The following is a 72,089-nucleotide window of genomic DNA, read 5'->3' on the forward strand; positions in this document are numbered from 1 at the left end:
AAAGAACGGATACAACGCAATACCCAAAAAAAGAAATAATCTGATTTAAAAATGGGCAGATGACCAGACCAGACATTTTTCCAAAGAAGACATACAAATGGATAACAGATATATAAGATGCTCAACATCTTGCAAATCAAAACTACAATGGGATATTGCCTCATACTTGTCAGAATGGCTAGACTCAACAACACAGGCAACAACAGGTGTTGGCAAGGATGTGGAGAAAGGGGAACCCTCTTGCGCTGTCGTAGGAATGTAAACTGGTACAGCCACTCTGGAAAACAATATGGAGGTTCTTTGAAGAGTTAAAAATAGAAATGCCCTGTGATCCAGGAATCACAATATTGGGTATTTACTACAAAATAAAATAACACTAATTTAGGGGGATACCTGCACCCTTATGTTTATAGCAACATTATTTAGAATAACCACACTATGGAAGCAGCCCAAGTGTCTGCTGATAGATGAGTGAATAAAGAAAATGTGATGTATATATATACATAGATAGCGGAATACTATTCAGGCCTAAAAAGAATGAAATCCTTCCAGTTGCAACAGCATGGATAGAGCTAGAAAGCATACAATGCTGAGTGAAATAAGTTAGTCAGAGCAAAACAAATACCATGTGGTCTCAGTCATATGTAGGATTTACGAAACAAAACACATGAGTAAAATAGAAAGAGAGAGAAAGAGAGATAAGCCAAGAAAGACTCTTAACTACAGAGAGCAAACTGATGGTAACCAGAGGAGGTGAGGGGGTGGGGGTGGTGGGGGAAATAGGGGTAGGGGATTAAAGAGTACACTTGTCGTGATGAAAAAAAATAAGAAGAAGGGTTTAGCTTAGAAAATTGTCTCTGTCAGATTCAACAGAACCTGCTCTGGTTACATATTTTGACTTTTTATAATGTTACCCCTTAATCCCTAGTTGACCCTTTTGCATCACAGAACTTTTTACTCTTCATCACTGTGACCTTACTCAGACTCTAGTCACTTGCTAATTGTGGCTTCTGGCATTTACTTTTTCTCTCTATGAATTTATTTGAAGTTTTAGTGACTGATTATGGACTTAGGGTTTAATTGTTCTGTATCTGCAGTGCACTTAAGCCTGAGAAAGAACCCCTCAGTCTTTAAAAAGAAAAATAAAGCTGCTTAAAAACAGACTATGTTCTGTTCATTGAATGCCCCTTAATCCAAACTATGAAAGATGAGTTGATGTGCCTTCTTGTCAGCTTGCCATTAACGACCATTCCAACTTGATTTGCTCAGCTGAATGGAGGAGAAGGAGCAGGAAGGAGTGACTGGGTGGCCGAATACTCTCAATTCAGCTGAAAATTGCATCGGAATTTCTCAGTCCATTTTCTAATCTAAACACTTCCCTACCCATGCCCTATGTAAGGAGGTGCTCTCTGTGAATGAAGAACCATAGGTCTATGAGAAATATGTGAATGATGAATAAATGTAAATAAAGAAACTGGGGAGGCAGGGATTGATAGCTAAGGATGGCTGGGGAAGGAAGGAGGAGCAGCAAAGAATTAGCAAGTAATTCTTCACTCAACAAACAGGAACGGGGCGCCTGGGTGGCTCAGTCAGTTGGGTGTCTGGCTCTTGGTTTCAGCTCAGGTCATAACCTCAAGGTTTGTGAGTTTGAGCCCTATGTTGAGCTCTGCACTGACAGCAGGGAGCCTGCTTGGGATTCTCTCTCCCCTCCCTCTCTCTCTACCCTTCTTACTCTTGCATTCTTTCTCTCTCAAAAAACAAACAAAAAACCCCAAACAAACAAGAAACAAACAAACAAACAAACAGGAACTGAATTTCTGGGCACTGTGCTATGCATTGAGGGGGAGAAAAGACAAAATCCTGTCTCTAAGAGGCTTTGTTTACAGTCTGGAAGGGAGAGCAGACATGCTAATAAATAGGACACTGAAATGTTATTGTTGCTGTAATGAAGTCTGTACAGGAGAGAGTACTTGGGGGGTGCATGGGTGGCTCAGTCGGTTAGGCGTCAGAATTCGGCTCAGGTCATGATCTCACAGCTGGTGAGTTCTGGCCCCACATCGGGCCCTGTGCTGACAGCTCAGAGCCTGGAGCCTGCTTTGGATTCTGTGTCTCGTCTTTCTCTGCCCTTCTCCTGCTTATGCTCTGACTCTCCCTCTGTCAAAAATAAATAAACATTAAAAAAAATTTTTTTTTTTAAAAGGAGAGACTACTTGGTGATAGGTGGAAAGTGGAAGAATTGATGAAAGTCTCTTAGAATGTTCTGGAGATGAGTCTTCAAGGACTTACGGGGCAGGGGAAGAGAAGTGAGGAGAAGTGGAAGAGAGGGAAGGGCCCTTCAGGCAGAGTGAGCCGTATGAGCAGAGTCACAAGATGCTTTCAACAGCCTGGAACATGAGGGCAGCTGTGAGTGGTTTGATTTGGCTTCAGTGTCAGCTGTAGAGCGGGTGGGGCAAGAAATAAAGCTGAGCAGATGGCCTGGGGCAGAGGAAATCGAGCAGAGCCAGACCGCACAGGACAGTTCTGCTACAACATACATAAATTGCTATCGAACTAAAAGGTTGCCAAACACCATTCAGAGATTGGCTCCTTTTGGTTCACTTTGAAGCCAGCCAAATTATTCTAGAAAATGGAATCCAGAAATCCTTTTGAGTAGCAATGTGATGGAATTGGTCTACCTGAGCATCCTCAATGAATATCCAGATAAGCTCAAAATTGATGCAGAAAGGCAGAAAAGGAAGCAGAATGGGCAGTATGATACCCAGTTACTATGTCAAAGGGAAGGGAAAGCCACCTTCCAGCACCCCAAGTGTAAGTCACAGATGGCCTGGCCCCCAGGGGGTTCAGGAGGAAGCAAATACAACCAGCAGACATAAAGTGAAAGTGGCTGCAAATGCTTCTTGCAAAAGTTTGTTTGTTTGTTTGGTTGGTTGGTTGGTTGTTTTTAAGAGACAGAGAGTGACAGTAGGATCTGGGGAGAGAGAAAAATCTCAAGCAGGCTCCACACTCAGCGCGGAGCCACTGGCGGGGCTCAATCCCACAACCCTCATGACCTGAGCTGAAATCAAGAGTCGGATGCTCAACTGACTGAGCCACCTGGGTGCCCCCTTGTAAAAGTTTTTAATGACACTGCTTTCTGGACTTAGAGTTCCAGTCATGACAAGTTATCCACACTTCCATCTATTTATCCATCCATCCATCCATCCATCCAGGCTTTGAATCCCTATGTACTAAGTAATACAGACTCTGCTTCTGGCTTTTGGTTGGGAACACACACACACACACACACACACATGTCTTAGTTTGCAATGAATAAGTAAACGCCTACAATGAAAATCAAGCTTCTTTGTAAGTGCCAATAAAGTATTTTTATACCAGAAAAACATTTAATGATAAGGACATCACCACCTCTGCCAAGCATCCTACTGATAAACATCCTTACTTCTTAATTAACCTCCCCATCCTCCAGTAAATAAAGCCTCCTTTCCTACCAGAGCCACCCACAGCAAGTTTTTGTTTGCTTGTTTCTGGAGTAATTTGTAGTCACTATCTAGCTATTCTTTCCAAAATCCTTCCCCTAAATCTAAGTGATAAATGCCATTCAGTCCTCCTCTGATACACCCCAGTTCTAACTCAGATCACAGCCCTTCCCTCAAGGTCAGGAACCCCACATCTGGGTGTTTGCTAAAGCAACACTGCTTTGAGCCTCTGCCCATTCCAACCCCTTTCATCTGGGAGCAAAGTGATCTTACATCCATTTATGAATCCCAGCACATATTGTTGTACTCCCTTGTTTAGGAGAAGTATGATAGTGAGGCCATTTCCAGGTCCTATTTTGGGAAACAGGCAAACTTGATGACGTTTACTGGGATGGATTAAGGGGAAGTGTAGCAGCATCCTGTGTAACGCATTTGACAGAATCTTACACTCACATCTCCCCCAAAATCCCAAAGTAGTGGACAAATTCGAGAGGACGGGAAAGGGACATTTTCTTATTATTTAAAAAAAATCGAGAGGCTCCTCTACTCTGATCCAATTGCCCCTTGTACAGGTGCCCATAGCCCCTTGTGTTTATATCAATCACAGTACTTGTTCCACAGTTGGCTGAGTAATGCCCCCCCCCCCCGATATCCATGTCCTAATCCCCAGAACCTGTCAATGCTACCCTTATATGGCAAAAGGGACTTTGCCTTATATGGCAAAAGGGACTTTGTAGACATGATCAAGCGAAGGGTCTTGAGATGGGGAGATTACCCCGGTGGGTCTGGTATCACTGGGGTCCTTATAAGAAAGACACATAAGTAAGAGATATGATGATGGATATTGGGTTGAAGTCATGAGCAAGGAACGCAAGCAGTCTCCAGAAGCTACAAAAGGCAAGGCACACTGGGCACACTGTTAAGATCTTTTAGGATACAAGAAACAGAGGCATATTCCAATGTCATCACAACAATACTTGAGGAAGAATAAAATTGACAAAATTATTCCAGCAGCTGCCCGAGGTCTCTCACCGTTGGAACATCTGTTATCAGACAGTGTTAGCTTTGGTCATTGGACAGCAAGGTCAATAATTCAACACCAACATTAGTGGTCATGCCTTCAGAAATGTGAGTTCATTTTAGTGACACAACTTCTCTTTCCCCTGTTGCTACAACCACCTGCTAGATTCTGTACCTCTTGTCTTAAAAAAAGAAGCTGATCTTTTGTTCCATTACCACCCAGTATGGAATTCTCTCTGAGGACAAATCTCTCTCCTTAAACCAACTTCTATGACATTGGTCAACCTATAGATGGCTGTCATTGGGCCAGGTGCTGACTCCTGGTTGGAGCAGCTGTGGTCAAAGTAGCAGAGGCGTGTTACTAAAATTGACGACCTCTAGGTATGTTGCTGTGCACAAGGTGGCCACGGGCTTGGCAGTTACCTAGAGCTCAGAATCCACTGGCTAACAAATGCTTTTGAGGGGAAGTGACCAATAGAAAGACAAAAGAAAAACTGTAAAACATGGTCCCTGCCCATAAGGACTTTGTCACCTAGGAGTAAAAGGAAAATATATAGAGAACGATTAGTTACAAGACAGCATTACATTCAACAGTCCAATGTAATAAAGTCTTCTTTGTTAAATAAATAAAATCAGAGAATATTACATGGGCCATATCCTTTCCTCCCTCCTGATGAGAAATTATGGTTTGCATGAATTTACTTCCATGTTCTTTTCTGGCAGTTCTGAGGCTTAGCTTCCAATTGATGATGATGTATGATGTAGAAGTTAAGTTTGTGAAGGTTATAAGCATAGCAGGGTAAACTGAGGCACTTTTTTTTTTTTTTTTTTTTTTTTTTGCTTTTGCCACATTTCCCTGCCTGTGTAGTTGTGGGAAAAAACAAACCAATGGTTAGGGAGAAAGCATTTTTAAAATGGTACCTCTATATTTACCCAATATAAGAAAACTTTATAATGGCAGGTAAGTTACAGTTATAGATTCTCATGAACAAAGAGGGACTGTAATGGAACCCAGCTGAGAGTCTCTGCAGAGAACTAAATCTCCATAGTGAGATGTGTCTAACTTCAGAAATCTGGAGGAAGCAGTCTCAGTACAGACTGGAAGCCCCCTCACCTTTTCTTCATTGAGGGGATGGGAGCCTCTCCCCTCTCTCTCTTCCCAACTGCAGCTGGGACAGAGGAGGAAGGACATAGGAAGGACATAGGACATAGGAAGACTGGGGAAGACTGTCAGGCTCATACTAGGACACAGCGAGAGCTGAGGATGGAAAGCCAGATAGGGCCAAATGGGGAAGCCCTTGAAATTCAGGACTTCCCTGTGATTCACCATGAGAAGTTCTTGGGTGCTCTAGTCTTAGTTTAAGTGAGAAACTCGCCCATCTCCTTTAACAGTCCTTTAGGCGATTTTTAAAGTGATTGTTTCTGGCAACAGTGATGTTGGCAGGAAGTAAGGAGGCGTGGGTGTGGAGGGAGAAAGAATAGGAAAGAGGTAGTTGAGAAAGTGTGGTGGTTCAGTAGACAATATTTGTAAGGCTAACGAAAAATATTTTGACAAATTTATTCACTCACGTAAATTGGTTTATCTGCTTTGATGGCCCTTGGACAATATCAAGCCCTCTAAAGGCAGGGAAAGTGAAAAGGGGAGCGCAAATGAATTCTTTCACTTCTGTGGAAACCTTTAGCGTGGGTTCCATGCGGAGGTAGATGGCAGCCAATACTACAGTCAAGCTGAGTGGTTTCCATCCCAAGCTTGGACCTTATTAGCTGGTCATTGCACATGACTTTGGTTCACAAATTAGCTATCCCACCTTGGGGGACGTGAGCCCCTCGAGTGAACCTATTTCTCTTCTGACGCATTTCGTCAGGGGAGTGGAGACTGATGGATGGTATTGAGGGCTTCTGTGCCAGACATTTTTCTATATGTTATGCCATTCTCTTCCCCCGATAGCCCTGAGAAGCTATTACTCCTCGGTTCCAGCTGTGGCAACAGGCTGACTGCACTGTAGGTCACGCAGCTAGAAAGCAAGGGAGGGATTTGAACCTGGTTCGTTCTCACTCCAAGCCCAGTGCTCTGTCTGCCCCATTACTGCGGACTGTAGGTTAAAAATGAATGAATTGAGCAGAGGAGCCAGGGAGGAGGGGGAGGAAATACCGGGATGGGGATTACAAGGGGAGTAAAAAAAGAAGAGGTTCGTCTTGTTGTTTAGATGCAACATGAGACTTGGGCCTGCCCTACATGATCCCAGCAGACTAGTTAGCATTGAGCGGAGGCTGGTGAATGTGCTGCTCTCCTTCAGAATTTGTGTTTTCTAAGAGGCATTTCTCTCTCGGTCTCTCTTTCTCTGTCTCTTTCCCAGAGAGTGGCCCTGAAGGAGTCCTCAGGATGATACGAGCTCGCTGGATTGCTGTGAGAGTCTTAATCCTGGGAGATTTATGACTGTGACTTCACTATGAAAACAACACTATTTTCCTCGACCTGTCAGGGGGCAACAATTAGAAGAAGAATGTGAGGTTTACTTTTGACGAAGCATGTGGCTCATAATAGAGCCTCTATTACCAATAGGGTGACTTGTGGCTAAAATATAAAGGCCATGGGCTAAAAAGAAAAAGAATAAAGAAAACATGACAGGATTCCTGTTATCCTCCCTCCAGAACAAGGAAACAAAGGGTAAGCTTTAGGAATAGAATCTGATACATCTGTGTATATTTTTTCCGCATTAAGATGCAAGTCATTCCACGCTTGGAAGTTGGTTTTGTATCAGTGCTGGTCGGGTGGATCTATTTTTCCCTGTTGCTATAAAAACATCTCAAGAAATGCATGACAAGTCTTCAGAGAATGCCACCGATCGCTGAGCCACTGCCGTTAATTGCACATGAATATGGATGGCACAAGCACCGTTCTGATCCCAATCTGTGCCTGTCGCGATAATGGGAGGTCCAGTCCACCTGTCAGGTAGGTGCAATGGCTTCAGACCATAGGAAGGCCGTAGGGTGTGAAGTCAGAGGGAAGTAGCAATTGCAAAGCCATAGAATGAATGGTTAGGCAGTTTGGAGAGCTCCGGGTAGTAGCCTCAGCCCAGGAGAGAAATAGACTGAGATAGTCTTGAGGTCATGTGATCAGAGAATCCCAGAGAGAGTCCTACAGGAAACAAGGAAACAAGGAAAGCTCCACAGGAATTGGTGTTATTTTTAAGGACCTGGAACTACGTGCCCCTTAAGAGCAGGAGCCATGAGCTATACCCCAGGCCATCTCCCCAGTACCTACCAAAGATCCTCACTCTGGAACGATAAACATCAAGGGTTGGTTGAACGTGTGAACTCTATGGTCACTATTTTTGCTCCTGAGCCTCAGGTTTACATGACCAAAAGGAAGAGAAATCCCAATGAGAAAAAGTGGTCCCATAGCCTTTTTGAGTGGCAAAATAGTCCCCGAGCCCATGAGCTTTCTATTTCCCTGTCTGAAATCAACATGGCTTTATTCACCTGGGTTAAGGTCCAGTTTGGTTGGGATGGAATAGGTGTTCCAGTTTCTAAAACTGGACTAATGGTCTAAATTTAGGAAATGAAACATTGACCTCTTTTGGAATAGAGAACTTTCTGCTCTAGAGAGGGTTAATAATCACTTGCCTAATCTATTCCAATCCATTTTGGAAGTATGTCTCAGCAACACACATGGTATAAAGTAGAATGGCAGGACCCCACCCAAAGGCAAAAAAAAAAAATGCCTAAATTATTGTGTAATTTGCTCCTCTTTTCCTGAATTTCTTTAATAATTCACATGAATTTCCATTAGTCCTTTCCATATGTTGTTTTTTTTTTTTAAGTTTATATATTTATTTTGAGAGAGAGAGCAAGCGTGTGTGAGTGAGTAGGGGAAGGGCAGAGAGAGGAGAGAGAGAATCCTAAGCAGGCTCCATGCTGTCAGCACAGAGGCCGACGCAGGGCTTGAACTCACAAACCGTTTGATCACGACCTGAGTCGAAATCAAGAGTCAGATGCTTAACCGACTGAACCACCCAGGGGCCCTCTCATGCGTTGCTTTAATTATTTGGTTTAATTATTACTGTGAACTCTTGGTGGATAGAGACAAAGTGTAGTGCCTGGTACATAATAGAATATCCACAGAGAGTTGCTGATGATGAATCAAAAAAAATTAATGAGATTATCATGCGAACCTGGATAGCAAAGCTAAATCATTCTAATTTCAATCAGCTCAGTGTAGTCTTTTCTAGATAGACAGTGTTTTGCAATCTTCTTTCCACAGCCATTAAATCTTGGCTTAATGCGTAAATTCAGAATGTCTTGGCATTTTGTTATTTTACGTTCATCCCTACTGTGACAGCCAAGCTGCTCACAACTTTCTTCGAGAAAGAATTTGACATTCCACTGTGCAAAGTGCAGTTCGCAGACAGCCTCCGTCTCAGTGCCTCAGGATTCCACCCAAGGCGCTGGAGCTGATTTCCTGCTCTGCTGTGGCCCCTGGGCCATGACTGAGCCTTTGGGAGGAGGGGCACTAGTGCCCGGCCATCTCTCTCCACTGTGGACTCCTCTAATGGGCAAGCTTTGTTCTGGAGTTTCCATTGGGATCACCTGAGGTTTTCCTTATTCAATCTTGCTTCCCCTCCCCCTTTCATTTCAGATATCAGATCTGTATCACCGGCTGAAGACTTACCCTGGCCAACAGCCCCTTTATCTTTCACAGACTTATCTCCCAATAAATTTCTGACATGTCTATCTCTGCTTCCCAGAGGATCCAAACTGACCCACCTACGCAATATCTCATCAGATTCATTTTCTTCATTAAATACGATGGAGAGATTTTATTAACCTGAATGTTTAGTGTCTCCCCACCACAACAGCAGCCTTTCGGAAATGTCTCCCAAAGAAAACCAGTTATGACAACAAAGCCTATTTCAAATTGTGTCTCGGGCCCTTGTGTTTGTGCAAAAATGCCATCTCATGGGGTGACTCAACTAGAGAACGGGGCATTCTAAGTCAGAACCCCACACACTAACTATTTGGCAAGGCTCCTCAAGCTTGGATCACAGCCCAAAGGAAACCTGAGTGCTCCTTTGAGGGTGGGGAGGGGTCCTGAACATGTTGGGAGGTGATAATGAGAGCAATCGTGTTTGAATGAGGTTTATGAGGGCTTTCCGATGGGGCCCTTGAGAAGTCTAGTGCTTTTCTTCCACTTGGCATTGTGCATTTTGGGCACCAGATATGTTAAAGCTTGCAATGAGGTTCTCACAAGCTACTTGTTTTGCCAAAGAACCAACTACTGCTTCAAGTCCCATGTTCCCTCGTCTCCTGTTTGTTTCTGCCTTGCCAGGGAGATTGCTCTCATTTGGCTTCTGGTAGCCCCCCTGGTAGCCAACAGAGACCGGTGGGAGTTGAGTGAAAGACGCAGCCTAAGAGAATCAAACAGTCCGAGGTCTATCGCTTAATGCACTTGCCACTTCCAATTTGGCATTCTCGCTGACTCTGTTGGAACCCCTTTCCCTATCATGAGGTGTTCCAGCTGGACAGTAGACATGTACTTCTCCCATTATATAACAGCTCAATACTGGTCACCGAAAACATCAATTCCTTCAGCTGTGTGTGACTGTGGGTGCTCGATTATGTGGAAAAAAGGAAAACATTAAAAAAGCATCATTTCAGGCATGCTTTCATTTAATGTATCAATAAGATGGCTGGCATACCATTTCAAGGAGCAGAATGTAAAATGTCAACGCAGTTGACTGCCTCCTCCGGGGAGCCTTCTCTGACCTCTCCTTGGCACCAGCCACTTTAATTGTGCATCAACCTCTAGGCCCTGTGGAGCTCTAGTTGGTCTCCCATATTTTTCTGCTCGGTCTAGGAGTTGAGAGGAACTGGACAAGTCATACAGAAAAACCTCTAACTGAAACCAGGAAGCTCTTCTCATAAAGAGTAGACATCGCCTAAGCAGGCGTTAGGTTCCAAAGTCAGCATGTAGGGTGAAATCGAGTATTGTTTACGTCACCTTTGAAAGTTCTAATATGAGAGGCACATGGGAAATGGGCACTAGGGGACGGGGGAGGTAGACCCTGTCTCTGGTCTCACTCTTATCCCAAGGCACAACCTTATAAATGGAACGGTGGGGAGAATCATCCATGCTACTTAATACTTTTTAATTCATATTTTTGTCAAATGTAGTGTTTTAGTGAGTCAAACAAATTCTACCAGATTTGTCACAAAAATTATCGGTGCCCCACCTTCCACTTTCCCTTCCTTAGAGGCAATGACTTTTCCACTTGAACGACTGACTCTCCATATATTGCTCTAAATAGCACACACATATAGCTACTTCCTGATTTTTCATTTTTTGGGCCTTATCTATTGACTTCCTGCCATGAGAGATAGAGAATTTAGTTCTCTTTCATCCCCTTCCCTCCAACACATACCATTCTAGTTCCCCCATTCTCCCTCTGTAGTTATATTATAGTTTTGGTGAGATCAGTATTCAGTGTTTACATTTTTTTGACTATGTAAATGGTATTCGCAGCTGGGCCATTGGTAAACTTCTTAGTTGCCTTTCACGAACAACTTTTTATTTTCCATGGAACTAGTAATTATCATATATAATGCTTATAGTGCGCATATATATATATATATATATGCATATAATTGCCTTTTGTTTGCTCAGTTTTCTATGCACTAATGCTAACACAACCTCAAACTCTCTACCAGTTGTCCAAATCTCCTGCCAGTCTGTTCAAACAGAGCACATGGTCAGTTTTATCTTGGCAAAATCTCCCAGAGCCCTCTGGCTTATATGGTCTGGCTGCCCTTCATAGCTGAATCACAGCAGTTGTCCTGGGTCATGTGTCTACATTATCCTGGGAGTATCATGGCCTCTTTCTTGTGTTGGATCTTCTCTTTCCTTTTACCCCATGCATTCCTCTTCTTTGGCTTAGTCTCCCATTAGGGTAGAGTATATCCTACAAAAACTCCCTAAGAAAGGGTGAGGAGGAAGTACATTTTTTGAAATCTTGGGTGTCTGAAAATGTCCTCCTGTCCTCCACCCTTTACTGATTGTTTGTCTGAGCGTAGACTTTTAGGTTGCAAATCCTTTTCTTTCAGAATTATGAGGGCATGGTTCCACAGTGCTAACTTCTAACCCTTCCGCTGAAAAGGATGATGTCTCCTGATTTTTGTTTCTTTATAAGTGTGTTTTCTCTCTGAAAGCCTGTGGGATCTTAACTTTGTCCTGAGCGTTCCAAAATTTCACAATGATTTGTATTGATACGGGTCTATTTTTATTCACTGGGCTGGGCACTTGATGTGTCCTTTTCAGTATGGACACTTGTATCTTTCAGTTCTGGAAAGTTTGTATGTATGTATGTATGTATATACCTATGTATCTGTCTTTCCATTCTGGGAAAAAAATTTTTTTCTTTATTTCCTCCCCTCATATTGTCTCTTCTCGTCTCCTGGAACTCTTATCATTTGTATATTGGACTTCTTAGAGTCATTTTCTACCCTTCTTAAATTTTCTCTTTTGTTCCCTATCTTTTCTCTACCTTTTTCCTCTATTTGCTGGAAGGTCCTTCAACTTTACCTTTCGACAGCACTGCTGAGTTTTTTGTTTTTGCTATCATATTTGTGATTTCTAGGAGCTCTTTTTTCTCCACGAATGTCTCATTTTAATAATGTTTCTTTTTAATCTGTTTCATGATTGTAATATCTTATCTCCGTAAAGACAGTGACACAGAGCTAGGAGATACATACGCACACACACGTACACCCACGTGCACACACATGCACACACACATTCACATGCACACACATTCTCTTCTTCCTTACAAAATCTCACTTCCTCTAAATTGCTTTATTGTTTCAAACTTGTTTTTTTTTTTCTCTTTCATATAAGACTTTCCTCATATGCGTGATGGTTCTTGGTTATCTTTACAGGTTGAAGGCACTAAAAAGTGGATCAGAAGCTTTAAAACATGAGTGGCTCTGGTTGAATGTTAGCTTCCTTATAGACTGGTCTAGCTGGATACCAATGTCAGTATCTTGAGGTGTTTCCTCTTGAGCTGGTCAGGTTTGCTAGAGAAGACATGTCTATTGCTCTGCTTGGGGAATGAAGATCTGGCTGTCAGCTTTCTGGCAGCTGACTGCTTCAGAAATTTGGTAGAATAAATTGGGCTGCCTCCTCAAAACTGCCTGAGAATTCAGCCTTCTCAGGTTTGCTGTCATTACTTCCATCATGTTGCTACCAGTGTTGTTTGCCCATGTTTGCACTCTTGTTAGTTTATGCCTTACAAAACATTTTAAGATAGAGGTGCCTGGGTGGCTCAGTTGGTTAAACTTTGACTTCAGCTCAGGTCACGATCTTGCAGTTGGTGAGTTCGAGCCCCATATCGGGGCTGACAGCTCAGAGCCTGGAGCCTGCTTCGGATTCTGTGTCTCCCTCTCTCTCTGCCCCTCTCCAGTTCACACTCTCTCTCTCTCAAAAATAAATAGACGTTAAAAAAATTTTTAAATAAAAAAAATTAAGATTTTGAGCAGGAATGAAAGTAGATGCATGCATTCAGTTGATCATATATTTTTAAGTTTATTTATTTATTTTTAGAGAGACTGTGTGTGTAGATGAGCGGGGGAGGGGCAGAGAGAGAGGGAGACAGAATCTGAAGCAGGCTCTGCGCTATCATTGCAGAGCCTGAGTCAGCATTTGATCCCACAAACCTTGAGATCATGATCTGAGCCGAAATCAAGAGTCAGACACTTAACCGACTGAGCCACCCAGGCACCCTTCAACTGATCATCTTAATCAGAATCCACTATTCACTTGTCTTCTCTCTTCAGTTTTGGCTTGATAACAACAACAAATTGGATTTAAGTGATAGGCTCATAAGCTTTGTCTCCCCAGGGATTATACTGATATTTGTTGAGTGTCCTATAGTTGACAGTTATTGTCTTACTCTCGATCTTATTTGGTTTTTACCTCATAACCTAAACTGAGAACGAGAGAGGATGAGTCCTATCCAGGTTCCATTGAGTTGGTAAGGAGCTGAGGCAAGACACAAAACCGGATTTCCTGACTCCAAATCTGACTTTTCTTTTTTCACCTGCATCAGGGTTTTTGGCAAACACTTCCTGTAGTCAACATGCAAGGCACCCTCCCTCACCAGTGGAGAGCTATGGTAGGAAGCTCCTCCTGATGAATAGTGAAAGCCTGTCTCTTTAGCATCTTCCCTCTGATTCCGGTTCTGCTACCTTTGGCAACATGGCATAGTTGTAATTTTTCTTCCCCACGTGAGGCCTTTCACGATGCGTCTTCAGCTGTCGTGGAGTAGCAATGAAGGGCAGTGGGGTTGTAAAAGCTAGGGAACCCTGAAGTTAAGGTGAGCGCGGAAGTTGTCCTTCCTTGGTCATGGCAGGTAGGTGCGAGTGCGTTCCCAGAGGCCTCCAAGAATGATGGTGGTAACTGACGGAAGGTGGGCAGGTCACAGCAGCAAGGCAGGGCAGAGAAGACCAGTGCATCTGAGCAACATGAAGCTCAAAGGAGGAGATCTTGCCTATGGGTGGACCGCACACGTGTGGTGGAGAAGCTGTCCCTGCCTCCCGGCCACAGAGTTAGGTCATAAAAAATTCATGTAGCAGATAAGACAAGGAGGGGGAGGAAAGAGTGGGCATACAGGTTGAAGATGCGAAGAGCTCACCATAAGGGAGTAAGGTTGAAATGAGGTGAAGTGAAAAGAACTGAGAAGAGAGCTGGTGAAAGGCAGAGTTGGGGAAAAGGAGGCTCAGAACAATTCAAGGGTGTACATGTGACCTTGAGTCCGTTGCCAAAATAGGCGGTTCCTCCACCCCTGACCTGAGGCAGTTGAGGACAACACCGCGGCAGCCTGAGCCTTGCTTCTGTCCCTCTCTTCTCCCAGTGGAAGCATGAGTGGGGGGAAAGCCTGCGTCCTCACCTGTGGCATGCCGTGGCTTGCCACCTGGCCCGCAAGGTTCTTGCTTGTCCGTTACTGCTAAAGGCACTGGATAGAGGGTTTGGTCTGAAGCCAAAGCAAATAGCAGCTAAGAGACACACAACAGTTGGCGTCTGGCTCAGATGGCTCTGGCGCCTTCCTAGAAACCACCCCCCCCCCCTTTCCTCCAAAGAAGTCTGCCTGGCTCGATGAAAACTACAACTAACATGTGTGCAGGGCTTTGGGACTTAACAGGCACTTCCACATGGGGGAATCTCATTTTATCCTGTCAACTGTGCTGGGGGTAAAGTTTATGATTCCCATTTTACAGATGAAGGAACTTCCAGCTTCATCATGTGTAACTCAATGACACAGAGGAAGTCATTACCTCTCTCTGAACATCAGCTTTCTTAGTAACAAAGTGGGACTAAGACTTATGGCAAAGTTGTGTTGAGACTTAAGTAGGATTATGTATGTAGGATGCTTGCACAGAGCTGGCATATGCTAAATGCCCATTCTGTATTCCCACTTATTTACCCCAGGGGTAAAATGACTTACCCTAGTTCGCTCCACTAGAGAAAGGCAGAATTGGGGTCCCCGTCTGTCCTTGCCACTGAGGGGCAGGCCATTCCTAAAGGGTGATAGGAATGACTTATCAATACAGCTTCAGTGACTGATAGATCCTAAGGATGGCCTCAGCACTTTCTTCCATGCCTAGGTGTAGGCTTCTTTGTAGTGTGAATTGATTGTCCTTCCCAATAAAAGACTGACCCTCTTTCCCCTCCCCCTTGAACCTGGGCTAATCCTGGGACTTTCTTTGATCAATAGCATGTGGCAGAAGTGACATTAGGTCTTGAGTGCCTGCTCTCACCTTCTAGGTGCTCTGTGACTCCTGTGTAAGGAAGCCCAGCCCTTAAGGATGAACAATCACACAGAGGGAGAATTCCAGTCATCCCAGTAGCTCAAGCCGTCACCACTGAGGCACCAGACATGGGACTGGGCCAGCTGGACAAGGCAGCCAGCCCCCTGAGTTGTCATTTCTTCTCTTCACTGGCCAACTCACGGTGGCATACTTGACCCCCATGAGACCAGCAGAGGGACTGCCCAGTTGAGCCTGGCCCAATTACAGACTCCTGAACAAATACATTATCTTGGCCTTAGGCCATTAAATTTGGGTGGTAGATTGTTGTGCAGAAACAGATAACTAATTCCTAAGATAAGATACTAGGGAAGTGTCAGTAAAACTGCATAGATACTAGAATCAGATACCAAAGGTACCCTAGACATGGTTTTGGGTTTTTTTTTTTTTTCCTTTAAATTATGTTTGATTATCCACCATCTTGTGGTCCTTTTGACTAAAGATGAAACCATGAACCTGATGAATTTACAAGGACTTATTCTTCTGATACCTGTAATTCTTTGAATAAATAGACACGGTGTGCTCTTAAATGCAGGGCTCAGGCCCAGGGCCTCATTTGTTCCCACCTCATCTCTCTGACCAATTAAGGACTGGACCATATATGCCTAATAGAGGGTCTTGGGAATATTCTCAGTGCCAAATGGGAGTCCGCAGTAAAGCTTGGGACCAAGCCTCTGCATCCTTGACCCCCGCCCCCAACTTCCTGTCCCTTTGGGGCCAGTTGGTGAGAACGTGCTTGCCTCTAATCAGCATCTCAGAGACTTCTCAATTGTTCTTAGCAAACAATGCTTAGAAAAGGGGATGCATTCATAGGGAGGATTAAAACAAGGTGTATCAGGAGAGGCTGAACTGATGACTCCAGCCCCGACCCAGCCTGGGTTGTTCTTTTCAGGTCACCCGGCCTGAATTTGCCCAAGAACAAGCGACAAGACTGAGGTGACTTCATGCAGTGGAAAACAGACCACATCCTCCCTGAGAGCCCAAACGGAGGCTGGCTTCAGAGAAACTGATCTGCATGCCAGTGGGAATCATCCTGGTAAAATATTCCCAGGCTCATCAGCTCGTCTTTAAGTAGAGTGAGATGGATAATGGGGGTCACAAGCCACCTGTGAAGCCTACTTTGCAATCTGGGGTGCAGGTGGCTGCGTAGATTCTAAAGTTCCTCCCTCCCCTTCCGAGGCTGAGTCCCGGTGGCACTGTCCCTAATGTTCTAGGTTCTGTTTCATTCGCTCTCTCTCATACTCCCCTCTTGTTCTCGTTGCCAACAGCACAGATAGGGCACAGGAGTCAGGGGCGGCTGAAATGACTGGTTTCTGAGCTGTGTTTTCCCTGTTCACTACCACTGCCCACTGAGAGCACACAGGAGTCAGGGAGGGGCGGTGGGCTGACCCCTGCTGCTCGATGCCGGGTGCCCAGAACTGTGATATGCAGTCCACCTGTCAGTCAACAGCATTTATGGAGGCTCTGAGGGGGCTCCAGAGGAAAGTACAGATTGCTGGAATGGACACCGGGGAACAGGAACTCTGGCTCCGGCCCTGACCTGCTGCGTGAATTATGGTGGATGAATAAATGAACATTTTTGGCACACTTTACAACAGGCTTTCAAAAGTACTTTCGATTCATCCTCCCCAAAGCACTGGGACATACGTGATATATGATGTACTGTTCCTAATTAAGAGGTGAAGAAGCTGAGGATCAGAGAAGCGAAGCAATTTGCCCAAGGGCACCATAGCAAACAGAACCAGAATCCACTGTCTCCGACCCCTCTGCTTTTCCCACCGTGCTTTGCTACCCTTTGGATGTTAACTTCTCTGAGCCCGAGTTCCATCATCATTGAAATAATGGCAATTTTACTGGGCACCTTCTCTGTGTGAGGTAAGCATGTTACCTGTGTTAGCTCATTTAATCCTTAAAATAACCTATGGGCAGAAACTATTTTTATCCCTGTTTTGGAGATGAGAGAGTTGGGGCTTACAGAGATCAGCCACCTGCCCAGCCAAAGCCAAAGTTCTTAGCCACCTTGCCATATAAGTTCCCATGGGTGACTGGAATGTTTTTTTCCCACCCACTTACCTCACCAGGCAATACAGAAGACAAAATTAGATGATGGATGTGAAAACACTTTTTGAAAGTTAAACATGTGGGGCATAAATATAAAGAAAAATAAAAAATCTCTACTCCTGTAGACCTTATGCCATAACAAAGCCCAAACTAACTTCCAACAAACTGACATAACAAGTCCTCACTGACATAAAGCAGCAGACACAGCTACGGAAAGAAGTTGCAAGGGGAGGGTGACGGGGGTCAGAAGCACCAGTTCTGGAGGTGATTTAAAAGAGGTAAGCTCTGCTTATGTTCCTGGCAGTAAGCAGGCACAGAACATGAGAAAAGAGAGGGATGCCAAGCAGAAACCATGGCCAGACGGGCCACGTTGCCTTGTCCAGGGGAAGGTAGGCAGGAATCCACGCAGCGATGGAGATTCTGATAGAAATGAGCGGAAGTGGGTGATGTTCTTGAGGCCATAGTGTATGTATGCATGTGTGTGTGTGTGTGTGTGTGTGTGACCGGCAGGGCCATTCACCCCCCCACCCCCCACCCTCTACAGCGTCATGCACAATAGCTTCATCCGTTATCTCAAACACAGACCAAAACTCATCTTCCACTAAGCACTTCTTGCTGCCATAATCCTTGATCCCCCACAGAATCAAAATACGCTCTCTGATCTTGGCACAGACTCTTGCTCTCACTTGTGGGCCTTTGCTATGGACTTTTATGTCTCTGTTTATTTTGTGTGTTTCATGAGTGGCTCATGCCTTTAAAGGAAATGCACCACCAGCCTTGGCCTGTCATTATGGCCCTTTGCTGGCCACGGGCTGAGCTGGCCCTGCTCCTGGGATGGGTGAGCCTGGGCTTTTAATTTGCTGTGACAGGAGATAATTGTTGCTTGAGTTTCCACCTCTGAAAATAAACCAGGGTGGTACTTCCCGACTGGGAGTCCAGAGAGGCAAGCTCATCCCTGGGGCCAGCGCCAGGGGGAGGCTTAGCCAGGGCCAGAGTGGCTGGTCTCAATGTCCCTCACCTCCTTTCCTTTTCTGGATTTCAAAACATACAATTAGTGTTTTCTTTAAGATCTCAGAATGGCAACGTTAGGAAAGTTCAGGGAGATTTTCTGATAATGTGTGCAAGAATTCTAGAGGTGGGATTCTGTGAAATTTCAGACTCTGAGGATACTAAACCCTCCACTCGGGCCTAATTAGCCCCAGTTACAGCTGCATTCAAGTTCAAGCACATCAGAGCTTGCCCACAAGGGCTACAGTCCATGCCTTTTTCTTTCTTTCTTTTTTTTTTTTAAATATGATATCATGCCTAGAAATATCTGGGCAAAGTCCCACCAATCAAAGCCCTCTGGATTGCAAGTCAGGTCTTGGGTTTTGGGTAAAAGGCAAGGCCCTGCTTAGCTATAAATTGAGGTATCTGGAGATGACCTTCTAAGGTTCCTTCTGGCGCAAGGATCCATTTATCTTGGACTCCATCCACGGGCTTGTCTCACCAGAGTTGAATTGAACGCAAGGTATTGTGAAGCCTGCACGGGTCATACAAGTTCAGATGATACAAAGATGTCTGGGAGTTGTACATTTTAGCTATGCCTTAGGACTAACATAATATAAAAGGAGAACTCAAAGGCAGGGAAGCTCATTGTGGTAGAGAAGAATGAGTCCATGAGGATACTGTCCCGAATGTTCTGGGACCCTGCAGAAGGTTTCTCCGGTGCTCTGGATCTCTCTGTTCAAATCCTGACCCTCTACTCATTGGCTGTCTGACCTTGGGAGAGTTGTCTTAGTTTCCCCACCCACAGCCTGGAGAAGATAAGACACCTGCCTCACTGAGCTGTCATGAGCTTTAAGACAGATGGTGTGAGTATGGTGGTCCTTTGTGCAGCTCACTAAAAATTTCTTACCTTCCTCCTTTTAGGCACATGGTAAGGCTGCAAATCCCTAGCCCCTCGAAGGTGGACTTACCCATGTGACTTGCTCTGGCCAATGAAATGAAAGCAGAAGGTCTCTGTGTCGCTCTGTGCAGAAGCATCGAATAGCCAGTAGGAGACGCTGCTGTGCACCGCCCTGCACACACCCCCCACCCCCGACCATGGCAACTAGGGATGCAATAGATGAAATAGGTGGAGCGCTTTTATTCCAGGTGGACATATAAAGAAATGTGGAGTGGAGCTCCTTAGCTGACCTGCAGTAGACATTTACCGAGATCAAGAAGTAAACTTATTATTAGCTACTAAGACTTTGGCGGGGTTTGTTATTACAGCAAAAACTAGCCTACCCTGACTGTAACAATATATTTGAAGTACCTCACATAGCCCCTAGAACATAGTGATCTAATAATAAATGATTGTTCCTATCTTGATTCTTCTGACAAAAGTCAGGACCACTAGCCTTTGAAGCAACCACACAGAATCTAGCACAGTTCTGAGCAAATGTTTGTACACTCTTTTATAGTGACATTGGATGAATTCAGAGTCACTGGGAGCTACCAGAACCAGGAAAACGCGGTGCCCAAGAAAAGTGAAACTCTTTCCAGCAGCCGGAGAGAGAGAGGACTACTATTTGCCTAAGGTGCAGAATGGTCTTTATGTCCTTCAGTTTTCATCAACCAGAAAGCAGGAAGGAGAACAACTGGTTCCTGTCCCCACTCTCAGTGAAGTTATTTCAGGGCCATAAGCCCAGTGCATTCTTTGCTCAGAGTAACAGGGAACAGGTGCTAGGTGCTTGATCCCAAAACTTGGCATTGATTACTTAACGCAGACACCAAGATCTTTGTTCATGTCGTGTCATAGGAATATTTTCCTCGGAAACTCAGTAAGTTATAAAAACATAAAAATCTTAGTTACATTAGAGTAAAGGGAGCCACAGTTAACGAACCTCATCATTCATTCCTGGTGAGTCTCTAGTGACAAAGGAGTTTATCACAAGTATAGAAGAGGCAGTTCAGGTAGAAGTTAAAAGCATGATCTTGCGGGCACCTGGGGTGGCTCAGTTGGTTAAGCATCCAACTTCGGCTCAGGTCATGATCTCTCAGTTGGTGAGCTCGAGCCCTGCATTGGGCTCTGTGCTGACGGCTCAGAGCTTGGAGCCTGCTTCAGATTTTGTGTCTCCCCCTCTCTCTGCCCCTCCCCAGCTCAAGCTCTCTCTCTCTCTCTCTCTCTCAAAAAAATAAATAAACATTTTTTAAAAAGGCATGATTTTGGATGCCCATGAGATGTAGGTTTGCATCCCAAATCCTTCACTTACTTGTAAGATAGTATGCATTCAAGAACTTAGAACGGTTTCTTATACGTGAACAATGGTCATCATATACAATGGATTGGCTGATAATTTTTTATATTTCTATTATTGCTTTAGTCACTTATTCATTCAAAAAATATTTGCTTCAGTCTTTTCCCAGTGCCACAACCTCCTTTAATTTTCCCAGCAACATTATGGGATCAGTAATATTGTTCTCATTTTATGAGTAATTAAATTGAGGCACAGAGACAATAAGAATCTCAAGACCACATGGCTAGTTAAGTGGTAGATTTTGGGTTTAAACCCAGATGTGAAATAGAGAAGTCCCACAAAGTCATAGTCTATAGAAAGGGGAACTTGGGGGTAAATTCCAAAAGCCACATGCCTCCTAGAAAGAAAGAAGAGGATATTTTAATACCACCTAACCCACTCTGAAGCCCAGTGAGCATAAACCTAATGGGGTATTTAATATAGAAAGGTATGCTGACAAAGAGTGTGAGTCACCTCCTGAGCATAAATACCATCTGTGCAGGGAACGTGTGGTTAAACGGGGGAAATGCGTGTCATTAAAAAGTATCCAACTCCCCTGGAAACCACGCAGACCCAACATGGCAGCTGAAGACCAGCCTTCCTTGCTGGACCCAATGGGTCCCCGGAAGGAGATGCTGAATTAGGCCTCTAAACCAACCCTTCGACGTGAGTCTAAAGCTTTTCCAGTAAGGTAAACACTCTCTCAGGCCTCTTACTGTCTCACACCTTCGTTGGCGTAATAAGGTGATCCTAGCTCAGACAAAATAGTGGTTAGGAAGGGATTTTCTTTTTTAGAATCCAGTCAGTTATCAGTGCACATAAAGAGCACATAGAGATCACCAGTATTTCCTGGACTAAAAGGGAGTGTAAAGGGCCGGAGTGTTTCATGAATTAGCCTTATGAATTTCCTTGACAGGTTCAGTCTTTAAGCTTCACTAGCTGCTGCCAAGCTGGAGAATTAGGCTCACTATATTTCATTGCCTTTCACTCAATGATTCAACCAATATTGCTCGGGCACCCCTTAAACAGAGTGTGGTTAGGCTCTGTGAGGGAGGCAGAGATGAATTTCCTGCCCTAGGGGAGCTTGCTTGTATGGTAGAAGAGAGAAGTACCCCCAAGGAAGGTTCTGGAAAGGGAGAGCTTATAACAGAGTACTGGCTGTCCAGCAGTGAAGTGGATTTTGGGTTGGAAGAAGGCCACAGTGTTTGAGTCAGGTCTTACCTATTTCATTTGTGAGCCAGTGTTCTCAGGCCTCCCCAGTTTGATGTGATCAGGGAGGCCTGTTAACACGAACACCTACATTTCAGGGCCTCTTGGCCCTTGCCTACATAATTACAGGACCCTTGCACTGCTGTAGAGCCTCCCTGGGGACTATTAGGAGCCCCCAGCGTGCTCATCCCCTGGCGGAGCCCCCGTGAGGGAGGGCAGAATCTGTTTCCCAGCTACTGGGCTGCCACACCCCCCAGGTCCTCTCAGATGCTGTCTCTGTGTTCAGCACAAAGGTGGGAAGATTCTCCTTCTCGCCCCAGATTTCACAAGATACCTCACCAGTGGAGGCCCCTCAGCCTGATTCCCCCAGTCTAGGTCTCAGTCTGTGGTACCTGAGGGGAGAGAAGACCCAAGACTGGGTCCCTTGCTCTGCCTTTGTCTCAACTCAGCCCGACTCACCTAAGCTCAGACACTTCCGTCACCCCAGGCAAAGGGGCTTATGCACATCAATTCCTTCAAATAAAGCCTGAGACTGGGGAAGTGACCTCCCTTCCAGTGGCTCTGTAATTCATCCCCAAGCCAGGAGAGGTAGGAGAGAATTAAATGTAAACCGGATGGGACAGAAGGCATAGTCGGGACTGTCTCAGGAGGCCTGTGGCCACTCTCGTCCCCATCACCCTGGGGTTGTGCCCGCTGGCACTGCCCCAGACTCTGCGGACTCGGTGCTGAATTTACATCTACCAGCCCAAAGTCGCAAAATAAACACCATGCCCAAATCGCAACTGTCTGCCTAGAAATAGTAAGACAGGATTGGTGTAGAGGTTTGAACTTCCACCATATTGACTCAACCCACCGTGGAAGCCAGAGACCCCAGCTTAGGAGATGGCTATTTGCAGCCCGGTTGGTGTCATTTTGGGGGCAAAACAAGGAAAGCCTCTCTGACCAGGGCGATTTTCTCCTCACTTGTACTGAGATGCTGCTGCATCCGAAGGGATCTTATTTAAGATCAGAATCATCCGTTGCGGGTTGATACCTTGACCAGCTTTCTCCCTGGACTTGGGAGCACAGTGTTTGTAGACATTCGTCTCCAGCCAGGTCCAGCCATCTTCGCCTTACAGCTGGGTTTTCTCTGGAGAGACGGCTGTTTAAAGCTCAGCCCAACACTTCCTGACTTTACTGTGCTCGTATCTACAGCAAAACTGCAGTCACTGGTTTGAATGGACTAATCAAGACCTATGGCTTGCTGTCTGCACTAATCACCACTTTCCTAGAGATCAAAGCCACGTGGCTGTGGAGACAGGCTTTCAGCAGCTTTTCTCCCATCCTTTCCTGATCAGAGTGATGTATTACCCGAGTGCCATGATCAGCTCAGGGTATCTTTACTTCAGCTATTTGGTACCAGACTGTGGAGTATTTGGTGATTTAACAGTTTGCGTCTATGCTTAACCTGCCTTGTAAATAACCCTTGGATTTAAAAAGAAAAAGGAAAAAGGGAAAGGAAAAGAAGAAGAAAAAAAGAAAAAAGGAAGACACAGAGAAAGGGAAATGAGAAAAAGAAAAAGAAAAAGAAAAAAAAAGCCTTTTCCATGTGAGTCTATGAAACGGAAGGAGGTGATACTTGGGAAATAGAAAAGGCCCCATTCAGTCCCGGGGATAGACAAGCACGCTGGGAGGAGGAAGGGCTGCAAGGTCTGGATGAAATGGAGCATGCCCAATCGGAACAACTCTCAGAGGAGGCGGCCCCAGGGCATGCGCTCCTGGCACTGGGCTCACCCTCCTAGCTATGGGAAGCATACCCGTGGGATTCCCACAGACGAAGAAGCCTCTAGGGCAAATCCCAGGTTTCAGGGCCCCTGCGATCTTCCTGCTAACCACCTCAGAGAATGAAGTACAACCATCTAAGCGTTTGGATTCTTTCTGTGCTGCCCCTGTGGGAGCAAAAGGTCTATTCTGAGTCTGTACCAGGCGTTCACATTCAGGTGAGCTGGGTACTGAGCAGGTGGGGCAACAGCTCAGTGGAGGAGGGTTGCAGACCAGCTCTCCAGGTTGCTATGACCACAGAGCCCCGGAGCTCCATGGGATCAGCTATCTCCCCATCCCCCACAGCCTCCCCGAAAGGCTCCCTGGGTACCACTCAGGCTCTTGTGCTGAGTACTGCCTCCCTCATCTTTTCGCTGCCACGTGATCTCCCAGGACTAACCTGACCTGCCTGGCCTCATCTTGATAGCACCTTCCCCACGGTGTGTATTTAGCACTTGGACCAGGAGGCCGCCAGGTGGTTCCAAAGGCGCTTACTGGTGGCTCAATAAATATTTGGTGGATGAATGAATGAATGAATGAGTTGTAAAATTCCAGGTCTGCCTCCTCCCAGCTCAGACTGGGAGGGTGAGGGGAGTGGTTTGAGCTGCTCACCACCCGCTCCAGTCTGAAGACTGGGAAGAGACACCAGAGTTATGGGAGCAAGAGGGGACTCCTTGCTTGGGACACTTTCTCTAGTGCTGCTGCCATAGGGGCGGGGCAAGGCTCTCTTGTCAGGATGAGGGAGGAAGGAGCATCTCCTCTGAAGCCCCCGCTAAGCGCAAACGACCGCAGCATTTCTCCGTTTGGAGCCTGGAGTGTGTGCAGGACACAAAGCACACAAGCGATGAGTGCTTCCCTGACCCTCAGAGCTCCCTCGTTAGGTTGTTTGTGACCGGATGATCCCCTGGACGAAACGATCCCTACAGCCATCACTCAGATTCCCAAGAACAGGAGTTTCCACGTCACAAGACCTCATCTGCTGGAACTAGCCTACAGCGCTCACGGCATCACAAGGCGAGGTGGCTACTGCCCGAGCCTCCTGACAACCAGCCTCCTTGGTTCACCTTGAAGGCAGAACTTCACGGAAGCTGAGTGCGAAGGGGGAATGTGTTAAACCAGGTGTCTTCGGAATCCTCCGGAAAATGTTATAACCAGACTGGCTCTGCAGAGTCTGATAAGTGCCAGAGACGGAAAGGGTGGGGTTGGGTGGTGTCACAGTCAGTTATAAAGCTGTGATGCAGGCTGTGTGTCCCCTGTGTGTGCTCTCAAAGTCAATTCGTAAGACACACAGTCCGGAAGAGTGTCTGACAATGGCAGGGGCTCAGTAGATAGTTGTTGATGGACTGGTGTCGCATTGTCCCCAGCTTCCTGAGTACCCGGTGGCATAGAGCCATCTTCCCAAAGGCCAAGGCGGATCCCATCATGGTTCTGACCCACCCGGGGCTCGAGGCACAGGTAGCCTGTCCACTTCAGACATCCACGCCCCATGTTGGCTAGAAGAGAAGCTCTGAATGGTCACGTAACTGTGTTTTGCTGTTAAAAAGGGCAAACCCTGGATATGAGCTCACAAGCTATTTCTTTCCCTGTGGAAAAGTGGGCTCTACATCAGGAAGCAAGCTTCTTCCTTGCCCAGAAGATTCATAGTCAAATGCTTGTAGGGGAGATTACTGAAACTCCAAAAAGGTCAGAAATGCCTCCTGCCTTTCTCGAGCATTCATTCTAACCCAAAGGGATGGCTCAGTACAGGCTTGTTCGCACCCTGGCTGTGTGAGCACTGGGCAGCTCGAGGAGCCTTGGGCAGAAAGCACATGCGTACCTGGCAGAAGCCACATTGACAGGTGAGGTCTGAAGTGAAGGCAAAAGGAAATGATTTTGTGAAGCCTCGGGTTGACCAGAAACACCCACCTCTTGACCTTGGCCTTGCCACTCAGGGTGATTCACAGGGCGTCCTCAGGGAATCTCACCAGTGCTCTCCAGCAGAAGTATTTGTCACGTGCTGGTATTTCCAGCACTCGTCTTCCAGCTGACCTCCTCTCTGGGGGCTGCTGGGGGCCCATTAAGCTACCCAGGATGGCGAGTCAGCAAGCTGACATCCTTAAGAAGGTGATGGTTGGCTTTGACTCAGGAGCACCCCGGACTGAACGTTCTCTCTCCCTTGCCTAACCGAACCCCCAAGATCACCTTTCCTAAGAAAGAGCTTCTCCAGAACATCTCAATCTTAGCTCCTTCTGCTGTCCCTGCCATGTGGGCAGCCCCTAGGTGACAGTACTTGCCGTCACTTCATGGGTGGTGGCACTGTACTGGTTGCACAGCGATCACTTACGGACTTTCTTGAAAATCCAGATTCCTAGGTGCCACACAAGAAGCTTCCTGTGGGGGAGACAGGACATGGAGAAGAGCAGCTCATATTCTGACTCATTCTCAGGTGCTTCTACGACACCGCAAGGACTGGGGACCACTGGCAATTAGAGCATCGAGACTTTGAAAGTGCATTCATTCAAATATCCGTGCCTCTGTTCAGACCTCCGGAAAAGCAAATTTGACTGTTTTGCTTCCTGACAGCGTTAGAAGAAGCAGTTCCCTCTTTTCCTAAAACAAGGTTGTTCTCTGGCTTCTTGATACATCCTAGACCAGCGGGAATCTGCAAGTGGCTCCAAGGCGATGTGGCCAACAAAGGGCCTTCCTAAGCAAGCATTCCAGACTCCCACAGACCCAGCTCCAGCATGTTCCCAAACTGCTGGAAAGGAGTGAGGCTGGGAGTTTTCCTTCAGGGCTCACCAGATCCCAAAAGCTTCTAGAAGGAGTTTTCCTGGGCTAGCAAGAATTTACAGCTTGGGAAGAGATCCAACTTGATGCATGTTTTGCAGAAAAAACTCCTGGAAATGGCTAAATTCCCCATATCACGCGAGGGACAGAAGTGTGTCTTAAAAAAAAAAAAAAAAAGCAGGGTATATGTTGCTAATAACAAGACTGAATTAAGTTCTTAGATTCTGCTTGTTGCCAGTGCTGAGGCAGGAAATAATTCATTCTCCTTTAATTAATCTTTTTGTTTACATTATTTGCTCCCCAGGACTGGCTGAGAGAAGCCCTGTTTCTTTGTTTTGTTTTGCAGTCCTTGGTCAGTCAGATTTGGTGGCATTGTTCCTCAGCCCAGGGGGTCCTATGGGCAAAGCCCTTGTCACAACACACCCACGGTGGAATGAAGGAGGGGCACAGCAAAGACCAGCAACAGGCCCACCCGGTCCTGCAGTCAGGGTAGCACCTGTCCTGTCCATCAGTGCTGCCCCTGACCACTGCCAGCTGGGCCAGGTAGGACTCGCCTGTGTGTTGGGGGTAGAGGGAGGGGGAGGGGAGCCATGTCTGCCTCGCTCACACTTGGAAGCCCTGTTCTTGGCAAGGGGTTAATGAACATCGAATGCAAGAATGATAGGGTGAGGGAAAAACAGATGACTTCTAAAGTGGGCTGGACCGGTTTCTCCATCTCAGTCTCTTCACGCACGTATACATCTAGCGCAGTCGGGGTCGGGGAGGGGAGGGAAGAGGGAGGGAAGGAGGAAGAGAGATGGAGAAGGGGAGGAGAGGAAGGGAGGGAAAGAGGGAGAGACAATGATAAAAGCACAAGGTACTCCATGGGTCAAAATCATAGATGTTGCCAGGGGGAGAAGGCAGGGTCCCCGGTCACAGTGGCTTGGAGATTCCAGGCCCATCAACGGCTCACTTCACCGCGTCCATTCCTCACGTGCCGCGTCGAGAGGTCAGAGCAGGCCATCCTAAGTGGTTCTAGACTGGACAGGCAATGTCTGCCCACCCTGCTCCCGGCCCGCCGTCTCCAGCCCCAGAACGCCCAGGGGAGGCATGTGGAGTCCTGCTTTTTTCACAGGTTGGTTCTTTATCTCTTTAAATTCAAGAAGCCACTGGTTTGATCTCTGGTTTACTCACTTCATGACACTGGGGGGCCAGAGGGGGCCCCACCTCTTCCCAGTATTGTCAGCCCAGGTCAGGGAGAGAAGGCCCAGGAGCCAATGCTCATGAGGGTGGCAGCCATCACATTTAACCCCTTCCTCCCCTATCTGCTTGCTTCCCGGCAAAGGCATGTCCTGGCAAGGTCAGCTGAGTCCGTCTAAGTGTCCATGGTTCCATGGCATGGCACACGCCCTTGGTGAAGAAAGCGGCTCTTCTCGTGTGCAATGGAGAGATCCTACTTTATATATATTTTTTCGGCTTTCAAATAACAGGAGAACATTGCTGTTCTTTTGGCTCAAGCAAAAATAAGATGGTTTTGTTTTTGAAAACCCTATTTAAAGGGTTCATTATCTCACGGGCTGCTAACTATATACTCTGCGCCACACTCAATAAAAGCTTCATATAACTGTCTTTGAAATTAACAGCCACCTCTTGTGCTTTTCAAGTTATTAAAGACGCTGGCATGGTGGAGAGACTGTAAACTTTCTATACTGGTGATTAGTCAGCGGGGCCACATCCCACCAAATCCCCCAGGGCGTTCCCAACAAAAAGTTCCTTGTGACCCAAGCACCAATTTTTCTTTCTTGTCTGTTCATTCTAATTCCACTCAATTACTCCTGAGCAAGCTGTTTTATTCCTGTCAACTCATGTTATTTACTGGAGCCTGTCAGGAGGACTGGAGTGGAGGCTGATATTATGTAGGATGTTTTGAGACTCATTAAAACACTTTAAAACAATCACCTATTGTGATATTCACGGCCCTATATGGGGTGGCCTTGCCTGGGCCATTTGGAGCCTGGATCACTTTATTTATATACTATTAAAAGTTTCAGATGAGAATGCTTTTTCTTGCTACAAAAATTTTGGACCTGGGAACCCAGGATTGGGTCTGGGCTTCTGGAGGCTTCTGGGCAAAGATCCAAAAGTTAACAGATTAAGTGTGTGTGTGTGTGTGTGTGTGTGTGTGTAAGGGTGTGTAAGGGTGTTATCCAGGAGCAGCTCTACCTCTGACTAATGGGCTGAAGAGGAATGGGGGTCAACAGGCAGTTCCAAATAGCCAGAGACGCTTGCCTTCTGGAAGAGAAGGTGGTTTCCCTGGGACAGTGTGTGTAAGAGCAGTTTTCCTCTGCAGATGGAAAGGTTCCCTGCTGTGTCACTCTTGGTCCATCATTATATAATCACAGAGCAATTTGTAGGAACAAGGCACCACGCTTAGATGTCCTGAGGGCGTAAAGCAGATAAGTTCATAGTCCTTGCATCATTCGATGAAGGATCCACTTTGCTGGCAGCATGCGGTGTCAGGTGCCCAGGTGAGTACGTGAGCCAGTGAGGGACCAGAGCAGTCACATTATGTCCGCCCCCCCTCCCACCTTCCTCTTGCTTCCCACGGCAGCCTCCCGGCTTCCTGTGCTCCTGCGGCTCGTCCTAGTCTCTTCTGCTACCCCTGGTGACCCCAGGGCAGCCTAGATAGTCCCTGTGGCTGGAGGTCGACTCCTGTGCTCTAGGCGCCTGGACTCCAATGAAGAAGCCGTGCTCAAGCTGGGGAGGAAGTAGAGAATTTTTGCTCACCAAGTCCCCAAATCTGGAATTGCTCTTTTCTTCAGTGGTTCTAAGATGTTCTATAACGGCAGTGGTTGCTACGGACTCAAAGCAATGCTCAGGAAAAGTCTAAGTTAGGGGCACCTGGGTGGCTCAGTTGGTTGAGTGTCCAACTCTTGATTTTGGTTCAGGTGATGGTCTCACGATTCATGAGTTCGAGCCCTGCGTTGGGCTCTGTGCTCATAGCTTGGAACCTGCTTGGGATTCTCTCTCTCTCTCTCTCTCTCTCTCTCTCTCGCCCTTTGCCCCTCCCTCGAGTTCTCTCTCTCTCTCAAATAACAAGTTTTTTTTTTTAAAGAAAAAGTCCAAGTCAAAACAGCATACATCACCTCACACACTTCTAGAACATGGTTTTCCCACAAGTGTCTCATCTGCTCACACATGCCATTCTCACCCAAGTCAGGGAAATAGAAGGGATCATTCCAAAGCAGCACCGGCAGGGGAAGTGAGCCTGCGGGTCTAGAGCTATGTGCCATGGGGCACAGCAGTTCTCCTTCTTCAAATGCATAAAGAGGAGATTGAACTAGACCAACATTCTCATGCTGTACTTTAGGCATGAGATGCCAATCTATGCTCCAAGAGAAGTTGATTTCCAGTCAGATCCACTGAGGAAACGCTACTTGCTATCTCCCTAGTTCCTAGACTGGCATCCTGCTCCCATGAATTTAGAAAGTGCTGTGTTAGCTGATGTTCAGAACTTGTCCCAGCTGGAAATTCTAGGATGCAACAAACAGGAAATGTGGATATCCAAAGTTATACGGCATTTGCCCAGGCACCTGGGGGGACATACATAAAAATAAAATCAAACCCACAGACCTATCTCTTAGCCTGGGGTGAACCCAGCATTTGCATTTCCAACAACTCCCCAGTCAGTTGTGATGGGTAGCAAGCATCATACTGATAAGTTGGGGCCCAATTTAGACCCAGATGCTTTCACAGGGCAAGGAAATGAGGGAAGAGTGAAAGCAAGGTTTTGTGGGTTTTTTTTTTTTTTTAGAGTTTATTTTTTGTGCACGTGTGTGTGTGTGTGTGTGTGTGTGTGTGTGAGAGAGAGAGAGAGAGAGAGAGCGTGCCCAAGCAGAGGAGAGGAAGAGAGAGAATCTCAAGGAGGCTCCACACTGTCAGAGCAGGGCTAGAACTCATGAACTGAGAGATCATGACCTGAGCTGAAATCGAGAGTCAGACGCTCCACCAACTAGGCCACCCAGGTGCCCCAGAGAGCAAGGTTTTCAATTGCTCGCTTCTGTTCACAGGAGGGCTGATTGTGCCTTTAGAAGACACTTCACCAGAAGTCAACAGTTGAAGATGCAGTGGGGCAGAATTTGGTTTGGTTTTAAACCTCAGACCAAGGGGCGCCTGGGTGGCTCAGTCGGTTAAGCATCCGACTTCAGCTCAGGTCACGATCTCACGGTCTGTGAGTTCGAGCCCCGCGTCGGGCTCTGGGCTGATGGCCCAGAGCCTGGAGCCTGCTTCCGATTCTGTGTCTCCCTCTCTCTCTGCTCCTCCCCCGTTCATGCTCTGTCTCTCTCTGTCTCAAAAATAAATAAACGTTAAAAAAAAATTAAAAAAAAAAATAAACCTCAGACCGACACTCAGACTATATCCTAAGGGCAAACGTCTATGGCTCAGTTGCTAGGTAGCCATTGCCTGGGGCCAGATGGAAAGTGATGCTGGCTGTCGGCTCTAGAGGCTTTGGGGACCTGAGAGAAGGGCACCTGTGAGACGTGGCCTTCTCAGTGTCCTCTGGCTGCAAGCAGAGCTGACCCAGCCTTCTGTCCAGGGGCTTAGAGCTTTGGGGCAGAGAAGGCAGGAGTTCAGGAACAGGGCCAGATCAGCTTCCCAGGCCCGCGAGGTTAGTTCTCACCAACTAGGCCTAGTTTCTCACCGGGGAAAAACCACTGCTGCCCCTGTATCCCTGGCCTTCATCCACACACACACAGGAGAGTTGCTCGGCCCCCTGCCCACTGGCAAGGCCGCCTGCTGACTGAGAGTGTCTGCTCTCCCCAGGAGGACAAGCCAGAAGTGATGGATCTTGCACAGACTGAAGTTCAAGGTGAAGTGCAAGCCTGGAAAATAAGCCTTATTACTACTCCCTCTCATATATTCCACAACCCAGATGAGCTAGATGACTCACCACTGTTTAGACAGATTCCGTTCTCCTCCTTGAGCATATTAGCTTCTGTTTTTCCTTCCCCACCCGTCCGTTGGACTCCTACACATACTTCAAGGCCTATGTCAAATGCCTCTTCCACTGATCTCTCCATTAGATGCAGGGATATCACTCCCCTTCGGAATTGCCAGAGTATATTATTTGCATCTATCAACTGGCATTTTTTTTTTTTTATACGATAGTTGTTTTCTGTCTCCTTCTTTCAGAAGCTGGAAGCCGGAAGGCGGCATGTTTCAACATTGTGCTTTCTATGTAGCAGGTACGCGGTGACCATTTATGGAATGGAACGTATTGTCCTTGCCGACAGTCCTTGCAAAGCATCACAGCCCTCGCTACCTGTTGGAGGGCAACCGTTGGCACTGTCTCCATCTCTGCAGCATGGTGCCATCATCAAGCACGTGACATGACACTGACGGTGTGGGGGTGCCTCCTGAGCAGAGTCAGCATCTTGACTGAAGTGTCTGGACCCCTTTGAGTTCCAGTCCCCACATGGGGTTGAAAGACACTCCGTTCTCCATTGAATTTGCAATCCTCAAGAAATAATGAAAAAAATGGAAATTTATTCCACCGAGAATATAACTTGGGCGTACACGTGGGCCACATTTTGCAACAGATGGGTAACTTATCTGATTAACAGCGCTGATCATTTGTCATAACGTAACACGTTATATCCCATCTTTATCATCTAGAATTTCCATGTTTGTAAATCTCACCTCCCTAAGAATGACGAAGCTTCGTGAGAACAGAATGAGTGACTTACCCAAAGGTGGAGAAGCCATGGGTGTTAGAGTCAGATCTGGATCCAAAGTTTGGTATCATTGCTACTTAGCCAGCCACCTTGGGTGAGCTGCCGAGCTCCTTTGAGCTGGTTTCCTCATTTTTAAAACCAGAGCAATGCTGCCCACCCCTGTGGGAACCAAACATGCCAACGGTACAGATTACTGGCACGTTACCTGTCCTGAACTAGGGGTTCCGTGCCTCCCCTTCCCTTCTCTCCTCCTCTGCTCATCCTGTAAAATACACAGATGCTCTAAGATTTCTGCCACCAAGTTTTCCGAACCTAATGCTGAGCGAAAGTGATCCTGGTATACTTATCAGGATGTGCACACAAAAATATTAGAAATTAGGACTGTCACAGGAAATGCAAAACATGTGGCCGCTGTGTTAGGACACTACTTGTTCAGAAGAAGAAAACAAAAACACTCCCTAACGACTCTTGCCACATGGAGAAGTCTTAACATGATTTCCAAACCACCACTTCTCCTTGGGCCACGGGGCCACAGCGTACAAGGGGCAAGAAGGCCATCCTGCTGCTCTGAGCCCTGCAACGGGAGGCACCTTCTCAGATTTATCACCCGGAAACTTCACCTCCGTGACTCCGAGGGGAAGGTTTCCATGCGGTCTGCCCACCTGCTGACCCTGGAGCATGATGTCCCATTTTCCATGCATTCTTCCATTCGTGTCCTGTCCCGTGACATTTGCCTCACAAGCACTTGAGAACATCAGGCATCTGCTATTTAGTCTATAACCTGACACTCAAATTAAGAAAAATAAATGAGCTTACGCTGGCCTTGGGTATTTCCAGTAGCTGGAAATTCCCGTGGCTGAGAAACCTCGTGAAGCCATCTTACTGCAGCATTTTATAGATCTGGCTGCAGGGGCCAAATTACCCTGCCCAGTGAGGTGGGCAGAAAGAAAGCCTGCTGATGACAAAATCTCTTTTCAACTAAATGATTATTTTTGTCTTGATGTATGTGTGGTTATGTTGTTATGAATGACGGTGGTTTTGTTTTGTTTTTTTTTTTCTTTCCCAAAGTTTCAGAGAGAAGAGAGGCATGTCTTTAATTCACTACCCAGGAAATAGCGAGCGTGGTTCTTCTTCCAAAATCCCCATCCAAGAAGCTGATGGCAGGCCTCTGAAACAGACCACCTGTGGGCACGTCACGAAGAAGTGGGCTTTGTTTTGACCAGGGCCTGTGGAAGGGGATGCTCAGTGCTCCGTCCCTTAAATGCACTAAACGGTCGTTAGCCAAAGTGGATTTAACACACAGCCTCAAAACCAGCAGCTGTCTTTGCCACAGACATTGACCCCATCCCGCGTATAGACAGGCATCGTGTGTAATTACCCGGAGCATTTCCCTCACTGTGGAGTAAACTCGGGGTCTTCCCACCGGGGACGTTGCTGTGATAGAGTGGCCTGGATGCGGCCTGAGAAAGAATAGTTGTGGTGTACATACTCCATCCCAACTGCTTGTTCCCTCTCCGTGACCTACCCTTTGTGGGAAGCCAGGAATGCCAAATATTTCTTGCCGCTCTGCGCAGGCCTTTACTTACACTCCTCCCCACTCTGCGGCCCCAGACCTGGCCTTCTCCCTGGGCAGCTCAGGGCCCTCTGTCTCTCTCCTTGTTGAACGACTGCATTTTTGTTGGAGATGGTACATGAAACGTATTTCAAATAAAGCAAGAAGAAAGCATAAAATGATGTCTACGGGACCACATGCCGCCGTGCTCTGGCAGGGTAGATGTGCAATCCCCACGTAGGAGACTTCCTTGATAATGGCACAGTGTATCAAAGTTTCTAGGCTGGAGATACAATCACTTTTTTCCAAAAATGAAATGAGAGCCAGTCAACTGCAGACCAAAGGAACACAAGGTGGAAAATGGATGGGGAATGTTTTTAAAGAACCCACTGGCCACGCTGGGTGTTTGTTTCCTGAAGGGGAGAATTAAGCTCTCAGATCAGGTCTTTCATTTTTTGGTTTCGTTTCTAATTCTAGAATCTCCTCCGACCGCACTGGGAGGGCAAAGGGGGAAGACGGCTTCTTCTGTAGTTTTTGCTCCACATTTGTGAGGACATTTTCTTCAACAAATCTGTTTTGCCCCAAGGTACATTCTCAAAATATTTCCAGGCAGTATAACTCCAGAGGTGGGGCCTCAGGGAAGCTATGAATGTCTTCATTGCAAATCTACTGAAGAGAAGAGGTAGGCATCCTGAAAAGTTTCCTCTGGCTAATAGCCATGTGTCTCCGTGTGCCTGGGACAGCCTCCATTCATATCTGTTGACCTGTTATGATTATGAATAGTTGCCTCTTTCAAAAGTGTCCTGTTTGGATGATAACTTGTGTGGACATCCCTCCTGTCATGAAAAGTACCATGTCTTATGTCCATGTCAAATATGGTGTAGAAGTAACTGGTTCTGCAGCTGGCCTGGCAGGTGGCCTGGCTCTCAGGAGGGAAGGGATGACATCTGAACACACAGGTGGTGCCGTGGTCTTACAGGCCACCGTGCTGTCCATCCCTCGGGGCAGGTCCTGAGCTTTACACCCAGCTGCTGACTGCACGATATTAATGGGAATAATTGAAAATAAGACACTTGGCTTTAGATTAGAAGGCAAAGTAGACCACTGGGTCTCTTCCCTGTCTCAAGACCTCATGCTCCTTAAGACTCCACCAACATCTGCAGAGTAGACGGTGACCCTGCTGGCTGAGGCAGGACCCCCTCAGCCCAGTTTTTCTTCCATGCCAGGATAGGTGGAACATCCCCAGATAGAAAAACAAAAACAAAAAACAAAAACAAACCCACCCAATACATCTTTGTCAACAAATGCCTAAAATACAATAACGAGCATGTCCCGGACATTATTGCTTGCCCAGATGAGCTATTGGACCCATTTGGAATCCTATGTGGGTATTTAGGTAGTGAGAGAAAGTTTGGAGACAAGGGGGAAAGGAACAAAGAATGGATTGACTGATGATTGTATCCTAGACTCTGAGCTCAAGGCGTGACTATTTGCCTACTGAACATGTACATAATTGCATTGGTGTGGGGAGATTTTTGTCCACTCTTAATTATTTTGAATACATCAGAAGGTTTACTTTTAAGAACAATTCACAGTAACATATATAGCCATTTGTGGACATTCCTCCTAAAGATAAGTGTTTTGTTATCTTTCATTTTACTCCTTATGCAAAACTCATTTATGATTCTGACAGTGTGCGTACAGAATTAATATTCAAAAAAACCTGTTTGATTTGTGTTACTTTTTATTTTAACTGGGGTTCATTTTAAATGGATTGAGAAGAAACTTATGATGCTTTGTCAGCTTCCAAGCTAACCATGACATTGATGGACACGAGACAGATGCAGGGTCTGTTACCAACACTTGCTTGCCAGGTCCCATGTGGTTGAATTCAGAGCGATGTTGCACAAAAGAAATGGTTTTGATTAAATCCTAGGGCTAAAAGAAGTAAAAAAAAAAAAAAAAAGAATTATCAAACCAATCCACAGCCATCTGCATGTGCCATGAGATCTCAATAGGGTAAGAGATAGGAACATTGAGAAAATAAAACATGTTGGTTTTAACGTGGGAGTATCTTTCTTCCCTGTTTTATACCTGAGCTAATAGGCTGATGGCTAAATAGTAGAGTATTTAGAACTGGAAAATTATCAGTGGACTATAAAGATATCTCTGCATTCTGTAATCTACTCTGGAGAGACCTTCTAACAGAGGGCACACACTGCTCAAATAAGGGATGAACACAATGAAAAGAGCCGAAATAAAGCTCACGTACTGAATACCCACGCGTTGGTGAGCTAAACAAACTGAAACGAGTTTTTGGTAATTTACAATAAGAGTGTCTCTTTTGATAAACCGTTTTCGGATGGCAACTTTTCACATCTGCTTTACTAGATGCTTCATCATGTACTGTTTCCTGTGCACAAAGAACACCTCCATGTAGTTGCTTTGGGACTCAAGGGGCAGCGCTCTGTTTACAGAGAGCTGGTGCTCAGGGACCGCCTCCCCTTCCTTTTACTAATTAACATTCTTGACATTTGACTTGACAATAGTATTAGAGAGGCCTAACACACAACTTTTGTAAACACAAATAATCTTCTTGGTGGGAGTTACTGCTGAGTCAATACTGTTTCCGGATATAGTTTGATTTGTCAGTTACAAGTTTCTAAGGTTTCTGTTGTTTTCTAGTTGCTTCAGAACCCACCAGGGACTTCTTCTACAATGAACCTGGTACGGAATTACTCAGCTTTAAAAAAAAAAAAAAATAGCTGCCTCGTGAAACAATCGGAATGTGTTGGAGTTGTTTATTTATACATTTAAAAGTGTGTTTTGCATGTGGTGTATGATATGGATGTCATTTGGTCATGGCACCAAAATGGGTGTAAAGAATAGTATAAATACACGAATATATATAATATGTATACTATATAGAGACCATATACATACACATACATATTTGTATCTGTATATAATATATCCGTGTGTGTGTGTGTGTGTGTGTGTGTGTGATGTGTAGACACTGCTCCTCTTCTATGGAAAGTGCTATTTCAACCTGTACCAAACGGTGTTTTCCTTGGTGCATCGCCAAAGCAGACTACACCCCTTCTGATGTCTATTCTGTATTTGTCATGTTCTGCTACCTCCGAGAGGTAACGTAGTGTTTGACTTCTTTCCTTATTCCTCCGATTAAAGTAACATGCAATCTTTGAAATTAGGCTGGAAATATATTAATAATTACTTTAAAAGTGTCATGAATATACAAACTTCTGCTGGTATGGAATGTACAATCGATTTGGTCCTGGACAGACCAAACATTTACCAATATATTAATAACACCAGATATAATAGGTTGCAGACATTAAACATTTACCTCGACAAACTTCTTTCTCTGAATATCCTGCAGATCTAAAACTATTCATTGGAGCCATCATACACCTAATAGCAATGTTTACTTACTATCTGCATTAGTTATTAGCTATTTTTACCTGTGTCTCCATTTATTTCACTGAGGAAAAGTTTTATATTTCAAAAGTAAGATCAAAATCCAACTTTCTCTTGACATTGTTTAATACATCTTTGTGCTCTTTTCTAGCTACATTTTGAAACAATTTTAGACTTAGGAAAGTTCCCTTTGCCCTTCACTCAACTTCCCCTATGGTAGCCTCTTACACAACCACAACACAATGAATGGAAGGATGAACATCAAGGCAATACTAATAACTAGACATGGGAGGCGGTTAAAGAGTATCCGAACACCAATTATGTGTTTTTGGATAGTTTCCCCACCAATGTCCATTTTCTGGTCCAGGAGCCAATCCAGGATCCACATTGTTCTTACAGCCTTTCAATATGCCCCTGTCCTTTTGTGAGCACTTCCTTATTACCTGTCAAGCTCTTTTTTGTTTTAATGTTTATTTACTTAGAGAGAGAGAGAGAGAGAGAGAGAGAGAGAGAGAGAGAACCCTAAGCAGGCTCAGTGCTGTCAGCCAGAGCCAGACACGGGGCTCGAACACATGTTCCACGAGATCATAACTCAGCCAAAGTCAGACACTTAACCAACTGAGCCATCCAGGCATCTTAAAGCTATTTTTAATAAAAACCATTAAACATAATTCCACTTGAATTTAATAGAAGAAAAAGAAACTAAAATATAATTAGATGTGCTGAATTTCAGGTAAACATTTCTTTATAAGACTATGTCCTAAATTATCTCTCCAAAGGCAAGAAAAAGATCATGAAATACATTCAGATATTTATCAGTTAGGATTTGGTGCCTAATGAACCACTCTAAAGCTTTGTGGCTGAAAACAAACACCATTTCTCATTGCACACAGCTCTACAGGTCCGGGTTGGGGTGGTGGGGGTTGGAGGGGGAAGTGCAGTTCTGTAGCTCTGGATTGGCTGATCTTGGGTGAATTGCCTTGGGTGAAAAACATTTATGGTTAGGACATGCGTCTGGGTCTGGAGCCTGGCTGCCCTGGGATCCCCACATCACATATGTGGTAAGAGTTGGTTATCTCTCAGCAGGGGCAAAGGGGGTGGCCTGATCATGTGATCTCTCATCCCGGGGCAGGATCAGGATAGCCCAGGCTTGCTCGCATAATGGTAACAGAGTTGCAAGAAAGAGACTGGAAGTACACAAGGCCTCTTGGAACAGGCTCAGAGCTGACACAATCTGCTCTTGGTCAAAGCCAGGCACCGGACCAGCCCAGAATCAAGGCTGCTTATTCTATTCTTCTTCTTCTTTTTTTTTTTTTTTTTTTTTAAATGTTTATTCATTTTTTTGAGAGACGGAGAGAGACAGGGCGTGAGTGGGGGAGGGGCAGAGAGAGAAAGAGAGAGAGAGAGAGGAGACAGAAGCCAAAGCAGGCTCCAGGCTCTGAGCTGTCAGCACAAAGCCCGATGCAGGGCTCGAACCCGTGACCTGAATCGAAGGCAGATGCTTAACCGACTGAGCCACCAAGGCACCCCTGCTTATCCTATTTTCCTTATGTACTGATGTTGGTCATTCAAATACAGAGTGCTCATGACAGCATTATGCTTTCGGATTCTAAGCATTCAGCAGATTTAAGCATTTATTTGGGGATTATTTTTCCTACTATATTTTTGAACGTATTTCCTATTTTATTTGTTCATTTTTTCTTTGCAAACACCAGTTATGTATTTTTGGATACACTTTAACTGTCACTCATGTCTATCCTCTTCCTTATAACCTCTTTTTGCTACTATTATATACACCTAGAATGTCCCTTTAGAAATTTGCAGGCCTAAAAGTGTCACGTTATTAATCCAGGTTTTAGATAAAATGCCACATGGTTAGAGAGACCTCTCCTAGTCACCCAATCTAAAGAAGACCTTACCTTTTCATCTCCTATCACATAGTCTTGTTTTACTTTTTTTACTAGGACTACATATATTTATTCTATGTATTTTATTTTTTCTACCCCCTCCCCCACCATCCTAGATTATAAACTCTATGAAGGCAGAGATGCTTCTAATCTTAAACCCCGCTAAAACTCCAGCATTCAGCAGCGCTCCTGGCATATAGGGGGTATTCAGTAATTGGTTGTTGAATGAATGAATGAAAGTCCTGTCTGTTTTAAGGTAAATTTTTTTAATGTTTATTTATTTTTGAGAGAGACAGAGCGTGAGTGGTGGGGGGCAGAGAGAGAGGGGGCCACAGAATCTGAAGCAGGCTCCAGGCTCTGAGCTGTCAGCACAGAACCTGACGCAGGGCTCGAACTCATGAACTGTGAGATCATGACCTGAGCTGAAGTCGGACGCTCAACCAACTGAGTCACCCAGGCAGCCCTGCTTTAAGGTAAATTTATTCTAATTTTGTTGCATATAGTATAGCCTTCTTCTCTGTAATATTTTTCATTTACATTTATCTCCTATAATGTCCTTGAGATCATAGAGAAAACTCTTTGTCTGAACTCTTTCTCTGTTTCCTTGGAAAATTTCTCCTGTTGTTATTTATTTTCCTTTGTCTTACTTTTTTGTTGTTGTTAAAGTAAACTCTACACCCAAGGTGGGGTTCAAACTCAAGAGTCGTGCACTCCACCGACTGAGCCAGCCAGGCGCCCCCTTCCTTACATTCTTTTTTTCTTTATTTTCTCTCTCATTTCAAAGCAGACCTGTGTGGGTGATTCTTTCTGATCATGGTTCATCTCCTATACTTGCTGAAAGGTAGTCCGTAGAGGCAGGGAAGCAATGTTGGTAAGCTCGAACATACTGCTTCCTGTAGCCTCTCACCAAACCTATTACTTTCCTTAACCTGTGAATGTGCACCATCGTGCAGTTTTCATCATTTAAGAGATTGGCAATTTGCAAAATGCCGTGTTCCTCCGATGTCTACATCTCACCTCACTTCCGGTCGTCTCCACAGTGAAGAGAGTAAGTAGCGGATGAGAATTGTGTCACCCCGGTTTCTCCTTCATTTTCATCGGCCATGTGCTGTGGTGTCAAAGTCGGTCTCTACGGGGAGAGTCTTCTCCTGCAGTGAGTGGCCCTCTGTGCCCCTAGATCTTACACCACTTGAAGAATCCTTGTGGGGCTCCTGGGTGGCTCAGTCGTTGAGCCTCTGACTCTTGATTTCGGCTCAGGCCATGATCCCAGGGTCTGCACTGAGTGTGGAGCCTGCTTAGGATTCTCTCTCTTTCTCCCTCTGCCCCCCCCCCCCCCCCCCCATGCCCCCTCTTTAAAAAAAAAAAAAAAGAGTCCTTGCCTGCATTTCAGGGTAACCTCTGTTGCTTTGGGGGAAATGGCCATCTTGCCTAAGGTCTGAGGATATGTTGTTAGTTCCCAGTGTTCTTCCTCATTTTGGTCCAGATTTCACAGCATTTGGCAGATTTGCTACATTGTTTGTGGTTCAAGAATGTAGTCGCATCCGTATTTTACTGGCAACTAAAATGTGCCTCCATTTTCTGTTCTTTTTGAGATTTTTGAGGAAGAGAGGGGGAGAATTAACATCTGTACACCACGATCTTTAACCAAAACTCGCTTTGTACTCTGAATTGCATTCAGTAAATGTGTGTTACGCAGTGTGGGAGAGGCCTTTCACCTACCAGGCTTGGGACCGAGATCTGAATTCTCACAAGGTTTATCTAAAATTTTATGGCACAATCTTGCCCCCGCTCCATGTCCTTTCTTCTCCATCCATTTTGCTCTGCTTTTCTGTACCTCCAAATCTCTAGAGGTTTTTGGTTATTTTTGGCCTCCTGGTGCAGCTCAATGTGCTCTCTTCCTCCTTTGACAGCGATTTTCTTTGTCGTTTTTGTGGCGAGAGCTTTCCCGGGCCCTCATCTCCCTAACTTCTCCAACTTAATCCCCAGGGTTGCCTGACCTCAAAGGAGTAGTGAGTTGATAACAACCACCCTCTCCAGCCCCCATCACTGCCTCTGCTTATCTGCATTTACTTTATCCAAGCAATGTTGCCAAAGCTGGTGTGTGTATTATCCCAGGTAATCCTTCCAAAAACCCTGCAAAGTTAATATGATAACCTGCAATTTAAACATAAGGATGTGAACGGGATTTTTTTTCCCCCTAAAACTGACTCCAGATTTATACTCAGAGATGTCACTGTGTGTGTTCAGGAAAATACTTTGAAAGATGGTCTTGGGGGTGATTGGGCTCTCAGGGTGTCAGAAGAGGTTGGAAAGGAGAAATTGTTGCTTTGCTGCAGGAAGGAAAAGGGGGAAAAGAAAGGAAAGGAGGGGAAAGAAGTTAGAGGCCAGACCTGAAAAAGAGCCAGTAAACTCCCAGGACTGCCCCCGCTGAGGTGTTAGAATGCCATTCCTGTACAAGGTGGCTGTGCCCCCTCCTGGATCTCTCCCATCCCCCAATCTTCCACCCATCCGCTGTGCACCCAATTGCTCGGACGGGGGTAGGGGGTGGTTTCTACAGTTCTTACAGAAAGGTCTTCTTGGCCGATGCCTCAAAAGTCAAATGTGCACACCGCAGACCAGGGGCTGGGACACAGAAGGGGCATGAGCACAGAGCCCCTCCGCAAAGGGAACATCTTTGAGCAGGAAGGTTTGGACTTTTTTTTTTTTTTTTTTTTTTAGCCACAGGATTGTGGTGGTTGTGGTTGTAGAGATAGGCAGATGCCTTGAGCCAATTTTTCCTCTGTCTTAAGAGAGAAAGAGGCCACAGGGTTTTTATGACATCTGGGCTTTATGTCCATACGAAAAATGAGGCTCAGAGAAAGCAAACAACGTGCCTCAGGACACTCGAAATATGGAGGGCCTCTTGTTATTTAACAAACCTGCCCAGTTCTTTCCTGCTCAGGATGTTTCAGGGCAATGTTTTCCCCCAAATCTGTGCCTTGCCAGAACACTCCCCAATCACTCCCAAATCACTCCCCCAGAGATGTTTTCCTCTGCTTCCTATGAGGTACCCCCCTGCCCACGCTCCGTCTCTCACTCCTTATCATGCTTCATTTTTCTGAAGAATCGCAGATAGCCCCACCAGGGGCAATGTTACAAATGTAATTTTTAGGCTAGCTTCTCTAATAGGATAGAAGCTTCTGGAGGATAGAGATTTTTGTCTTTCAGTCACCACTGTGTCCAAAATGCCGAGTATAGAGAGCTTAGCATTTAGATGGTGCTCAATAAAGATGGGTGCTCAATACACTCAATAAACGTTCACAGGGTGCCTCCTCCATGTAGGGATGGTCTCCTGTCTTTCTCATTTCCAACTGATCAAATGCAACCCAGTCCGCTCGTTTCGAAGCCAGTCACAGAGACACTGTACTTTCTTCAGAACTGAGCCAAACAATGCATTAGGCCTAGTCTCACAAGTAGCTGCCTCTATTTATTGACTTACTTTGAAGGGAACTTCAAGGAGCTTTGGTGGGGAGCCATTACTACATTAGTCAGATATGAATCTGCTGTTGTATTCTCTCCTCTACACGTGAAGCCATAAGTCTACAGGGCCGGAGACACTCGAGCCCCATGGCTTAAATTTTATGCAACTTTCTCTGGAACAATCATATGCCCATTTCTCAACTCCTCATGCCTGCTGTCTGGGCTACAGGTCAGCCAACAGTGGGCGGAAGGTACCAGGCCATCCTTGCACAAGACTTCTCCATCCTTTGGCCGAGGGAGAAGGATGTCCAAAGGGGAAGGACGCTTCATTTCATTCCATGTTTTCCCTCACATATTTCTCACGTGATGCTAGCTACGCAAATGAAGCGGGCTACAAACGCTTCGGCCACGAGCTCCAGCCACACCAACTTTGAAGAGCTACAGTAATAATACCTGGGTCTTTCTTTGCTCACCTTGAGACCATGCGGCATTCTTGAACCTCTCATTTCATTGTCTTGGTGAGATCATCTACCCATCAGCAGGATAAATCATTGGTAAGATGTTGGAATGTCACATGCCCAGAAAATTCCTAGGAAGAATATGGCCATAAAAATAAAATCACACTGTTGGGGAAGAAAAAACAACAAGCAACAACAACAGAGACAAAAACATAAATTAATGCAATAAAACACATCTATTGGGAATGACTGGGGCAGGGCAGAGGGCTCTTTCTACATGCCGAACTGAAATGTTCTATTAAGGTTTAAGAAATCATGTTTACAGCAGATATAAATTAAATTAACTGTGAGTCCATAAAAGAGGACAGCTGTTCTCCATCTCCAGTGATGATAGAACAAGAGGAAAGGCTGGTCAGAGGTAAGGAAGACTTTCTTCCTGGCAGTGGGACCTATAATAACATTAAGGGGATAATGTGGGGACACAAGAGTGCTGTGAAGCTGTCGCCTCTGACACACATTGGGAGGGCACAGATCACATGAATTTTACATGTGCCTTGATGTCCTTTGCCCTTGACCAAGATTTCATAATAGCCCCCGATTTCTCTGTACATTCAGCTCTTCCACTGTAAATAAATGGGACTCCTTACACGGAAGCTCCAAGAATGCAAATGCACATCTCAAAGTGAAAACAATCATCTTGTCCTGGCTGCAATAGCGTGGCTCAAGGCTAGGTTGCTGAGTGACTGAAGGGATCTCTGATCCCGCAGGTTTCAAGACCATGCTCAACGGCTGAGTTCACCAGACACACATAATGCCTGGGTCATTTCTATCTCTACTTGCTGGCCTGGTGCCTTCCCTAACATGCTGCATCTGTGACGGGGATCCCACGTGTCTGCCTTGCCTACCAAGCTGCACCTTCACCTCTTGCCCCCACTCCACAGGGCTCTGGAAGCAGCAAATGGAAATGCAGATAAGGAGGAAGAAAAGTATGTGATATCTGGGAATTGTGGCAGGAATCCAGGAATGTCCTAGGGACCATATTGAATTCTGCTTTTCTGATGAGGTTTGATTCATATGAATGAACTACTTTAGGTTTTGGTCAACTCCAGTGTATTATACTGGACAATGTTCCGGAGATAATAATTTCTTAAAGTTACAAAGGCATCTTCAACTTACAAAGTTGTCTGGAGGGATTTTATGTTTGCTTTATTTTTGACTTGGTAGGTTGTTTTATTTATTTTATTTTATTTTATTTTATTTTATTTTTGTTGTTGCTGAATACTTTTAATATAGTGGTTTTTAGATTAAGTGTGTGCATGTGTGTGTGTGTGTGTGTGTGTGCAGTAATATATAAAAAGGATTATATACCATGACCAAGTGGAATTTATCCCAGGAATGTGAGGGTGATTCAACATACAAAAAATAATTTATGTCATATGCTATATCAATATAATAAAAGACAAAAACCACGTGATTATCTCAACAGATTCAGAAAAAGTATTTGGCAAAATCTAATATCCCTTCATGATAAAACAAAACAAACAAATTAGGAATAGAATGGAAATTCCTCGGCCTGATAAGGGAATCTCCAAAGCAAACAAACCCACAGCAAATATCACAGTAATGGTGAAAGACCAAAAAGCTTTCTCCCTAAGATCAAGCAGAAGACAAGGATATCTACTCTGACCACTTCTATCTTGTATTGGAAGTTCTAGCCAGGGCAATTAGGCAATAAATAAATAAATAAATAAATAAATAAATAACATCCAAATTGTGAAAGATGAAGCGAAATTATCTCCATTCACAGATGGCACGATCTTCTATATGGACAATCCACACATACAAATAATCTAGCAAAAGTAATAAATGAGTTTAGCAAAACTTTAGGATGCAAAATCAATAACAAAAGTCAACTGCATTTCTCTATACTAGCAATGAATAATTCATAAATTAAACACACATTCCATTTAAACTGGCATAAAAAGAAGGAAATACTTAGGCATACGTTTAATAAAAGTGGGGCAACACTCATACACTGAAAACTACAAAACGTTGTTGAAAGAAATGAACAAAGACCAGAATGGACTGAAAGACATTCCAAGTTCATGAATTGGGAGGCTCAATATCATTAAAACAAATAATTCCAAAGGAGGTCTACAGATTCAATCCTATCAAAATCCCAGCTGCCTTTTTTCCTTTTTTGCAGAAATTGATAAATGGATCCTCATACGCATACAGAAATGCAGACAACCCAGAATAAACAAAACAGTCTTGACTAAAGAAGAACAAAATTTGTGGAATCACCCTTCTTACTTTGAAAATTACTATACAGCTACAGCAGCTAAGACAGTGCAGTTCTGGAGTCAGGGTGTACATAGAGATCACGGGAATAGAAAAGAGATCCCAGAAATAAATCCTTGCATTTATGGTCAATTGGGATTTCAACAAGTGTATCTGTCAGGTTTTTTTCAGAAAAATGGAACCAATAGAATATATGTACGTGTGAGTTAAGAGATTTATTTTTGGGGGACACCTGGGTGGCTCAGTCAGCTAAGCATCTGACTTCAGCTCAGGTCATGATCTCACAATACGTGAATTTGAGCCTCACATCAGTCTCTCTGCTGTCAGTACAGAGCCCACTTGGGATCCTCTGTCCCTCTCTCTCTCTGCCCCTCCCTCACTCTCTTTCTCTCTCTCAAAAATAAATGCACATCTAAGAAGCAACTGGTTACCAAAACTCTTTAAAAAGAGAGAGAGAGATTTATTTTTGAGGAATTGACTCATGTAATGTGGGAACTGGCAAGTCTAAAATCTGTAGGGCATGCTGGCAGGCTGGAAACTCAGGTGAGTTGATATTACTGTCTTAAGTCTGAAATCTGTAGGGCAGGCCCAAAGGCTGAAAACACAGGCAAGATTTCTGTGTTGTTGTCTTGAGGTAGAATTCTTTCTTCTCCGGGAAACCTCCGTTTTCACTCTAACGGTCTTCTACTGATTGGATGAGTCCCACCCACATTATCAAAGGTAAGATCTTGTCAACTTAAAATCAACTGACTGTGTATGTTAATCACATCTACAAAATACAACCACGGCAATGTCTAGACTAGTGTTTGAAGGAATGATTGGACACCACAGCTAAGCCAAACTGACACATAAATTTAACCATCACAAGAAGGGTGCCAAGACAATTCAATAGGGAAAAGATAATCTCTTCAACAAATGGTGCTGGGGCAACTGGACACCTACACGAGAAAGTATCAAGTTGGACCTCTTCCTCATATCATATACAAAGTTTAATTCAAAATGGATCCGAGATTTAAATGTAAGAGCTGAAACCATAAAATTCTTAGAAGAAAGCACAGGAGTACTTTGTGAATTTGAATTAGAGAACAGTTGGTTAGATATGACACCAAAGGCACAAGTGACAAAGAAAAAATTAATTGGACTTCACTAAAATAAAAACTTTGTGCTTCAAAGGACACCATCAAAAAAAAAAATGAAAAAGGCAACCCACAGACTGGGAGAAAATACTTGCAAGTGTAAATGTCCCAGGTAACTGACAAAGGACTCGTATCTAGAATATATAAAGAACACTTATAGCTCAATAACGCAATGACAACCCAATATAAAAATAGGCAAAGCAGTTGAATAGGTATTTCTCCAACAAAGAGAATACAATTGGCTGAGAGCAATGCCTCTCACATTTACAAGTTATCCTTTTTTATATCCATTTACCAGTGACAATTCCCAAAATTTCTTTTTTTTTTTTAAGTTCATTCATCCACCATGAGGGAGAGAGAGAGCACAAGCAAGGGAAGGGCAGAGAGAGAGGAAGAGAGAGAATCCCAAACAGGCTCTGAACAGTGTGGAGGCCAAGGTGGGGCTCGAACCCACGAACCGTGAGATAGTGACCTGAGCAGAAGTCAAGAGTCAGATGTTCAACTGACTGAGCTACCCAGGAACCCCGACAATTCCCCAAACTTATCTTTAAATGTCAGGAGGGGCAAGGCCCGGGCTCTGTGTTGTACTGATGAGTTAATCGCTCATCCACTCTCTCAACAGATACTTCTTGAGCACCTACTATGATTGTCAAGGTCTTCAGAGGAATCCATGTGTGTAGTTTAGAAGCTCAGGTAGGGAAGACTAAAGCACTGTCCCTACCCTCAAGGAATCCACAGAGTTGCCCTTTACACAAATAAGCAATTACCAGGAGATGTGGTAATTTTTCAGCTCTGGAAAACAATCCCTATAGCTGTGTTCTGTCCCTGTTGGGTTTTCTGACCTCTGTAAACTATAACATTTCTGAAGGCTACTCTGTACACTGTTAACATTTCTGAAGGCTATTTCCTAGTGCTGCCTGCTGTATCTTTTTGTTTCTTTTCCTTCCTGAAACTAAATTCTTCCTGGGTTCTGGATTCTCAGATGGATTGCAGATGGCTGCGTATATGTCACTGATTTCATTTTAGGAGCATTTGTATTGCTTTCTGCCATTTTTAGTCATTTTGTTTTTAACATGAATAAAACAACTCCACCTGCTTCTTTCATAAGAGGGGTGTGGAAGCGTCAGAGGATCCTACTGGCGCTGAGCAGAAATGGTGGATTGCTGACCAGGGGTTCACAATTCTCTCTGCAGGGCCAGCCACGAGTCCCTAAAGACCTTCAGGTGACCTTGCAGTTCACTTAGTTACTGTGGACCTTCTGTTGATAGAGAAGAAATTACCTGGATGTTGCTGGAATTACCTGGATAATGGCTGTGTTAGTGAATATTTTTAGACTTGTGTCATTGTAAATCAATTAAATATCAACTTAGGTCTGGGGGCACCTGGGTGGCTCACTCGGTTAAGCATTCGACTCTCGATTTCTGCTCAGGTCATTATCTGGCGGTTTGTGGGTTCGAGCCTCTCTCTCGCACGCACGCAAAATAAAATATTTTTTAAAGAATATCATCCTAGGTCTGGAATTGATCTCTGGTTTGTTAATTTGTTCTTTTGTGCTTCCTTTTTTTCTTTCAATAAATGCTGTAGTAAATCCAGTCTGGACCATACTTCTTGCTGGCACTGGAGAAGCAAACATATACATGAAACACAATCTCTGTCTCACTGGAAGAAGAAAAAGAAGAAGAGGAGGTCCGATGACTTCATATGAATTAACTCAATTAATCCTCACAGCAATCCTACAAGATAGGCGAATTTTTATCCCCATTTTACAGATGAAACAACCAAGATTAAGTTCTTTGCCCAAGATCATGTCATTGCTAAGTACTTAATGGCTCTGGGGTCCATGAACTGTATCACTGTGTTAGGTTTCCTCTCTGAAAACACAGTGTTCTGTACCACAGATTCTAAAAAGCATATAAGGGGCGCCTGGGTGGCGCAGTTGGTTGGGCGTCCGACTTCAGCCAGGTCACGATCTTGCGGTCCGTGAGTTCGAGCCCCGCGTCAGGCTCTGGGCTGATGGCTCGGAGCCTGGAGCCTGTTTCCGATTCTGTGTCTCCCTCTCTCTCTGCCCCTCCCCCGTTCATGCTCTGTCTCTCTCTGTCCCAAAAATAAATAAAAAACGTTGAAAAAAAAATTAAAAAAAAAAAAAAAAATAAATAAATAAGCATATAAAATGAACTGTTTTGTTCATTTCTTCCACAAATACTTACTGAGCTCTAACTATGTTCTAGGCAGTAGACTAGCCTAGGGGGGATAAAAGGTAGCAAGAAAGACATGTGGTTCTATCCTTGAGAAGCTGACGGTCGCAAAGCAAATAAATCCAAGGACGCCAACCAATTCAAACGTTATAAACCAATTCAGTTCCTCCAACCTGGGATGGAGGGAAACAGCAGGGGAATTTTCTCTAGATGTGGTGGACAGGAAGGTCTGCCTGACACGTTAGCTAAGACCTGAAGGAAGAGATGGAGCTGAGCTGAAGGCAAGAGCATCTGGGATGGGGAATGGGTGGTTTTGAGCCACTGAAAGCAGAGAGAAGAACAGCGAGAGGTGAGTTGGAGAGGTGGGTATCCGGCCATGCGGGGCCTCAGGGGTGATAGTGAGTAGTTGTGATTTCATGCTGAAGGCAGCAGACAGCCACGAAGAGCTTTAAGTGGGAGCGTAACGAATGGTGTGACCTGATCTCTTTTTAGAAAGCACTTCTGCTTCATGGGGATGGATTACAAGAAGCAGAGACCTTGTGGAGAGACCCAGTAAGAGACTCCTGTAACATTCCAGGTGGTAATGAGTTCACTCTGGAGGGGGCAGCGTAGATGAAAAGTAGGTGAATTTGAGATATGCTGTGCTGGTAGAATCAACAGACGTGATAATAAATTGGATACGGAAGAGTGGAAGGGGCTACAAGGGAACACGAAGAGTCAAGGTTGAGTCCTAAAGCTTTGGGGAGGACGGTGGTTCCATTTCCTGAGATAAGACAGTGTGTGCGTGTGTGCGTGCGTGCGTGTGTTGGGTGAGAGGGAGAGTTACAGAGAGATGCAGTCCAGTCTTGTGCTTCAGATCCATGATGTCATCACATCTCAGCCTCCTTCCATCCTCCTGCTTTGCCATCTAGTGTGTGGCTTGCATTCTCATGGTCCCAAGATGGCTGCAATCCTTCCAGCCCATATCCATGTTTGCAACAGGAAGATGGAAAAGGAAGCAAGCAACATGGAAGAAAGTAGTGACCCTTCTCTGAAAGAAAACTTTCCTTGAAATCCCCCACAGACTTCTGCTTATATCTCCTTGGCCAAAATTCTGTCCCAAGGCTAGCCTTTGTTGCAAGGGATGCTGGGAAATGCGGCTTTATAATGGAGTGAGGTAAGTCTCTGCCACAATCAGATTAGGGTGACAGGGAGAATGGATATTGGGTAGACAGCCAACAGTGTCTGATAGACCATCCTCTGCCTTAGTTAACCTGTGAATCTGAGTAGCCTGAAGGACAATATATTTTTTAATTTACTCAGGTCTCCATTCTTCATGAGTGAGCAAACTGCATCACAAGTGCTGGCAAACCCGGGGCTGTCCTATTTCTGATGATAAAGAATCTTCCATTTGTGAAAAGGAAAGACCAACCTTCTGTCATCGACCTCCTTGCCACCTCCCAAGAGCATCCCTCAGTACCAGAACTTCTCTCTTTTTCAAGTGACCACGTCACGCAGAAGCATTGCCATCAGGCTTGGTATTCTGCCACCAAGCTCATACCAAATATCCTGAGAGGTTGGCTTAGTCCAATTGAGTGCCACTTTTATCTTACAAACTGCCTCGTGATTCTTGGAAGGGAAGCAATACCAGATTTAGCTATGGGAGAGTCTCCTCATCAGGGTCCCCAGGGCAGTCTAGGTGACCCAGGCGTGTGAGCCAGCCATCCCCAATATGTGTCTCTGGGATGCTGAAGCCTTTATTCCCTGTGCATTGTAGGGCCCCTCTACCTGAGCCGAGAAGAGAATTCCCTGGCAGAAAGCAGAGGCCTGTCTAGAAGCTGTGGCCCATTAGCCTTGTACAAAGATAGACTGTGCTCTGCTGGAATCTAATCTGGAAGCGTTTAATACATTTGCAGCACACGTGCCAGCTGCTTAGGAGGAGGGATGGTCAGTTTTTTCTCTAAAAGAGAAACTTCAAGCTGAATATAAATCAGCCTTCTCAATATGCCCATCATACCTGACACTGAAAAGAGTCTTCAGTGAGGGGAATTGTGGTCTCTGGGGAAGAACCTTGGCCAACAACGAAGAGAAAGAGAAGGAAGAGACCAAAAAAAAAAAGGAAGGAGAGGCTCTCATTGTGTTGAATCAGAAACCACTTTTTCTCTGGAAGAAATTCAGCAAGTGAGTGTCTTGTCAACTTACTCGAGTGAAAACAGGGGCAATTAAGACAGGACAAACCATCCCCAAACGCTCAAGTTTGGGATTCGTTGAACATCTCAAGCTATTTTCCAAATGTTTGGGGTTTGGCACAGTCCGGGCTCATGGTTGGGAAATTTTCCTGAAGATCTGTCTGAATGGCCCTATTTTTATTCCATCCCCTTGCAGTTAATATCCGGCTAACTCATTCGCTCCATGTTTTGTACTGGCTACACGTTGGATATCTTCAGACACTACACGCGTCTGTTCCCCTTCATGTGGTTCACCGAAATCTCAGGATATCGTCTTCCTGCCATTTGTGTCTCTTTGTCCACCATCCTCGGGGATTGGGAGATGGTGGCAAGGACAGAAACGGGCCCACGTCACGTGCAGCGCTGCACAAGGATTCCAAAAACGTTTCTCAAAGCCTCAGGAGGTGCAAGAGCTGACTGCACAGTTTTGAAAAGATTGCATACGGAGAGGGATTGAATTTATTCTCTCTGGCCCCAGAGGGGTGGAACTAGGACCAGAGACATCTGTGGGCTCACTACAAGAAGGAACTTCTCATTTCAGAGCAGCCAGAAGGACAAAGAGCTGTGTTGTCTTCGGCAGAAGACGTGGGTCTCCATCCGAGGTTCGTAATGGTCCTCCATTAATTTTTGGAGACTGAAAAATGTATCAATAAAGGTATTCAACTATAGACAATGGTTGGATCGAACGACCTTAAAGTGCCTTTCTTTTTTTTTTTTTTTAACACAGTTTTAATGACTGCATGTTAATCTTTATTTATTTTTGAGAGAGAGAGACAGCGTGTGAGCAGGGGAGGAGCAGAGAGAGAGGGAGACACAGAATCTGAAGCAGGCTCCAGGCTCTGAGCTGTCAGCACAGAGCCCGACGCGGGGCTCAAACTCACAGACCACAAGATCATGACCTGAGCCGAAGTTGGGCACTCAACCGACTGAGCCACCCAGGCGCCCCTAAGGTGCCTTTCTTTGAGGGTTGGGCACTGTCTATGCAACACGCAGCAGAGTGCCTGGTATGTAAAAGGTTCTGAGTAATTACTTGTCGAAAGAACCAACGGGTAATTGGATGAAAACTGACACAGCTTGGACAGTTCCAAGCATTGCAACACCCTCAAGAAACTGGGGTAGGTAGTAAGGAAGCTCTGAAAGTATCAACCATGGCCATCCTGGTCTCTTCGCAGAGCCATTCTTTGCCGCCTCTGAGAGGCAATACCTAGAGTTTAAAGAAGACCACCTTCCAGACGCTACTTCCTTCTTCAGCAGTTCCCCAAGCCTCAGGGTGACATTGTTCTTGTGCTGCCACACGAAGTGGCCTCTGAACCTGCAGCTGAGAATGTGTGGGAAATGGGATGCTCTTAGCTCGATTATTAGAATATGACACCCATTTTCTTCATGTTTGCCCCTCTGTGATTAGCCAGATAATTAAGGAAAATCGTGCCATGTTACAGAGCCCTTTTGTGAGAGCTGTGGGATAGGAGTTAAACTCAGGCCACCCCTGTTCATTTATTCAACAACCACATGTGAAGGCCTGCTCATTGCCAGCCCTGTGTGCCCTGGAAAAGGAGGAGATGGCAGGTGTGGAGGGCACCACTGGGGAGGCAGCCTGTCAGGGCAAGTAAGGTGGCGCATCCCCCTCCCATCAGGTAGTTGAAACATAACAAGCCTTGACATTCCAGGAGGTAATAACTACGTATTCAGCTTTTTTTAGCTCAAATCATCCTGGCTTTAGTGTCGAGTCCGAGGCAAAACAGAGAAATTCGAGAGCCAGATGCGTGAAGCGCAGGCAGAGGCACTTGCATTGATAAACCATCTGTGTTTATCGGGATTAGCTAGCATTAAAATCTCGGTTAGTAGTCACTAAAATTCAACAGAGTGGGAATTTGTATACCCATTTTACAGGTGAGGAAACAGGATTGGGAAAGCGAAATGGGTTGCCCAAAATCACACCGCAAATATTAGCAGAGTCAGGATGTAAGTTGTCATTATTGTTTGCCCTGGACGCAAGAAAGCACCTTTTTTTCCCTGAGGTTGTCACACATAGATAAGAAAAGTCAAGTCATGGAGTGAGGCTGAGTCAGCTGTATCCCAATGCATGCCAGCAGGAGCAGGAGAGGAAATACTGTCCGCAAAAGGAGCATTGTGGATCTGAGTTTGTGAACAATTACTTGTTTTTGGAGGTCTTAGCCCATTTCTAACCACTTCACAAAACGGGTTCCCACCTCTTTATTTGGGTTTCTGAGACTCGACTAACTTTGTATGTGCAGCCAGTCTGTCATTCCCGCAAATACAACTTCACAGAATAAGAGTAATTCTTCACGGTCAGAAGATGATCTCCAGCCCAGATCCACTGCTTAAAAGCCACATGATGTTGGCCAGTGAACCTCACCTTTGAAGGTCAGTTTCCTCGAGTGTCAGATGAGGGTGGGCGTGACCTCAAAGAACGGGCACAGGACCAAAAAAGGAAAAGTGCATGAAGACATTTTGTCACATGGAAAATGCTAGTCAGATGAATGTAGTTATAATTATTTTAGTTCTTCTCTATGGGAACCAAAACACCTTCGGTTTGAAATGGGGGGGGGGGGGGGGGAAAAAAAAAACCCCGAGTCAAATAGATTTAATAACCTTGCCTGAGTTAATTTAAAAAAAAAACAGATAATTTTTTATATTATATTATGCAAAACTGGGAATTTCAAACTGGGTCTCGTGATTTCTAATTGAGCTTGAAGGCCGCTTCCTAAAATAAGAACTGGCTCCTTCATCCACTGGCTCCAGCTACATTATGCATCTCAAAACAATCAGCCCCTAGTTCCAGAAAGTAGAGAACAAAAAAAAAAAATATCTATAGCAGCTTCCAGTTTTTCTTGGATTCTCTGTTTCTTTTTAAACATTTTTTAATGTTTATTCATTTTTGAGAGAGAGGGGGAGATAGAGTGTGAGTGGGGGTGGGGGGGGGGGGGGGGGAGGTCAGAGAGAGGGAGACACAGAATCGGAAGCAGGCTCCAGGCTCCGAGCTGTCAGCACAGAGCCCAACGCAGGGCTCGAACTAGTGAACTGAGAGATCGTGACCTGAGCCAAAGTCAGATGCTTAACCAACTGAGCCACCCAGGCACCCCTTCTTGGATTATTTCTGCAGGATCTTGATATTTCTTTTATGAATACAGCTTCACATTTTTTTTAATTTTATTTTTTAAAATTTATTTATTTATTTTTCAATAGACAGAAAGCACAAGCCAGGGGAGGGGCAGAGGGAGAGAGAGAGAGAGAGAGAGAATCCTAAACTGGCTCTGTGGCTCAAACTCACGAAAGGTGAGATTATGACCTGAGCTAAAATCAAGAGTCGGATGCTTACCTGACTGAGCCATGCAGGCGCCCAGAATATAGCTTCAGAATTACACAAAGCTTAATCCAGTGAGGGCTGCCACCACCCAGAAGTTGGGGCAGGGAGAGGAAAAAGAAAGCCAATGGTGACGCCAATCCCACACTCTCCTTTCTTTCCAATAAGTAATAAAGTATATGAGTGAGGGTCTCAGTTAATGAACTGGGATTTGCCATGCATGGGGAAAACACAAAAGATCGGCCAGGGTAGGGCGATGCCTCTACCCCATGAGCACCCCTGGGGAGGAGAGAGGTGACCCGTGAGCACCGTAGCAGTTTCTGGGGCTCTGCAGAGGGCTATAAGGAAGTGACTTTTTTTTGTTTCTTGGTGTTTCACACAGATGGGGGCTGAGAAGTTAATCATGTCAACTCTCATCTGACAATGACCTAACAGTGGTTTGAGAGTAAATAAACAAATTCAACATGCTCCACCTGTTGATAGAGAAAATAGCAAATACGGTAACTATAATCTGCCTAATAGGTTTACACTAAATATTTTGTTTACATTAATTTATTTAAAAAACAAGGCAGCCAGTATACAAAATTTGAATCAATAATAATAATAAACTTGGGCCATCAGACTCAAAATATGTCCACTTGCTCTACAGTCATAAAACTACTGTTTATATTTAATTCATCTTTCTTTATCATGAAAGTACATTTGCAAGTATTTCGTAGATAGCGTTTTTGTTTGTTTGTTTGTTTGTTTTTTACTTTGAGACCCCAAAGCATTTTTGACCATAGTATTTTGTTTTCATAATTTACGTTAATACAGTGCCATACTTCAGAATTATTTAAGTTTGCTTTTCTGGGGGCCCCTATAATGCCCATTGTTTCTCCCTTCATGAAATGTTGTTGGCCGAATGAGTGACCATGTCCATGAACCCATCACGAATATCTTTTACGTCCACCGGGCTGTGACATAAGGTGGGAGAGTGCACAAGGAGAAACTCTGATTTGGGAGTCCACTTCCTGCTGCTAAGACCTGACAGCAGGGAAGATCGTCAGTGGTGCTGGGAAGTGTGGGAAGGAGAAGCAGAAAAGACTGAGATCAAGATACAGAAATCTCGTCGCTGCCTCCCAGCTGGAGTTTCCAGAGAAGAAGATTAGCAGCTTTGCAGCCCTCTGGAGAAGCTGCCAAGGCCAGGTCCACATGTCAGAGAAGGTGGGCAGTCGTAGCAAGAGGGCTTTGTTTCTGGGAGTTGAGAGGGAAGTTCTTTAGTTACCCACCGTTAGAGCTGAAGATCCTTCCCCTGGGCACCCTTGCCCCACAGCCTTTCATGTACTGCCCCTCTGGAGCTCCCCGCCCATGGCCCTCCTCAAACTCTCCTCTCTCACCTCAAGCCTAATACAACTCCTCCCTGCTAATCCTTCATAAAGAATCATGCCCATCCGGGCTCCTAGCGACCCATGAGAATAACCGCAAAGGAGCATGAGGGTCAGGAAAAGTCAACTGGCTCAATCATAGCTCTTCCAGAGTCCCTTGTAGTGCTCTACCTGGCATGGACACATTCAGCATGGAGGAGAGTGAAGGGAAGGAGAAGACAGTGTCCACTTTTCAGTGTTCATTATCAATGATGATGGTGAGGAACACCAATTGAGACCCCCCCTTCTAATTTTTAACTCTTGCAGAGTACTCAAATGTCACCACCATCACCACCATCACCATCACTATCATCATCATAGTTCATGTTTGCTGAGTATTTATTACATGCTGTACAATATTTTAAGATCTTGTTACAAATCCTCATAACTCATAATACATCTGTATGGGAGATACTGTCATCCCCGTTTTACAGATGAGGAGAGGGACACGCTGAGCTCAGGTCATTGGCCCAGCCGGTCAGTAGGGCAGGCAGGACCCCAAATCCCAGGTAGTCTGACTCAAGAGTTCACAGCTCCAATGTTACATTTTACTGCCTTTCACAAAATACAAACTGATTGTGGATATCTGATTCTATTTTTGCATAAAGTTTTAAAACTTTTCTTTATTGTATGTAATACCCAGTAGAGCTAAGACTTTCTTATTATTGTTATTATTATTATCATTGTTTTAGCAATTTTAGATATGATATCAATCCCTCTTTGGAGCAAACTTTCTCTATTTGGAGGGAAATAACCAGAAAGGGCTCTTTGGTTACATAGATATAAAACGTGCTCATGTTTGCTTGGAGAAAAGTGAAGTTAGCATAAACCCGGACACAGAGGCTACCGCCCATCCTATTAAGTTCTGTTTTGTAATGTAAATGCAACGTGTTTTTAGGACGGCCATATCCTTACAGAATTAGAGAAGTTTTTTGGTTTCTTAATACAGACAGGAACTAACTGCATGGTTGGAACAGCCCACACAGTGTTGTTAAAGACTAGATAACCCAGAATTTGGAAGGCAGAGCTCACTCTCTGGGTAGTGGTGGGAGTTTCCCCCTGAAGGAGGTGGATGTTTTACTGTCTGTCATTCTGTGCTCAGAAGGGAGCAGGAAACCAGGGGAGAGGCCTGGAGATGCTTGGTGGGGCCTGAGCTTCTGGGGACAAGGCAGAGAGTTGCGGGTGGGAAAGCGGGAAGTCAGAGGCTGGGGATTGACCTGTGAGCCCTCACTGCAACTCTTTGTGGTACTCACTATGCTACTGTCTGTTATTCTTGGACCATCCCTAGGCTTTCAGTTAAACTCCAGGGCCTGGTCTTAACTGTGCTTTGGGCATTTGAAAAGCAGACCAGTGCTCACAATAGGAGGCAGATTTGGCTACCAGTGCTCTGGAAAAACACGTGGCTGCGTGGGGAGGGCTGGGGGCCGTGCATGGACATGTCAGCATGCCTCTTGGAGTTCTAGAACTTACAGCGGGAGAGGCACCCAGTAGGAGAAAGGATAACCCATTTGAGAGAAAAAAGAGGTTTGGTCGACCAGAGTTGGGTATTAAAGGACATTCAGTCACAGTTTAAAGAAGTCTGAGAATAAATCTAAGTTATATTGAAACAATTTTCACTCTGAACAATAGCAGGGAAACCAGCTTGATACATAGTAGATGTGATGCTTCATTTTGATAATCAAGTGTTTGTGAAAACTTAGAGACACATTTATAATGAAACAAAATTCTTAAGGATCCTCAGTGTTATTTGTATTATAATATTACTTAAATATAGAACAATATAAAACTAGGTTAAAAGCCCTTATCCTTGTGGTTCTTAGCCAACCATAAAACCAAAATAAATTTCAAAGTTACTACAAACAAAATTACAAATGCGCACTTTTATTAACAATAGAAAGCTAATGTAATTTGTCATTTGTTGAAACTGACTGACCAACATGGTTGAAGAGGAGAAAGGAGCTGGATTAGTTCAGTTCTACATTTTGTCTGTGGCGAGCTAACGTAGAGGGAGTACTATTCCGGTAAGTGAAGTATTTTTAAAAATTGCAAAATTCCAAAGCCTTATTTTCTAGTTCAGGATACGCAAAACCAAATTTAACAATAATAATGATAATAATTCTGCTAGTGTGCAATCCTCAAATGCTAATTTTGATGATCTACCACTTGATAGCTTCATAAAACTGCCTTATATGCTCAAAGATGAGGCTACATTTGTAGCATTTTTGAAACCTGCATTTCATGGGAATGTAATACAACGACGGTGTCAATCAGAAACAGAACATTTTCCATTGTGCATTTCCTCCTCACCAACTGCAAGCTGGTATGAACAAAGAGGCCGCTGGTAATATATCTGCTCACTACCTACGTGAATGCGCCGCTCCTGGCTCAGCTCTGGTTCAGCATGCCTACACCCTCATGGGCGTGTGCTGGTGCAATTCCCCCTCCCCACCCCCTTTTTTCCATTGCAAAACCTTCATTCAAACCCTGTGCTTTGTCATTGTCCTCTGTGTGATGCAAATACGAACAGAAAACAAAATCCCAAAAGCAAGCACTGAACTCATTATTATGTGGTTGTTATGGACTAAATGTTTGTGTCCTCCCCCAAAATCCATACCTTTAACCTCTAACCCCCAGGGTGACAGTATTTAGAGGTGAATTGGGCTTAGATGAGGTCGTGAAAGGGAGGCCTCCGTGATGGGATTACTGTCCTTACAAGAAGAGGAAAGGCCAGAGTTCTGTCTCCAAGTGAAGACACAGAGAGAAGTGCCCATCTGCAAGCCACTGGGAGGGCTCTCGCCAGTAACTTAATTAGCTAACACCTTGATCTTGGACTTCCCAGTCAGACAGTGGTCATCCAGAAGATAAAGTAGAGATTTGATTTTTTTTTTTAAGATTATCATCAAAATGATACTCTCCCTCTCCCCAGATAAATTCTTGGGCAGAATACAGACATCCTCAGGAATATATCCACAGACTCTAGCCTGAGAACCAGCAGGGTGCTTAGACTTCCCAGGCAGCTCCAGCTTGGATGTAAGAACAGGACAATCATAACAGCCATGGATAAGAGCCTCCTCTGGGAGAATTCTAGACCCCCTCAAACTCCTTCAAAATAATTCTGGGTGTCCCTGGATGTATCTCAAGCTCTGAAAATGAGTTCTCACAGCCACCATGTAGTGTCAGCCATATTCCCTCCCCCCCCCCCCCCCCCCTCCCCCCTCCCCCCCCCCCCATTTGCTTGACAACACCTCAGGTCACTGCTGAGAAAGAAAAACATACGTTCTGTCCCTTGATGCCCATTAAGGCCACCACCCCAGCTGTTTCTGCTTAGCAAGGGTCCCACTGCCCTAGTCCGTCACCGTTGCAACGTCAGTGCCCAACTCAGGGCCAGAGTGCAGGTGGCAAAGCCAAGGGCACCAAGATGGTGGCACACGAAGGTGTGTCTGCAGTTGTTGCTATTGGAGCTGCTGATGCCTTGGCTTCAGTGCATCCCATGGGAGTTTATGCAGCGACTGCCTTCCTGGTCAGTCCAGGGCTCAGGCTAGAAGCCAGGTCGGGTTAAAGCTTTATTTCAAATCACTGCTCCCTTCTTACATACCCGTACTGTTCTGGAACCAAACTGGGACACTGCAACTCTGTTATCTTTAGGCGTTTTTTCTTCTCGGCCTCGGGAGACATATCTAGAAAGAAGTTGCTGTAGCCGAAGTCAAAGAAGTTACTGCCTGTGTTCTCTTCTAGGATTTTTATGGGTTCAGGTCCCACGTTGAGGTCTTTCATCCATTTTGAATGTATTTTCGTGTATGGTGTAAAGAAGTGTCCAGTTTCATTCTTTTGCACGTTGCTGTCCAGTTTTCCTAACACCATTTGTTGAAGAGACTGTCTTTTTCCCATTGGCTATTCTTTCTTTCTTTGTCAAAGATTAATTGTGGGCTCATTTCTGAGTTTTCTCTTCTGCTCTATTGATCTATGTGTCTATTTTCGTGCCAGTGCCATACTGTTTTGGCTACTACAGCTTTGTAATATAACTTGAAGTCTGAAATTGTGATGCCTCAGCTTTGCTTTTCTTTTGCAAGGTTGCTTTGGCTTCTCCAGCCAAAACATTTGTGGTTCCATAGAATTTTAGAATTGTTTGCTCTAGCTCTGTGAAAAATGTTGTTGGTAAACAAAATACATTTTTTTTAATGGTGATCATCTTCTGATCTGTTGCCTCCCTATACCTGAATAAAATTAAAATCCCAGGTACATTTTAAAACAACTGGGAACCTGCTATGGTCGGAGAGCAGGATGATGAACTCCTGAGAACAGAGACCTGGTTTTAGTTGTCTTCAAATACCTCAAAACGTGGTATCCATGTTCCCTCCCTTTTATTTTCCTACTTCTCTGCATCACTGGTAAACTTTGCTTGGATGCCAGACATTGTGAGCTTATCTCGGTGGGTGGTGGATATTTTTGTATTCCTATAAATATTCTTCAACTTTGTTCTGGGACACGGTTGAGTTGGCTGAAAACAGATCCTTTCATTTTTTGCTTTGAAGAGTTTTTAGGCAGGACCAGAACAACATTTAGTATAGAGAGAATTTTCAGCCACTCTTGAGGTAAGACCCTTCTGAGCACTCTACCCAATGCCCTGCGAATTATTAGGTTTTTCAGCCTGGCTGGTAGAAATAGGCATGAGCCTGCTGTAAGCATGCCTACGATTCCTTCTAATCCTTTCAGGTGGTTCTTTCCCCAGCTTTGGGTAGCCTCCCCACCACACATGCTAATCAATACCCTGTTAAGTGGAGAGGGGCCCTCCATGGATATCTGTGGTTCTCTCTATAGTACTCAACAGTACCCTGCCCTGTGGCCTTCAGTGTCCCAGCCTCTCAACTCTGTCTCTTCAACTCAGGGAGTCCATTGGGCTCCTCCCAGGGTCCCCTCTCTGGGATTTGGCCCAGAAACGCCCTCAAGGTGATCATAGGGACAAGTATAAGGCTCACCTTGTTTTTTTCCCTTCTGGTAGGGGTCACTAACCACTATCTGATGTTCAGCATCTTGAAAAACATTCTTTCATTGAACTTATCAGATACTTTTCTTTCTTTTCTTTTTTTTTTTTCAGGAAGGCCAGAAATTTCAGTCCCTATTGCACCATCTTGGCCAGCAGTAAATCCCCAAAGTGTTTCAGAAAGTAGTTATAGCAATCTACACAGACAACCGCACGGTGTAGGTGCTGCTGTCCTCTACCTTCTCACAAACCCTTGCTATTTTCAGACTTTCTCATTGTTTTCAGGATTCAACTAGTTCACATAAGGGACTTAACACAATTCCCACAAAGAGATCTAAAATTTAAAGGAAAGAAGACAATATTTAATTCAAGGAATGAATCTCAGGGAGCCTAGGTGGCTCATTCGGTTAAGCTATTGACCCTTGATTTCAGCTCAGGTCATGATTTCATGGGTTAGTGAGTTCAAGCCCGTGTGGGGCTCTGTGATAACAGCTCCAGATCCTGCTTGGGATTCTCTCTCTCACTCACTCTCTCTCTCTCTCTTTCTGCCCCTCCCCTGCTTGTACTCTCTCTCAAAATAAAGAAACATTTTTTTTTTTTTAAAAACTTAAGGAATAAATCTCTAATCATGAAATTGCAGGCAGGAGCACATTAAATGAGGGCATGCCAGCACCAGAGGAACTGAGTCCAATACTCTTTCCCGTCAAATGTTTCTATTTGTTTATTTAAGGAAAGCAAAGTTGTTAACTCATGAAAGCTAATAGTTCTGTGAAATGGAGGTAACATTTAATGCCTATACTATAAATCAGAGAATCTTGGAAGCATTTGATTCCATGAACGGAGAGAACCCTAGATACTCTGGACAAAAGCTTCCTAGTGAAAGTCCAGAAAAAGACACAGAGATTAAGTGCACATATGCATACACAGGATAGCCAGGGTCAGAGGGCCAGCATCAGATGCCCACTTTGGTCACTCTGTGAAACCCCTGCCTCCCTGGGGACCATGTTGCTACTGTTCAAAGCACTTATAATTGTTTCTTTGAAAATGGCCATACTCTCCAGAGAAGCTCTCAAGGAAGGAATCTAATTATTGTGAAGTTATTGAATTCTATAGGTAACTTCTCGGGGTAGACAGAGCCTTTATTTCATTTTAAGAAAGAGTGTTTGGAATTACTCAAAATGGGCTGTTTTGTCCCTCCCACATGGTTCGGAAGGAGAAGCGGGGGAATTCTTCAATTCCTCCTCTACACCTGGCCCTCATCAAACTTCGCAAACTCCCAACACTGTGTGGAAGCCTTTGGCTTAAGGGGGGGGGGGGGGGGAAGGCAAAGCTCGAGTAGTGAGCATACTCATTAAACTGTACAAATGTCTCCATAATCTTCATTTTATTTAATTTTTAGTCTTTCTGCATCCATAGTCCTCATTCTGAAATAACATTTGTTTTGTGGTTGCTGACGAATGTGATGAACCGGTCCAAAATCTGCATTCCACAGTTCTTTACAACAGACCAAAATAGCATTCTTGTTCACGCTAGGATACTCCAATGTTGGCACGCTTCCTGGCCAACTAGCAGAGGGCTAACGGAAAGTAGTTGATTCCTTAGTGCTAGCACATCCTCTGTAGAGTTACAACATCGTTTCCTCCGAGCAAGAAACAAAGCTGTTTCTTTCAACGCTTTCTGCTACCTTCTCCCTTAGTCTAACAACAAGGTTGCATTTCCACAAGAAATGCGAGACAAGGGTCATCACAGCGTTCGTTTCTGGAAATAAAATGGTCTCACGTCCTCATAAATGTGAGTTCCAGGAGTTCACTGGCGAAAATTAATGAAATGTTTTCCATCAAAGAACTTTATTTTGGAGGCTGTAAAATTCAAACGGCCAACAAGCCTTCCACATAACAAGCCAAATTGTGAGTTTCTCAGATTTTGTTTTAAAAGAATGGTAATCTGTATCTCTTATGGACTCCTCAGGAAACATTTGTAGCAGAAAAAGGTAGTTCAAACTTTGCTGGAAAGTGTTGGAGTTTTGTTGCCCACTTCAGACCCATGAGACTAGAGGAAACAAAGGGCCCAGGGGAGTTGTTTAAACAACTATTAGTTCCTATTCAAGATCCTCCCATATCCAAAACCAAGACAAGATCTTGAAGACGAAGCTTCTAATCATGGCATTTCCTTTCTCCATGAGCATTCGGCGCTTTCACACTTGACCGCAGAGCCCCCTCTTAGGGTAAAACCATTCATTCAAGAATCTAAAAGAAGCAATCTTATCAGCTGGATCCAGAAGCTCAGATAGTATTGCTGGCCTCACAGCTGCTGGAAGGAAACTTCAGGATCACTTTCAAGGTACCCTCCCTTCCTGCCACGTCTGACAAGCAGTGATGGGACCTTGCAAATGTCTCTGGCCATTCCTACTTGAGCCGTTCTTCAGGCCCTATCATCGCTTGTGTGACTATAAGCCCCCTTGGGGGGTGTCCCCGCCTCCTGTCTCTTTTCATTCCCAGCAGTGTTGCCAGATGGACCCTGCAGAGACACAAACAGCCTGGCTCATTGCTGCACATTGGGGTCTCCCCCTTTGTCCTGTGGCTTGGCTTTTAGACGGCCTTTTGTAGAGAGCCCCAGGAGCTAAGCAGGGTGAGCCCCGAAGCCCTCCCTCCACCTTGAAAGAGCTGCGTCTCATCTATCTCTTTTGAATTTTGGAGTTGAGATGAAAGAATTCATTGAAAAGGAAGCTTGTTTCTTAAAACAAACGAACAAACAAAAAACCCTTACAAACCACTGGCCACAGAACAGCCCATCTTACCCAGGAGCCTCGTCTCCTGCTCCTTCCCCGGTGCCCTACAGCGCCAAGCCCTCCTCAGGGGCATATCCCCTGCTGTTTCGGTGCTCTCGCATCCCTTGTCGAACGCCTTTCTGCCTTTACCTGCCCCGCTGAAGAACGCCTCAGCAACCTTGAAGGCACAGCCTGTTACTTCGTCACTGACCCTTCTTCACTTCCAAGTCAATTATCACCATCCTCAAACTCCCAATGGGACCTTTGGCCTTACATTGGCACTTCATCTGCCTTTCTTCCTGGGACCCCATCTCATTGATCCGCAAATCCCTGGCACTGAGCACAGCTTTCTTGGCACGTGGTAGGCATTCTCAAGTTCGTGGACACCCTCGTGTTGTGTAAACCCAAACCCTTCCCCTCTCGCTTGTATTAATGCCTGCGTATGAGAGCTTCTAAATTCAACCCTTAAGAACAGATCACCAAATAAACAAACAAAATCCACTTACCATGTACCCAGAAAAGAACCTTGGAGGAGGGGGGAAATGTGGGCGTGACCGAACAAAACAGAATCGCAGCTGATGAACCAAACCCACACAAGTTGGGAGTTTTGCGGAAATCTATAATTTGGTCACCTTTGGAAACTCCCAGGAGCTTGTAAGCACCCGAGTGAGCTGGTTTTGGAGGACGAGAATGACATCTGACTTTATTTTATGTACAGTACCGTCTCACTAATTCAGAAGACAAGTAGGACAACAGTTTGAATTAATGAAATCCAGTTTCACAGGATGCTTTTAACGTAATTTTTTTTTCACACTCTAGACTTAGTTTAATAAAAGCACAGGAGCCTTTAACATGGACATATTCATCATATGCAAATCAAATTGTTAATCACTTGAGAAAAGTTTGGTCTGCTGTTTGTATCATTGATTCCATTACACACATTACTTTCTGAAGACAGACCAAAGGGAAACTTCATGACACTTGTTCAGATGACCACAGTTCTGAACGGGGTTCATATGAATTAAAAGGATGTCAACATAATTGTGATTTTCCAGCAAATATGCATTGACACATAGTATTCCCAAGGCTGGAATGAAGAGCTGGGCTCAGAAGAGCTGCTCTGTACTTACTTCACGTTTCCAAATTATTTTCATGGTGAATTTAGCCAGTTTTCCATGGCTCACGGAACTCCAGGCTGGCTTGGGTTTCCCGCTTCCTTCTTTGGCAAGACTGCACCAAACCTTTTCAAGAGATGTGTTCTTACTTAGAGGAAAGGAAATATCGGATCCAAGCCATTTTACACGCACCAGATGCCAAGCACCAAACAAAGCAGCTCAGCTTTTCAAAGATTTGATATCGTAACTATAGCCACTTGAGTAAAAGCTCAGTCCAGAATAGCCAAGTTAAATAAGGCAGAAGTAGGGCTAAATTGATCTTCACGTCTAGTGTTCATAAATCTGCATGAAGAAGTTCCGAATCAAAGAAAATAAATTACAAATGTGTAATACTGGCTCACGCCCAGTGGATTTGCATGTTTCGGAGGAGAAACACGTGTCTTGGGGTTGCTGTGGGGACTGTCTTTTCTCAGTGCAGGATGAGTTTGGAGCTGATTATGGAAATGGAATCAAGAAAATCCTGGGATTCTAGAAGACAGCACCTTGGGAGATCACCCACCTGGAATTCTCGCCTCCAAGGAGGAGGAGGAGAGAACCGGTCTCATCGATGTCTTGAGAGCCATTGAGACATTGGAGTGGATTTCAGTGGCTTTCACAGGAGACCCACTGCTTCATTGATCCCTAGATGAGCGTCTCAGACACAAGAATACAGAACTGCAAAGAATGAAACCTGTATCATAGGTCCGACAGGATTGGTGGAATTTCTGGCCCCAAGCAGAGGAAACATTCTGAGGTCAGGTAAGTGGGAGGGAGTGGAACTGAGGAGGAGGCTGACTTTCTAGCAAGTGCACTTATTTGCTTATAGTAAATGCCTTTGGCAATGGAGACACTTGTCTCCTTCTCAGAGAACTATCTCCAGGCAAGGGTAGGATCTTTCATTGCTAAACTCCACTGCACAGCACACACAGACAACACAATGTGAAAAGTGCCCCTGGAGCCCTGCACTGAGGAATCCCTCCTCCATGTATGACCCTGCCCTCTTGGCTGCAGCTGACTGGACCTGGGCATGAATATGTGACCAGGCTGAGCCAATCAGAGCAACCAGATTCCCTCTTTTAAGAATTTGGAATTGAGTTGAGAAACTTCCAATTAATCTAGGTTGTTCCCATATAAAAAGACAAAGTACCCTTTGTCTTCTGGAACAGGTTGTGTATATGCGTTGGGTGCTGGTTGGGGAGTGGGTAGTCTTCTACCTGAGGCTACATGTTCTGGAAAAGGAGAAGAATGTAGGTGATAATAGGAGAGAAGTAGCTGCAAGAGATAAGAGGCCCTGTAGAGACAGCTGACAACTTCTGTTCCTGGCTGCAGACCTCTCCTGAGGCCCAGCTGCATTTCTGTTCTTGGGTTCCATGAGATCTCTCTGTCTTTAAAATGAAAAGTGTTGGAATGCCTGGGTGGCTCAGTTGGTTGAGCGTGCAACTTCGGCTCAGGTCGTGATCTCGCAGTTCAAGAGTTCAAGCCCCGCATTGGGCTCTGTGCTGACAGCTCAGAGCCTGAAGCCTGCTTCAGATTCTGTGTCTCCCTCTCTCTCTGCCCCTCCCCTGCTCATGCTCTGTCTCTCTCTTTCTTTCTCTCAAAAATAAGCAAAGAAAAAAATAAATACATTAAATAAAATGAAAAGCGTTACCAAAAGTCACTTAAGTTATTGGCGATTACTACTAAACTAAGAATTTTAACAGAGGTACTAAATAATATAATCACGTATGAGAAGATAGGCCTTTTGTGCTAGAATGGCCTCCCTCCCCTTTGTAAGCGATGCTTAATCAGGGAGAACTAGATGTAAACCAAATAGGCTTTCTATTATCAATGCACTCTCAGGGCCCTCTAAGAGCAGCCACATTGACTGTGTAATCTGGCCTCACTGTCAGTATGTTTTTCTGTTGTAAAGTTCTTCAAATTCAACCTGTTGTGTTACTTGCTGCAGCTCTGGCCTTGTTCTTATGGTTCTCATCTAAGTGGATTTGGAGAATAAATGACAACCAACCACTCTTGGAATAATAACTTCAAGTGCTAGACGTGGAAATGGGCAGAAATTTCGAGCTAACTTGGTTCAACCCTCTAATTTGTCAAATGAGGAGTCTGAGACCACAGAGGCTTATGTGATTTGCCCAAGGTCACATGTCTAATTGTGGCAGAGCAGGAACTAGAACCCAGATTACAAGCTGCCCCAAAGCCAGATTTCATCCAAAAGAAATGCTAAAAGCAAAGCCAGTCATGTTTCTGCTTGTTAATTTTAACTTCCAGTTATATGATCTGGAGAGCTTCTAACTCTGGGACACTTTCACGGGAAAATTCCTTGCCAAATAGCTGAATGGTTTCTCTGTTTAATTACTGACTCAAGAGTATATAGTTAAGTCATCGGGCTTTTAAGATCATCTTTGTAATTTTGTACTTACTAGGATAAAAAGAACCTTCTGAATTTTGAGTTTATAGATCTCATTAAAAGACTGTACTCAAGAAGTCAGTCAAGTTTTAGAAAAGTGTATACCACATGAAGTTAAAATTGTTCTAGACCCCTACCCCGCCTCCCAAGAAGGAGGGAAAAAGAATATACACTTAACTATGTGTTAATGGTGTGTTTGTGAGTCATGACCAAGTCCATTTTCAGTATGAGTTATGGGTGGAAATGGCTCTTATTATCACCATTTAATATGACTTTGGTTTCAGATAGAGTATAGAAACACATATGTAAGGTGATTTAATCCCACTGAGTCTATAATGCTTCTCTAACATTGCATTGTTCAAAGAAATGCCAAATCCCGGGCAGCCAAATGCATTATTCTTCTTTAAAAAAAAAAAAAAAAAAAAAAAGATTAGGTCATTTGAACCCAATTAAAATCCCCTTTCCTTCAAATCAACATGGGCTATTATAATGAAGACTCTTTTTATCAATGGAAAATGAGAAAATAATCAATATGTTTAGAATACCAGGTTCAGTATAATATAGAGAGAGAAGAGAGTTAGTGCTGGGGTTAGGTGTGTGTGTGTGTGTGTGTGTGTGTGTGTGTGTGTTAAGCTGTGCCCTCAGCATATGACGCCTTCCCATAAGAGGTAAGGGCTTGGGCTGACTTGGTCATGGCCCTGATCAAATAGGAAAAAATGGGGTTTCTAGCATGAGGAGAAAAAAAAAGAAAAATATCCCAGATAAGGCCCACTACTATAGAAAAGGAAGGAAGGGAGGGAGACAAGGAGGAAAGGGAGAGTGAACAACAGATTAAAGTAAAACTCTTTGCCTGATCCAGCCATGCCAAGAATTTGCCGTGTGATCTCTAGTTACCCACCTCCCCTCTCGGGTGCCTCCAGGAAAGTTACATTAGAAAACCTAAAGTGTCTACCAATTCTAAATTTCTACGATCCTGGAATATACATCCTGAAAACAAAAAATGATAGATCTTCAAAAACAGTCATCCAGTTCATAGAAGATGTTATCCAAAATTGCAGCTAATACTATACAGGACATAGAATGACCTCACATACCCCATACACCAGGATGATACGTATCATACATGCTGAACTTGACTCTTCAACCAGATGCCTCGTCAATTTGACCCTTACTTTCAAAATGGATAATAGGAAATGGATACAGAGAAGAGGGAATAGAGAATAGGAAATAGATAATAAATAGACGAGAAGTTTTCCCATGCGTAGATTTCTCTCCAGGAAACTCCTGGCAAAGAAATCCTCAGTGATGGTACAGCAGTCAATATCCCGTGAAAGCACTTGCAAGTCAGCTGCTGAATTGGGGCTTTACTCCCATCAGGACAGTGGCCCTAGCAAGGTTATGGGCTCTTTCACCCACTCCAGCCAAGATACCCTACCTGGAACCCAGAGAACAAGCCACGCTCACTTGTACCTCCATTCCTTCCATCTGCCCTTCCTTCCACCATCCCCCAAGTAACCCTCCTCGCCCTCCCCCTCCCGTACAGATCACGTATCCCCCAGGCCTCAGTTTTGGTCACCACAATCTCTCAGAAGCCTCTTCAGGAAATTTAAGGCTGGATTTGGAGCCCCTTGTAGGTTTGCCTGCACTAGGCCTGGTGTATCAGTCACCTTTTGCTGTGTACATAGTCACAAAATCTCAGTGGAAATACAACCAAAAGTATTTATTTCCCACTCATCCATCTGCAGATTGGCTGGGTCAGCCCTTGTTCCATGTCTTATTCTGAGGGGCAGTGGTCCACCAGAGCATACGTCTCTCACGGTGATGCATAAACTCAAAAACTCAAGGCCAAGAGCAAGCTTCTTCAGCCCCTGCCTGTGTCCTAATTGGCCAAAGCAAGGCACATGGCCAAGCCCAGAACCAAGACCCAGGGAAGTACACTCCCCCCTGGGAAACCCCAGGAAGAATGAATGTATAATACTAATGCTACAGGGAAGTGAGGAATTGGAACCAACAATTCACCCACCTATGTTAAGAGCACCCATCACAGCATATTGTCATGTGTGTGAAACCTCCCTCTAGACTTTTACCTTCTTAAAAGCAGGTACTAGATTTTTTCATCTTTGTGTTTATAATATGGCATATAATAGTCACTTGAAACATTTGAATGGATGAATGAATGAATGAATGAATGAAAATAGGCAGTACTATTCCAGGCTCTGTCCTGTCCTTCATAAGGCTCCTCCTGTGTGCCTACTGAATGTCCTTACTATGGTTGCCAAAAGGAGAGCAGAATCAGTATAAATGAGATCTAGCCCCTGTTGGGGAGGGCAATGAGGAAAAAAAGGACTTGCATCCTAAGTCACTTGATCTAGTTTGGTCCACGTCCTTGAATGCCATTGGCAGCCCCCTTGAAAAGAGTTCTCATCATGTCTAACCCCGTTGGGTTCTGAGGTCCCACAGGATCACAGCCTAAAGTGGTGGGGCTCTAGAACACATTTTTAAAAGGTATTTCAAACTCAGATCTGCTGCTCAGTAATTTGATTTAGAGAAAACAGAGGAAATGGAACACATTTCTAAGCAAATATTTCCCTGATTACTTACACATGCAAATACAGGGACTAAATTTAGATGTGTAATTAAGCATCTAGTTATTTTTGAGTCTACTCTTCTAGGCCAAATCAGATGCCCCAAAGAGGCACATGGTTGGTTTATTTCTGTGTACTTGCTTATTTCTGTGTATTCAGGCTCTCACCTGGAAAAAAAAAATGCACTGGCCCAGGGGTCTTGGTGACCCAGTTGTGGGCCTAAAATAATAAGATGGTTCAAGGGCATGCCAAGTTTTGTGATTTCAAAATATTCATCTGACCAGAATAATGCTTCTCTGGGCAGAGAAATACGTGGTGATGATCCCCTCCTAGACAGTGGGAAATAAGGGAAAAGTAGCTGCCATTGTCAGCTGTCACTCTTGTAATGAAGAATTAATGGTCAGCTAGTCAAAGCCAATAGTGGTTTCCCATGCTGCAATTAGTTGTTAAATATACTTTCAAGATCCATATGAAAACATTAATGCCCTGCAGTTTTGTGCCAAATGATGTGCTCAAATGCCAGTTTTATAAATATAAAACAGATGAGTGGTTTGGAAAATCTACTTTGCAAGCACATGGTATTAGCCCCTTACCTCCTAGTCACAGTGGCCAGCTGTGCAACTTTCTTGTTGCCTTTCCTAAAAGCATCATTTGCTCTAGAGCGTCCACTCAAATGATGCCTTAGTGACAAACAGTGACTGGGAGCTTGTCCGTGATGGTCACACACGTGCCCCTCTATGGCACTGATGGCCAACTTTGCCGTGACTTCCTGCATCAACGCTATCGAGAACATCCTTCTTTGACACTCAGAGAATGTCCTGTGTTATCTACTCTGTTTCCAAGTCTCTACCCTACTTCTCCCACTCCTCCCTTCCTATAAGCTTTACATGGAGGATGACTCTACAGGCTGTTATCTGCTAAGTAGGAAAAGAGGTCTTCTGTTTATAAGGGAGCCCATGTTGCAGGTGTGGGAAATTTTTTAAATACCCTTCAGTGAGAACATACTACGTGCCAAGTAATGTGTTTATAAACATTAACACACTCACTTCTTGGGAACAAATCTAACAACCCTACAAGCTAGACATTATCCTCTCCATTCTACAGATGACGTGAAGCAACTTTTCCAAGTTTCAAGTAAACAGAAGAGCTGGGATTCAAGCCCAAGCCTACCTGAATGCAAATCTCAGGCTTTTAACCAATCATTGCAAGCCTCTTCCACTATCCCCATGGAAACCTAGAGAAGCCTTGCAAGTAAGGCCCCAGTCCAGTTCATTGTTAATAATGCCTTGCATATAAGATATTTGAGTTTTTCATCGTGAAATATCATTGCATCAATGATAAAAAACAAAACAAAACCAAAAGCACAATGCACTCAATTTGGCTGGGATACTTTATGGACATATAGTTCTCCATGAATATCCAAAACTAGGATTGCAGACCCCTGCTTGCCTCTATTTCCCCCAAGGTAGAAATAGTATGCCCACGCTGAAATCTTATGCTGTCTTACCCACTGCATTTTAACAGACAGAAGCAAGTCATGTGATAGCATCTGATTGTCATCTCTGTGTGGTCTGGAACCTATAGCTTAGAAACATCAACTGGCTTTGGACAGTTATTCTTAGTGAGTTGAGAATGACACCACAAGCCGAGAAACATAGACTCTGACTTTTGAAAGCATGATCTAAGGTTCACACAAGAAGGGTTGTGCTCAGTTTGCCCCTGGTGACCCTGTTATCTAACACAAGGAGTCCTTAGAGTTTCCAACGTGTTGGAATAGTACGGAGGAGAGGCTGGCCATGTCCCACTGATGTGTCAGGGGGTTTTCCCAAGAGAGACATGAGGACAACTGGTCTTCCAAAAGCCTCCAGCATTGCTGGGAGCCTACCTGTGCATTTTGTATCCTCTGCCTGTCGGGGGAAAGAACACATAACGTAAGTCTATCACACTGGCCAAAGAAATGAGAGGTGGAGTCACACCTGGGTGGCTCAGTCGGCTAAGCGGCTGACTTCGACTCAGGTCCTGATCTCAGGGTTCGTGAGTTCAAGCCCCACCTCGGGCTCTCTTGTCAGTGCAGAGCCTGCTTCAGATCCTTTGTCCCCCAATCTTTCGGCCCTCACTTCTCAAAAATAAACAAAAACATTAAGAAAGATGAGCGGTGGAGAATCGGGGGCTAATGTCCAATTGAAGTGGAAAATAAGAAGTGCTTGTGGCTAAAGGAAGCATTCCTTTGTCTCCAAAACTCAGGAGCTGGGAACAGGTCTGAGCGGGGGGACTGTGCTTGGAACCGTGGTCAACAGCTCTAACTCTGCACACCTCCTGCAGTTGTCTCATGAAGAACGCCTCTTCCTGTTGAAGGGAAATGGCCGAAACACTTCTCGGGTGAGCAGTTGTGTGGCTTAGGGCTATTTACTGTCCCTAATGAATGCGAAGCCTGTCCCTCTCCTCCATAACGGTGTGACTAGCACAAACATGATACACAGTGCTCTGCGGCTGAAAATGGCAGATGGCATTAAATTAATTTACGGAAGGCACGTAGTCCAAGTTGGCCGTCACACTGCTGCTGGGGTTAAAAAACAAAAGCTTTTCCCTTTATCCTTGGCACTTTAAACTTGTCTTTTCAGTGCAAATGTTTTGGGCTTCTAAAGTTT

General features: G+C 44.8%; 2 long non-coding RNA genes across 3 annotated transcripts; one reads left to right on the plus strand and one right to left on the minus strand.

The window, feature by feature from the left end:
• Window positions 1-24,946: 24,946 nt before the first annotated feature.
• Window positions 24,947-38,159, minus strand: LOC125937531 (uncharacterized). Of its 2 annotated transcripts, XR_007462419.1 has the most exons (3): window positions 32,179-38,159; window positions 31,383-31,949; window positions 24,947-30,024 (listed from the first exon to the last, which is right to left on the minus strand). It is a non-coding gene; the product is annotated as an uncharacterized LOC125937531 (long non-coding RNA). The 2 variants fall into 2 exon arrangements; XR_007462420.1 differs by having other exon boundaries at window positions 24,947-31,949.
• LOC125937529 (uncharacterized) lies at window positions 38,136-51,508 on the plus strand. The gene is made up of 4 exons (XR_007462418.1): window positions 38,136-38,217; window positions 39,180-39,536; window positions 48,011-49,768; window positions 49,915-51,508. It is a non-coding gene; the product is annotated as an uncharacterized LOC125937529 (long non-coding RNA).
• The last annotated feature ends 20,581 nt before the right edge of the window (window positions 51,509-72,089 follow it).

Source organism: Panthera uncia, assembly GCF_023721935.1.
Source record: "Panthera uncia isolate 11264 chromosome A3 unlocalized genomic scaffold, Puncia_PCG_1.0 HiC_scaffold_12, whole genome shotgun sequence".
Taxonomy (NCBI): Eukaryota; Metazoa; Chordata; class Mammalia; order Carnivora; family Felidae; genus Panthera; species Panthera uncia.